The 71762-nt window shown below is 46.5% G+C and overlaps 2 protein-coding genes across 2 annotated transcripts; one reads left to right on the top strand and one right to left on the bottom strand.

Annotated features, from left to right (window-relative positions):
- The first annotated feature begins 7609 nt into the window (after positions 1 to 7609).
- On the top strand, positions 7610 to 8920 carry LOC135883367 (nyctalopin-like). The gene has a single exon (XM_065410433.1). The coding sequence runs from the start codon at positions 7610 to 7612 to the stop codon at positions 8918 to 8920; it is 1311 nt and encodes a 436-aa protein (XP_065266505.1).
- Positions 8921 to 24644: 15724 nt separating this feature from the next.
- On the bottom strand, positions 24645 to 62765 carry PLS3 (plastin 3). Its single transcript, XM_065410342.1, has 17 exons — positions 62680 to 62765; positions 57479 to 57565; positions 44176 to 44339; positions 39598 to 39727; positions 38817 to 38949; positions 37319 to 37400; positions 36443 to 36608; positions 33941 to 34083; positions 31897 to 31923; positions 31689 to 31784; positions 30918 to 31113; positions 30272 to 30350; positions 29643 to 29757; positions 29156 to 29289; positions 27317 to 27440; positions 26804 to 26928; positions 24645 to 25876 (listed from the first exon to the last, which is right to left on the bottom strand). The coding sequence occupies exons 2-17, from the start codon at positions 57543 to 57545 to the stop codon at positions 25744 to 25746; spliced, it is 1914 nt and encodes a 637-aa protein (XP_065266414.1). The 5' UTR covers positions 57546 to 57565; positions 62680 to 62765; the 3' UTR covers positions 24645 to 25743.
- Between the last annotated feature and the right edge of the window lie 8997 nt (positions 62766 to 71762).

Raw genomic sequence — 71762 nt, 5'->3', positions numbered from 1 at the left:
AATGTAGGTCAGTAACCCACAGCAGAGTCCCACTCTGGATGGACTTAGAACAGGATGCCGAAGTCGGAGAGCAAGGTCTGCCTCGGCCACATGCCAGGAGCCCCAGGGACTTGCCAAGAGCACGCGCACTTTTGAAACAAAACGTGCCTTTATGTTTCACTGGTTTGCGACCACTTTGCACACTCACCTTGAGAGTGACCTGCCCGCGGCTGCTTTCTCACAACACTTCATACAAACAGAATGAGACACTCCAGGAAAGGTTTGGGGATTTTTAACATGCAGCCATCAGTGAAACGTGGGCGCTCATCTATCCCCTCCACTGTCCAAAGGCACTTCCTGTGGAAAGGCATGGCCTCCAGAGTCTCTTTGGAGGGATGGGGCCGGCTGCGGTAAGCCTGTGTTCTGGATGACTACCCAAGTCCTGCTTGGGCCCATCATCTCTGGTCCTGGCTTTGCATGGGGAGGTCTCCATGCTCTCCCCTCTCTGGAATGGCACTGCTGGTCCTGATGGTGGAAATACAGACCAAGGAGCCCAATGATGATACAAATCAAACAACACTAGTAAGACTTCACTGTTCCTGCAGTCAAATAGAAAAGGTACCAAAATTAGCCTAGCTCCATCTCTCCTCATTTAGAGGTAAGAAATAAGGTTTGCTGCATTTATAGCTCATTGGACCCACAAGGAGCAACAATCTCACCAAACACTAGGAGAAGTAGCTGATGCTAATAGTACGAGAGAGAGACCAGGAGAGAGTTTGGCACAGTGGAATGAAACCATCCGGGGCAGTCGCATTTAAACCAGCCACTCCCTCCACGGATGCTCTTTCACCTCTAATACTGTCAACAGCAAAACCCAACCAGGACAGGAAAATATTAGAAAAGTGACCAAACAGGTGGATCGTGGCTTGGGTAAAATACTAAGCAGGACATTAGACATCTCCAGCTCCATAAAGCCTCTGCAGTGGGTCTGCTAGGAAATAAATCCCAGGGAGCATCCAAATCGCTGTCTGAAGAACAGTCAAAACAGGAATTTAGCCTGTGCATGGGTCTGAGACATGGTACCAAATGAACTGGAACAGCTCAGACTTCCCATGCAAAGTGGAACGGCAAGATGTCTGAGCCAAAACACTTGGTGTATGTACTCTAGGAAACATTAATACCAGAAGCAGCAATGGGACAAAAGAAATAATCCCCATGAAACACAAGATCTATGGCCCTCATCTCGGGAAAATAACCAGGAGACTGGCTATAAGACACAGATATGTCATGGTGGAAACAAAATGAAAGACAGTACATCAGCAGTAGCAAAAGCCAGGAGTGTGAGCAAAAGGTGACCCTTCGACTGGAAATTCCTCATGGCAGGAACCTCGTCTTCGACCTGTCTGTAAAGCCCCACACACACTTATGGCACTATGTAAATAATAGAGTTACTGTCGAGTTGGGCAGCCTTGATGTCCTGGGGCTTTCACAAAAACAAAACCTCTCTAGGTACGGTATACTGTGTGAACATCAAGTGCTTGAGAAGCAGAGCGCGGGTTGCATGGAACTAGCTGGAAATGCAGCTAAATCAAGCAACATTTGGCATAACGGCAACATGCATTATTTTCACAGCTAGTGCGAAGCGTAGGCAACTTTGCACGTCATGAGGCCACATAGGGCCAACCTGCAATCATCAAAAAATGGTTCTGCATGATGCAGCATCTTGCAGTGGGTGTCTGTCTCCCAACAGTGCTGTCACCGCTGCATGCGTCTGGAAGTTATAAAAGGGCTATAAACAGACAAGGAAATCGAATCACTGAAGCCATAACAAGATATAAATATGATATTTATGATATCCAAAACCGCTGCGTGTTTAAGGAACATTTTGAATTGACAGTATATTCCTCAGCCCCAGATGGTTCTATTTTCCCACTAAGTTTTAGTCCCACTAGGAAATATCTGGCAATAAAAAAAAATTCTAAGAGCAGTATAAATGTTGATATCTGAACATTTCCGTTAAGAAATTAACTGCAAAACAGCCAGCATGAAAGGGAAGGGAGCGGAGTTGAAATCAGGACCCTGAGAGTGGCTATGTCAAGATGCCCAGAAGAGGAGTGGTTGAGGAATGGATAAGTCCTCCCGTGGGCAGAGCTGCTGGAGTCACGAAAACAAGCACAGAGCACTTGTAAAGAAGACGGGCAGCACATCAGCTGATCTACCTTGGTCACTAGGAGCTAGCTACAAAAAGTAAACAAGAACAGAAACGGAACATCCCTGGCTGGAAAAACAAAGCACCTTGCCAGCCCACTTGGAGAAGGGTAACCCCTGCCCGCCTGCTGAGGCCCACACAAGGTCTCAAAAGCACCAGATGGTTGTAGTTCTGCTGACCTAGGTCAAGGAGAAGCCAGAGGGACACTGCCTCGGGGAATGGTGCACAACACAACGTGCTGCGGTTGCACAGTGCGTGTCGGCACACAGGGGTGGGAAGAAGGAATGTGTTTGGATCAGTGCCATCAGAACGCACTAGCCAATACTCCAGACGTGGGCACGGATGCAAACAGCCAGTAAGGTCTAGCTAATGGCCCCAGAGTGCATGTTTCTGTGCTCTGTCTGGGGGTGGGGGGGCAGGTTCTATCCCCCAACCCTCAGGGAAGTCTCCTGCACAGAGCCAGACCCTTCAGGTTTGGGGCTGAAAAATCAGCATTTGGCCTCTAGGAGGGACATCTGCAAATTGCCACATGTCCTCCTAGTTAAACAAATGGTGTTGTTTCCAGCTGGGAGGTGGAGGCCATTACCCAATGCTGCAGTCCCAGCCAAGCTTCCAGAGAAGAGTTGTTCTTATGGGGCTTTTGTTCCTCTTCTTAAATTCTGAAAGGAAAAAAACCAAACACAAACCGCAGCAAACAAAGGGATCAGAGGAAGAGGGCGCCTTCTAATCTGCTGCTGCTACAACACCACAATGCACATTGGTAACGAGATTCATTTAGTGCTCACTTAAGTTCCAGCAGAGCTGCGTTGTATGTCTTGTGCTGCTTTCCAGACACAGCTGGCAAGGCCGAACGGAGCGAGACCATTGTGAGAGATGCAGGGAAGAGAGAGGAATGGAAGGAAACCAAAATCTGGGGAATATAGAAAGGAAAAGCTGAGACAAGAAGGGGTTGAAAACAGACAGAGAAATGAATGGCAAAGGGGAAAAAAGCATAAAGGAACCGAGACATTGAGGGAGAAGGTGCTTTTAAAAAGCCCTGATTAAAACTAGTGAATTCCAGTATAGGGAAGAAGGGAAAAAACCCTGGAATCATTAAAAATTAAAGAGCAGAGATTGTGTCACTGGTTATTTTGTTACCATGTCAGCTGTGATCAGTTGTCTAGTCAACTTGGCGTCTTAAGCTAAACAATGAGATCTCTCACTGCCAGCCATCAGTTGCCAGAGATATGATAATCAGTCCCCAGAGGCCTCTCAGATATTCACCACGACTCAGATTAATTCTCCACTCTGGGGCGGGTGGAGTCTGACAATGGGTCTACACTGTAGCAGGCCCCCCACTCTCCTGAATCCACCAAGCACATTGGTCAGCAAGGGGTCTGCGCTGTAATGCACGCCAGCTCTTTCTAACGGCAGCCCAGTGTTTCCCTACTAAATATTGTATTGGGGGGAGCAAAGGGGGACTGGAGACTTCCCTGGGGGGATGTGGGTACAGAGGTCCTCTGAGATTGGAGGCTGTGTCATGCCAACTGAGACCATCCCCTGCCCCAAGTACTATGGTCGGAGCTGGGCCAAAACCCCAGACCGGCGACGTGGGTCTGGATCCAGGTTTTGGATGTGCCTCAAAGTGCAGAGCGGCCGGGATTCCACGTTCTCGTTCAGTCCATTACAGAGACTGGGGGTTGGGTCGAGAGTTCAAGCAGGCCCCAAAGCTCAGGAATGCTCGGGTCGCAGGCTGGCTCATGAACAGCTTTATAAGACTGCAATGAGCAAACCCCATTACCTCGAAGGAGGAAACCACTACAGAAGAAGCCAGAATACTAGGCCCATACCCATGCCTTTCGCCGGGACCTTTGCTTAGCCTCTTTGGGTAGGCCTAGCACTTTTGCCATGGCCCCTAACCGGACCAATTCCGGTTCACCAGGACCCCACCATAATGCACATTGCTGGTCTCAGGACTTGAAGGGAAGAGGGGTCCGTGAGGCAATCCGTTGGGATATCCCCCCAAAGTGAACTCACTCCTTTTACATGAGCATTCGGGGAGAGAGGAGGGGAGTGTGTTAATTTGAATCCTCCAAATCCTAACAGCAGTGGTTCCCAAATTTGTTCCGCCACTTGTGTAGGGAAAGCCCCTGGTGGGCTGGGCCAGTTTGTTTACCTGCCGCGTCCGCAGGTCCGGCCGATCGCGGCTCCCACTGGCCGCGGTTCGCTGCTCCAGGCCAATGGGGGCTGCAAGAAGCGGGGCGGGCCAAGGGACGTACTGGCCACCGCTTCCAGCAGCTCCCATTGGCCTGAAGCAGCGAACCGCGGCCAGTGGGAGCTGCGATCGGCCGAACCTGCGGACGCAGCAGGTAAACAAACCAGCCCGGCTCGCCAGGGGCTTTCCTCGCACAAGCGGCGGAACAAGTTTGGGAACCACTGCCTAACAGCCTTCTCTGCAGAAGTGGAGTCCAGTTGCTTGTTCCTTTTTTTTTTTTTTTTTTTTTTTTAAAGTTACGTCTTCACAGGGAAAAGAGCCAGAAACACATTCGGGGTTTTAAATGACAGTTGAGGTTCATCTTTCCATTCTAGCTCCAGGATCAAAACCAAAGGGCGTTAGGACGTGACCCCTGAAACCTTCTCCTGTATTAGAAATGAGTAACACTGGGGTAAAGGCAATGTGTGGCTTGTAAGATTTCTGTGCTTCCCCCCACATTGATGATTTGCCATTTACCTTCCAATTAGAGTGAGAACATTTCAAACAAAAATGCAGATTCTGGTCAACTGAAATATTTAGTGAATTTGTGCCAAACTTTGCAAATTGTTTTGGTAAAAAAACATGGAAAAAAAAATCCAAAAGGTCTAAGTGATTTGTTTTAACAATTTTTAAATTAAACATTTCAAACTTTTCAATTAGAAATGACTCTTCATTTCAAATTTTACTTCAATTTTATTTTAAAAATTTGTAAAAAAAAGTTAAAGAAAAAACCCTCAGAAACAAAAATGTCCTGTTTAAGGTCAAAAGAAATGTGGTGTTAACCTAAAATGATTCTCCCCTCCCCCCATTTTTCAGTTCAGTCACTGAACCAAACAATTGGTCATTCTCAGAGCTTTAATTCCAATAGCACCCCCCAGGCGCCATCTGAACACATAGGGAGAAATAGTCCCTTTGCCCTGTACAGCGTAAACTTACATCCTAAGGCCCTGGTCTTGCAGTGAGCTCATGGAAATGAACACTTACGCCCATGCAGAGCCCAGCTGAAGTCACTGGAGAATCCGCTCCCACGTTGCTCATTGTAAACTGTGGACAGATTATGCGAGGCTGGGCTGGGCATTGGAGAACTGGTGCCAGAGTAAAGTCCCAAGAAGCATGCATCTGGTTTTGCTCAAATGAAAAGTCAATCATTCAGGCCTTATCTCAAGCAGTCACTGTGTCAGGATCATTTCATGTTCGAGTGCATTCCAGGTTGCCAAAAGCATCCATCACTCTGACACAAGGTGGCCTGTCAGCTGAATCAGGGTCAAACCGAGGCTGAGGAAAACGGCGGAGAGAAGTAAAATGTGATTGTCAGCACAGTGCGGTACACAGGCAGTGGTGCCCGTGAACTAGACGTATACAAGAGCAGGAACCCAGCGTCTGAACGCCTCTGGGGTAGATCGGCTGTGGTTTTGTTTCCCATTGGTTTGGTATCAGCATGAGCGCCATGCACTTCCTTCCCCAGGGCTGGAGCAGCAGGAGATCCTTTGAAGGGGAAAGGAGGGAAGAAAAAGTCTAGTTGAATTAGACCATTTAATTCAACTGTCTCGTTATGCAGGACACCCGCGTATGGGCCACAAGTGCTGCAGATCAGTTGTATCCAATAAGAGGTTGCATTTAAAGCTGGCCACTCCGCACGAATGCTGCCTTGGCTCATTCCTGGGGGGCCTCGCCTGCTCCCCAGTCACTATGGCTGCCCCCCACCTCAGCAAACAGTTGGCACAGATGCTATTTTAAAGCAGTTCCTGCTAGCATGGCCATGGCCCCCCACCCCGGAATGCCCTATTGCCCAGTGGTCAGGGCATCCACCCGGTCTGCCGCATTCAGATGCTGGGTCTCCCACATCCCCAGGGAGTGCCCTCACACTGGGCAATTGGCCATTCTGGGGTGGGGTCTCTCTCTCTCTGACCCAAGGAATGTTTAATTCTTTAGACCAAGTGGAGCAGCTCCAGCAGGAGAGGCTGTCCAAGTGAGAGCCCGGCTCGGAGGAAGGTTTGGCTGTCACGGATATGTTGCGGCACAACGTTTTGGTTTCACCTAATCTGCATTTGCCGATGACAATTTTCCCTACTCCTCTACTGTCAACAGGGCACAGCAGTGCCAGGCCAGTTCTGGTCGCCTGCCCCCCGTCCTTTCCCTGCACCTCTTCACTGCACCCCGTTGCAATGCCAGCCAGGACAGGAGATCAGGGTTGCAGTCAGAGCATTGTGGTCAGTCCTCCCAGCTCAGTCACACCTTCAGGGACAGGGCCGCCCAGAGGATTCAGGGGGCCTGGGGCAAAGCAATTTCGGGGGCCCCTTCCATAAAAAAAAAGTTGCAATACTATAGAATACTATATTCTCGGGGGAGCCCTGCGGGGCCCGGGGAAAATTGCCCCACTTGCCCCCCCTCTGGGCGGCCTTGTTCAGGGAACGCTTGGTGACCTGCCCCCAACCATTCTCCCATTCGCATACCACAGGCCAGGAGCTGCAGCAACAGCGTCTACTTCCCCGGACAACCCCTTCCCAGCGGTGCACTTGCTGCTGTACGACACAGTCATGCAGCCGCATGGCCAGAGGTGTATTCAGGGCACGGCTGCAGCAGCACCTGGGACAAGTGCTGTGCATGGATGTGGCACACCAGTTTTACAAGGAGCTGCCTGTGGGGGGGCGGTCTGCATCCAACACTGATCCTACACAGCAGCACTATTTGTATCCACATTTCTCCAGGCCGGGCGTGCCCTCAGCTTTTGCCTGTTGACAACTGGTACTTCAGTGAAATTGCCAAGGCAGGTCTGAGAGCACAGAACATCCTGCTCCGAGAGAGGTCTAGGCACTGGGAAGTGGCAGGTTTTGCAGAGCAGATTCTATAGCAAAGCTCATTATTCCCTATTACCATTAGAGAGAGGGGCAGGAAAAACCAGCCCTGTATCTGAAAGCAGCACATGGCTGAGGAACTTTCCTATTTCCCAGCAGTATTCTTTACAAAACAGAAACGCCAAAGCAGCTTTTGTCTGCCTAAGAACTTGATCCCCACTGGGCTGCAGCCGTCTTAAGCTGCCTAAGTTAATTTCACCAGTGTTCAGAACACAGCCTAATTAATCTTGCAGTGTTTGCTAGTCACTTCTCCAGAAGGTATGTGCTCCTTTCTCCCACCCTTTCTTTAGGAACTACAGAACAGTTGATGTGGGGTTGGGGCTCTGATGGGTCATGTTCTTTCTTATTATTTCTCTGTTTACCTGTGCAGCGAGGATTGGCCTGGGGGTGACCGTGGCTCCATGCCCTAGCGTGTGCAAGTGCTCTCCTGAGGACACCATACGCTGTAACAAAGCCGGACTGAGAACTCTTCCTGCAGAACTAGCAGCATCTGCCGTTTCTTTAAACCTATCTAACAATTTGTTAAGGATTCTTACTGCCAACACGTTCCGAAATCTGACTTTCCTCCGCAGCCTCTGGCTGGATCGCAATAACCTCACCTTCCTGTACCCGGGAACCTTTAGTGCCCTCAGCAATTTACGGGAGCTGGATCTCGGCTGGAATTCACGCCTGACACATCTGCATGCTAATACTTTCAGGGGACTCGCCAACCTCATCAGCCTGGATTTATCGAGCTGCAATATCTTCGAAATCCACCCATTGGTGTTTTCGTATTTGCTCTCTTTACAGGTACTTGACCTAACATCCAACAACCTGCGTTACATCCCACAAGCCTTCAGAAGCCTGTCCAGCCTCACGAGACTGTCTTTGGAAAGAAACCACATCGAAGCCATAGGCCGAGATTCTCTGAAGGATCTGAAAGCCCTGTACGAGCTGAACCTCCGGAAGAATCGGATCTGGACGATTCAGAACGATGCCTTCACAATGCTAAACAGGCTGGGGGTGTTAGATTTAGGACACAACCATATATCTGATTTGCCTAATCAGCTTTTCAATGGTCTGATCCAGCTCAAGACCATGCATCTTGAGGCCAACAGAATCACCAGAATCAACTGCTCTTTCAACAGCCTGCTTAGCCTGAGAAACCTGTACCTGAACAACAACCACATCTCATCCATCTCCCACGCTGCCTTCTCCGATTTAAAGAAGCTGCAATTCCTTCACTTGAACAAAAACAATTTAAGTTCCCTTCCCAAGCACTTGTTCGCAGAGCTGCCCAAGCTGAAATATGTGTTTCTATCCCACAACCCCTGGAACTGCGACTGCAAAATGCTTTGGTTCCCTACCTGGATAGCAACATACAAAGGGGTGGTTGAGGGGATGCAGTGTGCCTTTCCAGTGCTTCACAACCAAACCCTGCTTGATGTCTTCACTCACAGCGAATTAATCAACTGCTCAATACCACCTGGGCTGGCAAGTGCAGACAAGTGCGAAGAGACCGATGCCAACACTGCTGCCATGCCACATGCTATTTCTGACAAATTACTTTGGATCACACTTGCGTGGTGTGCTTGGCATTTGGCAGAGACACCGGACAAATCATTTTCTGGACTTGGATCAGATGTATCAGCATTTTTTCTGTAATCTGTTTATAAAAAGTGAACAATGGATTTAGTTGCAGGAATGTGCTGAGGTTTTGTAAATGAATAAACTATTGACAAACAGCATTTCCATCTTGCTATTGGCATTGCAAAACTAATTAACACAATTACTATGGGAACAGGATTCTAATGGGATTGCAGCATTCCTGAGGGGTGAAAAAGTCAGGTTATCAAACTCTATGCCGGGGCTCAGGCTGTTAATCTGTATTAACGCTACTGTGCATGAGTGGAGGGAAAGACTGCTCCAAGCAGCACTATCCTTCACATGAGACAAAACCAAAGTCCCCTTCGCTTGTTTCTTGTTGGCATCTAGTTGAAAGCTGAAGATGCTACTTTTTGGTCGGTATTCCCTATTTACAAAAAGCTTCTCATGTCCTTGTCTGTGTGAGCTGCTGTTAAATGTAGAGTCTCTTCACCACCAGCCTGTGATGTGTCACTTTGCACAATGCTTTGAGATGCCCTGAGCATGAGCATTCCTATATATATCTCAAGCTCTAGTCTCTTTAGTTTAGAATTAATCAGGTTAACACAGGCTTTCCTAGGGATACAGAATGTCGTCCTATGCGTCTGGACAGCACTTCCCACATTTATTTGCATTTCTTTAGTGTGCCCAATGTCCCATCACATCTCAAACATCTATAAAACCACTTCAATAATTTAGGGTCTACTTAAATGTGCAGTGTTTTCCCTCAGCTGGTACCCGGGAATGTGATACTGTATGAAACACTTCTGCAATAAGAATTTAAAAGACAGTGAGTAACAGAGCACCAGCGAGTGCGTGCCTGTCACAGAACAGTGGCATAAAACAACAGTATTTTAGCTCTCAATTATTCCTTACAGTATCTTAAGCCTCATGTAGCACAAGCCTCTGTTTAGGTGCTTGAAGATGTGTCTGTGGCGCACGCATTCGAAACCAGATTTGCCTTGTCACTTTTTATCAGTAAATATCCAGGACAGTGTAATTTCATCTCCCACATTCCCAAACACCATCTCCAGCTTCAGGGAGTTTCCACAAGTCCATGATGGTACTGCAAGACCCCTCCCCCTCTATTTGAGCCGCGCATTCTTTCCTCCCTGTCCAAGAAATTAGCCTCATTTATCTTCCCAGGAAGAATGTTCAGTGTATGTGGGTGTTTAAAACAACAAAGCCCAAAGCCCAGTGCTGGCCAGGGGACCCACTATTTGAGAGCTCTGATGTCCTCAAAGTACCATATTTCATACTGGCAGAATTGCACAGACGTGAAATAAACCTTTTAAACTGTAAAAACCAAAGCAACCTAGAAGTAATTGCGTATTTAGTGATTTGGTATTGGTGGGTTTGTTTTCAATTTTTATTTGTGCCTGTTCTTCTCTCAGCTCTGTGCCGGCTGGCCCGGGTTGATTTACTGCCTTTCTACTCCGAAACACCCCCTGCAAACCTGCTTCAAACATTCCATTAATATCTCTTGAAAATTGGCAACCGACCACCATCGGACAGGAGGCTGCTTTCTGCGGAGACTCAAGTGAAGCAACAGGCCCGGCACAGGAATTCTGTAAATAGAATCAGTCAGAAATGGATTCCGGCTGGACAGCAGAGCCTGGCTGCAGCTGGGAGACCGTATCTGAAAGCATCCAGTGTGCCCTTTTGTGAGCTCCTCCACTTTCTACACGCTACTAACCAGACATACCTCACTAGGGCTCTCCACAGACCGAAGGCTAACTGCCCTAGGGGATCCCTAAAGCCCCAGCTTCTCACCGGCACACGGCACAGTGCAGCTCCATGAGGGAAGGCAGAAGTGGCCTTTCTGGGATGACCACTATCTTTGTCCAATATTTAGGACTGAATCAATGTCCTCCAGAGCTAAGATCATAGGCCAGGCTGTGGAGACTCCAAGGGTAGGTCTACACTGGTCTCCTCCGCGTCGGCAATGGGAACTGGGAATTTGAATTTTCCATGCAGGCCGGCAGACAGGATGTTCAGAATGGTCCCTTCTGGCCTTAGAAACTTACAGCTCTCCTCCCTCCCTCTAGCACCTTTTCCCAAGGCTCCGGTTCCTCCCAGCCCCCCAGGCTTCTCCCCCCTCCACAGCTCTCCTCTTTCTTCCAGAGTCACCTCCCTTCACTGCCACCAGCTCTTGCCTTGCAAGCCTAGTTAAGTGACAGTTAAAGTCGTCTATTCATGCAGCTAGAGAACCCCAGGAGTTCGGCTCTAAACTTTGAGAACTGGCCCAAACACCCCTGCACTTTGGGGGACAAGGGATCTAGTGCTGGCTCGCCTCTGCTTAGAGCGCGGCAAAAGCTCCTTGACGCTGGCCTGTTGCTGAATCCAGTCTACCTGGCAGCAGGACACACCCGAGATTCCTAGCTAGGGGAGTTACCCTCCCAGTCTCGGTCAGTCCCACTGTCCGCAGCACGGGGTGTCTCTGCAAAGGGTCCTGCATGTGTCTGCCACAAGGCTGACAATGAGTGGAACCTGAAGTGAACTTAAGGGCTAATGCTCAAAGCTGCAACCAGGGGCAGTCCATAGGGGGATCGTGGGCCAAAGCCGGACTGCCAGACGCTTTTGAACGGGCCCCCAAACTTTTTTTATTTACTTATCATTATTGTTAATTTTTTTAAATTATTTTCTCTGAAGCCTGGACCTTGACCAAGAAATTTGGACCTTGACAAAATAAAGAATTGACTACCCCAGCTGCAACCAACAGAAATCAAGTTCTCTCCTTTTCCTGTGGCGTTGCTCTGGCTGGTACAATCCTTAGCCCTGGAGTTTGTAGCTGAAGATTTTGGCTCGCTCTATGCTCTGGCTAAGGTTCAATCACACCCCAGGATAGTCTGTCCCTTCACACGACACTCTAGGGCCCAGGCACCAAAGGTGATTTCCATTTACGTCTCTGGAAGTTAGGTGTTGAAAAGCATTTGAGGGTCTGGGCCAAAGCACTTGGCAGGTGTCCCGTGGTGGCACTGCTTCCTCTGCCCCTGTGGTGCTGCAGACTTGGGGGCTTCCTTCACTATTTTCAGGTTTTTGACACTGACCGCTTCAGATCTAATTATTCTGCTCATAAACCAGAGCTCTTCCCACCCACCGTTCCCACCACAACAGGTCTGGGAAGCCCACTCAGCCCCTGCAGATTGGGAGGACTTCCTTGAATATAAAGTGCCATAAGTCAGACAATATGGCATCACCCGACAGGAAACGGAGGGATGGAAATAACAGCAAAACACAGAACCTCCCTCCCCATCTCTCTGCTGTTTATGTAAGTGTTGGTACCACTACTCCTGGACTCCCAGCAGCCAGGCCCCAGACGCTGCATGGTCCAGACACACTTGCTAAACACACGTTAACAAAACAAGGCTTTAGTGTTCCCACCTGCCTGAGAGAAGGCCATGCAGGGAACAACCCTTATTTAAGCAACAATTAGAGCAGAGAGACAAGACCCAGAGACCCCAGAAGGCAGCTCGGCAAACAGGCTGACGGATTCCTGCCGGCTGGCCTTGCCCCGCTCAGCACAGCCACCTTCCCCATCTCATACCCCACACATTTTCTCCTGACTCAGCGATAAGAGAGAAGCTGCTAACTCAGCTTGCAAAGTGGAGGAGCAGAGAAAAAGTTTGCTGAGTGCACTCAGGGGATACAAATGCAGAGACTTCAGCCCTGGTATTTGCCCTTACACAGTCGAAAGGAGCTTATCTCTTGAGTTCTTGGCTTTCCTTTGTGTTGCCGCCAGGTACCCTCTTGAGCAGTGCATTATGGGAGTGAGATGCTAATACTGGTCCAACAAACCTGACAAAAGGTCATCAAAATTGTGAAAGCATTGTGTTCTGTTTTCCAAATGAACCAACCTTTTATTTCTGAATATTTTCCAGAGAATATTTTTAAACCAAATCATTTTCCCCAGCCTGATTTTTTTTTTTTAATTACATTTTTATTGTGAAAAATGTCACGACTAAGCTGACCAATCGAAACTGACAATGCAAAAACACAACTGGAAAGAAACAGAAAAGCCCTACTTTGATGGGCAATACAACCCCCCCCCCCCAAAAAAAATTAAAAAGAAAAACACGCTGACTAACCTTTGCACTTACAGTTTCTGTGGAAAGCATTTAGATTTTTATTTCAAACCATTTTATTTCCTAACCTTTTTTGTGAAACACGGTCTCATTTTTTAAAAACGGTCATTTTTGGTGAAATATTGTCCCACTCCAACACTCCCCAGATCTAGCAGAATTTCTTTTTTCCTTCTAAATCAATGGCTGCTCCATGGCCTGCGTAGCTGATCATTTCTCACTTACTGTTCCCTTAGCCTGCAAAGCCAGTGACCGCGCTGGAGTTCTGACTGCCACTAGAAAGAGCAGGGCGCGCACGCACACACACACACACACACACACACGCAGTTTAAGGCCAGAAGGGACTGTTATGATCTCATCTGACCTCCTGCATAAGCCAGGCCACAGGACTTCACCCGGGAATTTCTGCATCGAGCCCACAACTTCTGCCTGAGCGAGAGCAGCTCTGGTAGAAACCGTCCTCCCCAGGCGTTTGAGACCTCACCCAACAAGCTGCTGAAGGGGGTTACCATGTAGGCTGATCCGTAGGGTTGTGGCCGTGGCTTGGATAAACAAGATGCTACTTTTGAACAGCAGCCTCATACTACTGCTGTACAAAGCCAGTCGCAAGGTCAGGCCACAGTTGCAGAGGGAGGAGGGGTAGCTCAGTGGTTTGAGCATTGGCCTGCTAAACCCAGGGTTGAGAGTTCAATCCTTGAGAGGGCCACTTAGGCATCTGGGGCAAAATTGGTCCTGCTAGTGAAGGCAGGGGGCTGGACTCGATGACCTTTCAGGGTGCCTTCCAGCTCTATGAGATAGGTATCTCCATAACACACGGAGCCTTCTCCAGAAAAAATTAAGGCCCAGCTCCCCCTGGTGTCCTAATGGGGCTATAACATGCGGGTCATCCCAGTGATGATTATTGTTATATTTGTTATTTGCTCATCTTAGCAGGGAAGATTCCTGCAAATAAAGGACACAGGCCGTTTGGGGCATTGACTTCTATCAAGTTTAGTGTAGACAGGTGGTCAGCCACATCTCCCCTGGGTCTCCTGAAAGGGCAGCGTAGTTCAGCCTGATGGTTCAGAGAGTCGGACAGGCTGGGAGAGCAAAGGAGGGAGAACTACATGTGCTTATCGGGCCATGGCATCCTCTCCACTCCCGACGGAGCACGGTACCTGTGCTGCAGGGACAGAGCCAGGCTAAGGAAAATCAGCTCCATGCTGGGCTCTGCAGTCTGACGAAAGCTCTGCTCCTGGACAACAAACAGCGCATCGGTGATACTCCCGCTGCACTCCTCTGGTGGGGGTGTGTAGGGTTCATGTAGCCACCCACCACAGAGAAAAGCAAACTGCGTCCACACTGTGGCGTGTAGCTACATGAGTCAGCAAAAGGCTCCTTTCCTCCTGCAAGGAAAGGCGCAGGCCAGGCGAGGCAGCAGGACAGTATTTTAGCCATGTAAATGGAGCGTGCGTACTCAGGTACGTACCCACCCCGTTCAGGCATCTTTGCTATACTTGTCTAAGCCATGCTTCACCGTCTACACTATTTATACACCTGGTATACGTACCCTCTGGGCCGCAGAAAGAAGCATGCAGTGTAGATGTACTCATAGATTTTAAGCTCCCTGGAACAGAGGCTTTTTTGTTGTGTTTGTACAGCACCTTGCACACTGGAGTCCTGGTCTGTGATTGGGGTCCCAAAGTGTTACAGACATGCAACAGTAATGTTCACTAGCAACGGCCAGCAACCAGAGCCCAGACCTAAAATCCCCCACCCCGCAGAGATCAGAATCTAGATCCAAATTTTGCCACTCCAGCCCCCGTACTCACCCGCTCCGGTCCATCTCTGCTATTCACTGAGGTACCAAGCAACATATCAGGGCTCTGCAGAAGCCCTTCCCTAATGCAAAGAGAACGCAGGCCAAGGGAAAGCAAGAACACCGTGCATTTCCCATCCAGCAAGGGGCAGCCTACAAGAACACCTTGCTCAAACTGTCAGCACGTAACGTACCCATTGCACAGCCTCATCCAGCTACGCATGGGCACCCAAGCACACACTGTCCCTGGGGCCAGGGACAACCCGTTAGTTCTGTGTTCTTACAGCACCTACAGGAACAGGTCTTAGCCCATGATTAGGGCCGCTAGGTGCTACGCATTACAGATAAACACCAATCTCTGTAGGAAGATCAATATTAGACATGATTTCAAAACACTTTGCCCTTTGCTGCCTACTGCCACCCCCCCGTATGCCATCACCTTCCGCGTGCCTTCTCTGCAAACAGGGTCATCCGCATGAGACTAGCATGAGATCCACCCAATCACACAGGCAGCTACTGGCCCATCAAGTAGCAACCAGCTGTACCCCTGTTACAGTGCACCCAGTCTGTACTGGCAGAAGTCACAAGGCTACTGCCTGGAGCAGCACGTGGGGAAAGGAGAAGAAAGAACATTTCAGTCTAATTTCAATTTTAAATTGTTTCACTGACGGTAGCAAACTCAGCTGATTTCAGTACTATGGATCCGTGTGCTGGCAGCACTGGCCTTGCTTTCCATAACCTGAGGTAGGTTTGTTAAACCCAGCCAGAATATAGAGCCACTCTCGGTTGCTTTTCTTTTTGGACCTTGCATCCGACTTCTATAGGTCAAGGATCTGGTTAGATCCATCACAAAGCCGGAACTCCTTCACCGCCCCAAGTCTGCACAGAAAAGCGCACCCAGAATTACCTTTTCCAATTGACATCTCATTTGGGGTGTTCAGACTCAATAGGACACACAATGTAGCCGGCTAGGAGCGAATGCTTTATGAGCATCAGAAGATCCCCCGTTGCCAGAGAGATCCAGGGTTGGAGGTCTGCAGCCACCAATCATTGCATGTGGCACCAATCATTCTCCTGCACATGGTCCTGCCTATTTACGAGAAACAGCAGCTGATAACAACAAGTCTGATCTTCCATGGATGTGATGGGAGCCCTCACATCCCCACCCCATCCTGCCCTCTCTCTCGCTCTCACACACTCTACTTCACGCAGCTTAGAGAGAATGGCCATTAACACCTCTTGACTCACATGGCATCGCTTCTTTAAACTGTTGATCCATCAGGGAGGGCAGGAGATGGAGTCTGGCCTGGGTGGGAGAAGGGATGAAAACACACAGGGGTGCAGTGACTGAACCAGCTGCCTTCCAAACTCAAACCACTGCAAGGCAGGATTTACACATTCAGTTTAAAATTGTATTTTGACTTCAAGGGAATAGTTTTAAGTTGTTGAAATTCATCTCCCCCCTCAGCAAGATCCAAAGACATGCCTGGGAAGGCCAGATGTTGCCCTTTGTTTGTAAGTTCAGCACAACCTGCCAATGTGAGGACTGGATAGTAAAGATTCACTATTTGGAATATGTTAGGAGCTACAGACGGGGGTTTGTACACGTTCCTGAGAGGCGGCTCGGTCCAGAGCAGGGGACACGGGGCACAGGACTGGGACTCTGGTGATCTGGGTTCCAATTAAAGGACGCACTAATTCCAAACGGCACCAGACCCGGCCAGAACAGATACAAAACCTGCAGACACATCTCTGCTGCTACAATGATCAACACCCCGCACAACACGCCTTTCAAGATCCATGGGTCCTACACAAGCCTATCCCAACATGTGCTGTACCTCATCCAGTGCACTAAATGCTCCAATAACTCCTGTGTGGGTGAAACCCGACAATCACTACGCTCTCGAATGAGCTCACACAGGAAAATGATAAAAGGCAAAAACACCCTGTCACCTGTGGGTGAACACTTTCCCCAAAGCGATCACTCTACATCGGACCTCTCAGTCCTCATCCTCCAGGGAAATCTGCACAACACCTTCAAAAGACAAGCCTGGGAGCTTAAATTAATAACTCTGCTAGATACTAAAAATCATGGGCTGAACAGAGACACTGGATTTATGGCTTATTACAACAATCTGTAACCCACTTACCCCCTCCCACCTCACAGCTTTCTCCCCCCCTTCTGTGACCGGAGAGGTATTAATGGGCCACTTCACCTTGAAATGTGTGTTAGCTACTTATGCTGAACAGTCTGTTCCACCTCGTGTTTAGCTGTGGCACTCGGAGTCCATTTCCAGACCTGAAGAAGAGCTTGCGTGCAGCTCGAAAGCTTGTCCCTCTCACCAACCGAAGTTGGTCAATAAGCGAGATTCCCTCCCCCACCTTGTCTCTCTGATATCTTGGCACCAACATGGCTCATTATGAAAAAAAGAAACATTTTCATTGCAATTCAGATGGAATGAAAATGAAAAATATGTTTCCAATGTCCATTTTTTGTATTTTACTCCTGGCACTTTTCCTTCCCATTCACAGGGGGGAAGAAAAAAGAAAGAAAAGAAAAAAAAAGAAGGGGATTTTGAAAAATGGGTTCAAATCAATCTGGGGAAAATTCAAGTTAAATCCGCAACGAATTCAGACAAGAATTTTTCATTATGTTAAAAAAATTGCAGAAATGAGCCCCTATATTTTCCAACCAGCTCTTGTTTTGACCCTTCCTCTTTGGAGAAGTGAAGCAACTGCATGCTCTCATATAACACACTTGAAAATCCATTTGAAATGTATTTTTTCATTGTCAAATGACATTCAAAGTGTACTTTACCTAGAAGAGGTGGTGTGTGGACAGCGAAGCAGGATTTGAAAGACAGGAGCAGCCCAACAATGGCGTTTAGAGGCTAGCAGTTTAATTTCACTTTCAATGCTCACAGCTAAATAAAACCTCTATAGCACTTAAAAAAAAAAACAAAAAACCTCATTTCCCATTTGCTTTTAAACATTTTTGTTTTCCAGCTCTGCTGTGAGTATCAAAGCTCTCAAGGTTATTTAAAAGGTCAACTCTCTACGTATTCATTGCGCTGGTCCTTTTCATCCTCCTAGGACATTTCTGCTATTATTGGGCCATAATACACATTTGACTTTAAAGACGGATGTACATTGGTTACATATGGGTCTGCTGCATCATAGCACGCCAGCTCACCGTACACAGGTAATGAAAAGCAGGGTGAGGTTTTTCTGGGCAGAAGAATTGTGGGAAGAGGAGGAAGATGCAGTTTGCTTGAGCCCATTTCAGATTCCTGCAACTCACCCCAGACCCTCTCTCCATATAGTACATTGCTGATCAGCAGTTGCCTTCATTTCCCTTGCTTTTCAATCCACAAGAAAGTCCAATTTGAATGATCTGGCATTAAGGGTTCTCTACAACCTTAAGTTGCTTATTGCTCCTAGGTCTTTTAACTTCCAGATACACATAGCGATTCCTTCAGCTCGTTTTATGCAGTACTGGATGACAGGCAACTAAATGGTCAACACAAAAGGGGTGAGTAAAGGGTTTTTATATTGCAGTCATTTAAAGTCAGAGGTTTCTTTTCTGGAGGCATTTGTTTGGGGCTCATATTTATTGGAGTACACATGGCTGCCCCTTGGTGGCACCAAAACCAAAGAGAATTGATGGGTTATTCAAGCAAATTCCCGTTTAAGAATGAGAAATCACCTGAGTTCTAACTCAAAAGGCCAGAGCACACGTGCTGAGGTATCCCGGAGGTAAAGTAATTGCATCACATGCCTTTCCTGAGCTGAACACGGACCGGCTGGGATCCCATCAAAGGGCTCCGGAGCAGTTTTATTCCCTGCACTATACGGCCCCCATCGCTACAGAGCTGGGGGGAGCAGAGCCTGCCCATGGAGATAAATGGAGCGTTTCACCAGAGGAGGGGGCCAGGACATAATGGACAAGCTAGAATAAAATCTGCATTGGGAGAATTGCCCGGCTAACAAGAGCACAAGAGATGTCTATAAGGACAGTACAGGTGTGATTCTAGTGTACACAGAAAGCAGACCTGAGGCATGGAAAAGTGCCCATCTTAGTCTCTTCCCTGAGTAGACTAGAGCCTTATAAGTGTGAGACACCCCACACCTCACAAGAGGGAGAAGACAAGGGGCCATCTGACAACAACAACAAGCCATAGCGCAGTGTGTTGGAGGTCAGAGACGAAGGGGTTAAGTAAAAGGAGGATTTTGATGTTTTTAAGTTGCTCATCTCTTCCTGAGCCACTGTGAGCAACCATTTGAGGAACTGCACTGCCTTTCTCCAGCTCTCTTAGCGAGCTCTAATGCGTGGCTGAATTAAGAAAAGCAGAAGATGAGTTAGTAAATATTTTATTTCCACCCCACTTACCATCACCCTAGGGACATGTCAGCACATTTATCTCCAGCCACTTCAGGCTGGAGATCTGTTGTCCAGCACACAGTGTCTCACGCCCCCTGGGAGCGACTACTTTGCAAAGTGTGCAGCAACGTGCCAACAGTAATGACCCTTCACCCTGGGCAAGTGCCAAGGGTGATGTGACAAGCCGTTTGCTCCTATTACTTGCCCAGTGGGCAAGCAGATGCCGGTATATTCCCCCCTCCCCCTTTTGCAGCTACCATTTATAACTGTAACCAACTGGCTAACTCCAATACCTAGGAAGTAGAGATTAGAGGGGACGTAGGATTCTGCCCAAACGTTCCACAGATTTTACACAACAGCTGACAACAAAAATACACTGGCAGCTTCCAATGTGCAGTTCAAGATTAAAGAGGCTTTTACCCCAAGGATGGGCTGTAGAGTGTTGGTAGAACGGACCGAATGCTAGGAATAGCCATCTGGCAACCCAGATTCTTTCTAGAGACCTAAGAGCACTTAATGGCATCAACTGCGGCTTTGTGCCTTGGCAGCAAAGTAAAAGTGATGTTGCAAAAAATGAAGACAACGAGAGCTGTGGCGCAGTGGAATGAAACGAATATTTAGGGCTCAGCTTTGCTGCTTCCACTGCTCCATCCGGCACGGGGGTACCCGAGTGCCTAATACTAGTGCGAAGAGTCGATGGTGGGAAGTGGAACTTCCCAGCTAACATGCAGCACAAAGGCAAAGGTGGTGGCTGGGAAGAGACAGGCAACAACCCTGCAGTGACTCAGAGACTTGGGCCATCACCTCCAAGAGCAGCCGATTCAGAATCTCATATGGGAGTTAAGACTTCACAGGACTCCCAGGCCCTCTGCCCCCAGGCTAAGGTTTCGTTATTCTCCATGGGTGAACCCAGCCCCTGTGGAGAAAGGCAGGGCATAGAGACATCACAAGAGCTATCCACCACTTCAGTGCTATTCGCAAGTCTGAAGAGTGCACAGGCCTCATGCTGCCCCTCAGCACCGCAGTGAATTTCAGTCTTACTGGTTAATGACGGTAAAGAAATGTGGCCCAGAGCTGTGTAGACAGGCGTTCCGACCGGACGATCACAATGGTCCCCTCTGGCGTTAACACCCATGAATCTAAAGATTAAGCCAGCGGGTTAACTCACCACCTCTGTGCTGGAGCACACTGGCCAGCCACGAGATTCTAGTGCCCTCGTCTTCAGGTTTATTCCTTCAGCACTAAAACGGTTTAACGTACGTTCAATACGCCAGTCGTGTCCTTTCCCACTGGCCCTGGGTCGTCTGCAGAAGCCTATCTGCATTGTGTTCCCACATTAAGCAGCGGCCTCCCTTTCCCAAGCCCAGGATATCTCGCCCTCAACATAGGGTAGAAGAGTTGGCAGAGTTCATGACTGATGTCTTCAGTTTGATTGGAAATTGCACCTTGACTCCTACCATATCACGTCTGTAGCTGCCCGCATGCACGCTAGCTGGGGCAGGGGCAGCCCGTCAGACCCCATTCTAACAGCAGCAGCAACCCAATATATAGACCATCCCCCTATTCATTGCTCTTACCACCTGATGCCTCCATCCCTACCAATGGTGACTTTGTGGCTGAGGTAGGTTCTACTGACGGACAATCCAGTTTAAGGACCTCTCCCCTCTTCCAGTTTTTCTTCCTGTGCCAGTCTCTAAAGCGTGTTTCCATTCCCTACGCAGGGAACGTTGATCCTCACTGAGCTGACTTGCGATCAGATTAGCTCTGCGTTTATTCTTACTGGACAGCTGCCATTGCCGGGTGAGAGAACCTGCCTGCCTGCTGCTGGGCTTCCCAGTTCCCTTCCACTGCCACCCCCCTTCTCAGCAGTCTGACCCAGCTGTCCATCACTACAACTTAATGAAAGGAATGGCACATCTCCCAGCCACTGCACTATGCTAATCCAAAATCACACCGGATACTGTTGCCTTCCCTCTCCCCGTTTGTTTATTGTTTCTGGCCATAAACTTATAGCATAAGATCTTTGGCTCTGGGATGGTCTTTGTTTCACCCACTTGGACAGTGCCTACCCGAAGGGGGCCCTGACTGGGTCTATAAACAATGCCATAATACAAACAAATAGCGAATTAGTCCAGTAAGGTGCTTTTCTAACCAGAAGTTCACTTATGGAGGATAACTCACATGCTTCAGCTAGCAACCAAACCAACCCCCACACCACCACATTCTAAGGCACGTTAGGAGCCAGGAGTTTCTCTCACTCGCCTCAGCTTGCCACTGGTCTTCGAGAACATTTGCTGTAAACGTTCTGATTGATCGAACAGAAATGCATTTGAGAATGGCTTCTCTCCGGAGGCACAAATCGTAGCATTTATGGAAAGCTGTGTAACTGGAGCTGCTCATGGATTGTATTCACTTCCCGGCCGTCTGAAAGAGGAACATGTTTTCAATCAGTCAAACAGAACAAAGAGAGACTGTGCCTAACTTCCGTTTAAGCTGGGATAGTCCAAGGCCTTTCGTGGTGAAATGGATTTTAGAGGTTCAGGGTAAGATTTTTCAACACTGGGGATGAAACCTGGGCTCTACCTTTGTAGCGTCCAGGAATTCTTTTCCATTTTGCTGCAGAGAATGACAAATCCCGGACGTGCTCTCCTCTGTTGGAAGTGCCTGGCCACATGCTGCTCCCAGGAGCACAGCATTGCGGCACTCTGTCTCCCAGCTAATGGCCATAAGGAGAGACAAGCCCCCACTTACTGCGGCCCTTTTACATGCTCAGAGTTTGGGGCTCGCTCTCCTATTAACACATACATTCGAGACTGTCTGAGGCCCTCCTCTTGGCCAGGCACAGTTCTCACAGCTCAGAAACAGGCTACTCTGTGGCCTGGACCTCGGCAGACAGAACTCACAGGCCAAGCCTTCGAGTACTACGGTCTCTTCACCCCCAACTCCCTGTTCTCTGGGCTTTGGTCTGGCCTCCTCCTCAGTGATCACACTGGATTCCTCATTGGGCAACAGACGTGGGACTTGTTGGCCTTTGCTGCAGGTCTTGTTATCGACTTCATCTTCTCAACATACAAAAAAAATGCCACGACACATTGCCCCTGCTGGCAGTCTGCAGTCACAGCATAGACGCTGTGATTGAGGATGCAGGGGAAATAAACCAGGAGCCAGGATAGACAGACATCGGAGAGGAAATGCTCACACTATTCGTGCCCATGTACCTCACAAAATGGTGACATTTATCAATAGGTGCACCACACTTTAACCCTACGCACTTTGCTTCAAAAGCTACACACATCTGACTGGACATTGGCTGCTTCGCATGGCCCTTTGAAAGCAGACGTGCTTCTTAGTTTGAACTGGTTTCCCTTTAAATACGGCGCTGCTGTCCCCATTACACAGATCATAAATCTGGCAAGGAATGCAGGCTGATGTTAACTGTAGTCACTCATCTGCAGCTCAAGTCCAGAAGTGAATTCAGTACTCCTAGTGAAGCTGAGTGCTCAAATCATCTTTTGTGTGTGTGGATACTGCTAAGAACAGCAGGAATTGAGAGAGAAAACCAGTAATTAAGAAATAAAAAGACAAGACAGATACGTGTTTCAAAGTAAAAAATTGGAGAGGTCAGACAGCATTTATACCCACAAATACCTAGGAAATGCTTTTGCTGAAGTATAAAAGCCACCTCTTCACAATACACTAGCTAGAAGACATTAGCAGCATTATTACAAATAATTCCAGAGAGGAGTTGCGAAGGCTTCCTCATGACTAGGTCCAGGCATAATAAATCTGACTGCACAGAACTCTTCCTAGATGAATCTCCACGCTGGCTCTAAAGACTACAGTTACTTGCAGCAGCAAGTCTTTAGAGAAACGAAATCATCTAGACAGTAAAAATGTCATCTTTCGCCAAGAATTGGAAATATTTGGACAGCCTTATCAGGCAGTTGACACAATAATACTCATAATATAAAGCAAGTATTGCAAAAACAAACAAACAGCAGACTGCACACAGAGAACAGCCCTGACAGGACATCTCCCTCCCCTGAGACCATCAGGATGGCAACTTCATAGACAAACCAGAACCAGATGCTCTGATAATGGAAGTTAAACATGTAATCACAGATTAAGTGCATCATATCAATACTGCTCCCTATCATGATCTCCAAATCATCATCGCCTGGACTTCCCATACGGAAATATTTACTCAATCACAGTACGCTCCATAGCAAAGCAAGGTCCTCACACGTTGCCAAAATTCTGCAAACACTAGCTTACAGCCTTAATTATGGATGAAAACTTACAAAAGCTAAAAGACAGAGGTCTAGGTATCTTTGTGCACTTAAACCATGTGGCATGCTGGCCAGGCCTGGAGCAAAGATCTTCGCGCAAACAGCTTTGACAACTATTGACAATTAAAACAAAAGTTAGTCGAACATGCCCTCTGAACAGTTTTATATTGCATTGTGGAAGTTGGGCTATGGTTAATCTGTCACTGAATTCAGTCTTAAGGCACAGACTTCAACCACCTCGTTAATGATGCTTATGAAAAGCTTGCATGAAGTGCAGAGTATCATCAAAAGTGTTTGCAAACCGAATTAACAAATTTGCATCCACGCCGGCCATGTGGATCAACATGCCAACGCTTGACTTATGACAGTATCCAGCCTCTGCTCAAAAGCCAATGTCCTGCCTCTTTTAAGGTCCCACAACATCTGGCTGCACAACTGACTTCTCCATGATGTTGCAGAACGCGTGGCATGCACCGTGCTGGCGATGTTACAGCTCCACCAACCCCTGTGGGAAGTTAGATCACAGGGCTGGCCAAGCAGCTACCAAACAGGAGAGGCCAGAACCAAAGCCCCGTTTCACCAAACAGGAGAGGCCAGATCCAAGGCCCGTTCCCTTTCTCCTCATTATTTGGCCTTATTACACCCTTTGGGATGAGGTACTACTAGTCCCCAAACAGCATTTACCCAGCCTCTGTGACCTAGGAGCTAGTTCCCTAATTCAAGAGGGTTCAGTGGTAGCTGGGACATCTCCAGAAGGGCACATGTTGGGTAGGCACACTGGAGTGGGAGACAGCCACATAAGATTTCAAATGGTTAGCATCCTTCCATAAAGGATACTCAGGATCAAGGTGGGGAAGGACACTAAAGTTGGATGGGATAGCATTCCCTTCGCAGGTCGTTTTAAACAAACACAGTTATAACTAACAAAGTTTTCACAAAGTAGCTAGTTTGAGATCAAGCAATTACTGTCAACCCTCCTTGCCCCCAACATTACTGAGCAAAAGGGGAAAAAATAGTTCTTACGCAGCTCCCAGAAAGCAAACCAAAGGATCAGCACAAAATCCCACAAATCCAAACCACGGAAGTAAGTTGAAAAATTGAATGGTCAATAAGGAGAGACTGACAAGTGTGAATCAGATTAAATATGCAAAAAAAGATGCTTGTATTTAAATGTTTTTATTTCAAATAATGCTTTGCCACCATATTACGAATAGCTCAGAATAGCAATATGATCTCAAAATACAGCAAACAGCTTGCCAAAGCAAGAGTACATTGACTCCTATGGATACAGCTCCTTCCTTCTTTGGTGACACCACTTCCTGCATATTTGTAAAAAATAGTTGTGTGTCTCGGCACTTTGCAGTTCAGATTACTTAACCCTGCTGTTTGTAACATTTGCCTCTTCCCTTCACAACCGCCCTACAATGTTTTATTCCCAACAGAATTTTAAATAAAAAAGTAATAGAAGTTGACATGCAGGATTTGTAAAAATTATTTTCTAGGTGCACACAAAATTGAACCAAGATGCGTACAAAAATGCATTCATTTTGATTCTCAGATTTAATGATGCCATCAGCATGTTATCTGATGCCATCAGATGTCCACTACTGCCAGAGAGGCTGAGTTTTATGGTGGTATTCTCAAATATATTCTATCTTGAAAGACCTTTAAATAAAGGTAGCAAGAAAAAAAACGCTATGCTTTATTTGTAAAGTAATCAAAATATTTGTTATGTGTATAAAAAAGCACCATGTAGCGAGAATACTGCAGGAAGACTGATCTTCAGAAATACAATGTTCTCATTTAACCTTATAAATTGCGCTACAGATCCCAGCTTCTTCTGTAACTTTATGGTTACAGAGGCAAGGAATAAAAGCTCAAACCCAGAACACACAAGATTTGACCACAAGACGCAAGTTAAACTGTCTTTTAGAAAGAAAGTGAGATTTGTTTCTATTAAGATTCATGCCAACCACCTTAGCAACCCTCAGAAGAAAAACACGGAATATCTGAGAAATAGGTCCAATGCAGCATTTTTTAAGATGCTGGTCTGATATGAATGCATTTCCGTGAGCACTTTAAATCAAACTTCCATTCTGGGAAAAGAGCAAATCTGTTGGTTAAAAACTCCTCTCCCTGAGAATGTTGATAATGTTCTAGTCTTGCAAAGCAAAACTGAGAGTCCTTGAAACTTCAACAGTTCTTAGGCCAACAGCATTTCATCCCGGACGCAGCTGATCGGCTAGTCATGCACGGGGGTGGCAGGTTGGGATTTTTGCACGTGTCTCAGCATCTTACACTTTCTTCATTCCTCTGCCCATCAAACAGGCAAACACGGTCATAACCATCTTTGGTTTCACCTCCACAAGGTCCTCTGGAAGAGCATATACTCTGGCTCCAATTCTCCTGGCCATGGACACAGCATACCTATTCAGCAGTCAAGAGAAATGAGTACATGTAAACATTTCAAATTCCCCCTTTACCTGAACTTGCTAGCCAAACAGCCAGCCTCTGCAGTGCGATTTCAGTGATCACTAACACACAGTTTAACAACAAGGTATTAACTCCGATTTCAAGGTGTGATTGTTTAGATCTGGCAAGTAGATTTGTTTTATACATGCATTTTTAATGTAGAGCAACTGGTTTTAAAATAACCTTATTACAGAGAATCAGCAGTTTTTAATATACACGTTACTTGATATTTTGAACCTAAGTCCATTCTACAAACAGTTAATGAGAAAGTGTAATACATATACCTTGAGTTATTCGTTGCATATTTAATATTCCGTAGAGATAAGTAAATATTAACCCTTATTGGTGAATAGTTAAGTTTCTGAACTATCTCCTTCTGTTCATGCTCCTTGTGTTTGCTTTCTATCAATATTCAAGCAAGCAGAGTACTGAAAGTTATCTGAAAGTTTGCTGTTACAGTTATTACAGAATCTTAATGGAAAGCAAGTTTCAACTTTCCAGTTCAGTACTCCCACTGGAAAATTATTTTGAAGAAGACTCGTGCTGATCTCACCAGGAAACAGACTCACCGTAGTGACCCATGTGTCTAAGAGTTCAAATATCAAATATTGAGATACAGGCCAAGTATTTATTAAATCAATCTGATTCAAACTGGAGAGGATCAGATTTGTTCACAGGGCTATCTGCTAATGGAAAGAGGATCACACTGCTAGGAACTGTTCAAGCAGTTCTCTATTCCTTCCAAAAGCTGGCATCACAAGAAGCCTGCCCTTCTGATATGCTAAGTGGGACGGTGTCGCTGGATAGTCCCAGTATGGCAAAAGATTGAGAACACGGGTTTTGGAGCACACCCATCTGCAGCCTGAAGGTCAAGACACTTACATAGCATTATTCTGTTTGTCATCTTCTGATAAGTCCCCTGTCTTTACAAGATCATAGTTGATACAGCCAGGCTGTATGGCATCAATTAAATCCACCACTGCCAAGCTAGTGCTGATAGTCTTGTCCTAGAAAAATACATAGTGACATACGGTGAGGATTCAACAAGTCTGGCTTCTGATTCCACAACAGTGGAATGAATTGATTGTGGAATGGGTAACAAAACTAAGGGGTTTTTAACAGTCACAAAATTGCTATCATCTACTAATAATTAGTCCCCACGGGATCCTTTCCAAACCAGTTACAATGCCACATTACCATTATTACTCTGTTTAGCTGCGACGAAGTGCTTAGACTGTGCTAAACAAACAATAACTGGTTTACAGGCAGCAAATCTCCACCCATGTCCCTCAACGGCCTGCAATGGAGTTACCCAAGTCTGCGGCCAACACTGCAGCACAACGCATTGCAAAGGAGATGCCAGTCCCCCTCCCATTGGAAAAAGGAGCCCTGTACCTTAAAGCTCTGAATGGAGGTTGACTTGCCAGCTTCTCTCAGTGTCCTGTTCACCCAGTTTACTATGATGTCATCATTTGCTTTCTGACCATCACCAAGGTCCTCGAGAACATTCAGGGTGTATCTGAGAATGAGTGGGAGACAGTTCCTTACAGCGCAGGGTAGATATGGTTCAGGAACAAAGCCATGGTCTGAATGCAGTACAGGATTCAGCATAGGGGTGGGTGGCTACTGAGCCCAAAAAAAAAAAAAACCAACCTACAATAGCAGGCTCACCTTGGGAGTCCTGACTTCAGCCTCTGCTCTGTGTTACCTTTGGTGCACAAGGGAAGAGAAAGATTCTGTCTAACTTCCTCTCAATGTGCCCCACCAGTTAGGACACCCTGAACAATACTGAACTGATGCCGGGTATTTAGTCACTTTCTAAGCTGGGTGGTCCCCATCGCTTCAGATGAAGTTAGTGACTGCACTGCGATTGACATGCGTTATTTCAGAGGGGTAACACACCTAAAGCTTTGCATTATTAAAAAGGCAGATACAATTCTTTAGAGCTAATCACAGAAATGTAGGGCAAGCTCTGGTTCTCAATCTGTGGCCCGGGTAACGCATATGTGGCCCACAATGATAAATAGGGTGAGAACCACTGGTTTAACCCATTCTTAAAAACCTCCAATGAAGGGGATTCCACAACCTCCCTTGGAAGCCTATTGCTAGTGCTTAACTCCCCTTAGAGTTCGAAACTTTTTCCTCATAGCTAACCTAAATCTCCCTTGCTGCAGATTAAGCCCATTACTTCTTGTTATCCATGTCCACTGAAGGTAGGACAATTGATCATATCTCTTTGCCCTTAACATAGTTGAAGACTTAGAAGGTTCCTTCTCACTCTTATTGTCTTCAAGACTAAAGATGCCCCTTTAAAAAAAAAAAATAAATAAATAAAAAAACCCCACCTTTCCTCATAGGTCAGTTTACCTAAACATTTTAGCATTTTGGTTGCTCTCCTTTAGATACTCTCCAATTTTTCCAAATCTTTCCTACAGCGTGTGCCCAGAACTGGACACAGAACTCCAGCTGAGGCCTTACCAGTGTCGAGTAGAGCAGGATAATTGCCTCCTGTGTCTTATACACAACACTCCTAACGCACCCCAGAATGACGTTTGCCTTTTCACAACTGCATCACATTGTCGACTCATTCAATTTGTGATCCACCAGAACTCCCAGATCCTTTCCAGAATTACTCTCTAGCCAGTAATTCCCCAATTTGTAGTTTTGCATTTGCCTTTATTGAATTTCATCTTGTTGAATTCAGACCAATTCTCTAATTTGTCAAGGTCCTTTTAATTCTAATCCTGTCCCTGAAAGTGCTTGCAACCCCTCCCAGCTTGGTGTCCTCTGCAAATTTTATAAGCATCCACTCCAATATCCAAGTCATTAAGGAAAATATTGGCTAGAATATTGAATGTTATTAAGTGGCCTCATTTTATCTGTACAGTACATATTTTCAGTTTTGTATCTTACTAGAATCATTTAGAGCTGGGTTTAAAAAGCAATTTTCGAGGAATTTATTTGGGGGGGGGGGGAGAGGGAGGAGGCTTTTTACTCCTACAATTTCAGAACAAAAAATTTCAGTTTAAAAAAAAAAACTGAAATTTGTTGCAGTTTTTCCCCTTTTAGAATTTTTGGAAAAAAAAAGTTCTGACCTCTAGAAGTATTTTGTCAGATCTCCATCTGTGGTCTCGCCCACAGAGGGAGAGGGAGAGAGTCATGAGCATGGGATATACTATGTTACACTCAAATGCTGCATTCACAAAGTTTAGATATTTTAACCGAGCTTTGTACCTCCTCATCAGCTGCCAGACTAAAGCTAGCGTCAGTGTTTGGTTTCCATCATTCAGGTCCTGTCCACCAATGCCCACCAGAGAGAATTTGGCCGGACGCTTTCCCAAATCCACTGCATAGTTACAGTTTTCAAGCTACACACACAGGGAAAAATATATATATATGTACAAGAACGGAAAAAATTAGAAGTGTACAGGTCTGTCGCATCTTACGCGCATTTAACATGCACAATTTCAGCTTTACGTGGTTGGCAAAAACAAAACAAAAAAAGAAAAACAACAATTTTAATACTGTACCTATAGTGCGGGCGATTCCGCCCACCATTACACTCAATGTAATTTTGACTATACGCGATTTTCGCTTTATGCGCTGACTGCGGAACATAACCCCAGCGTAAGATGCGACAGACCTGTACCAATAACAAGGCTTCCAAATCTTACATTTCCAACCCAGGCTTATTGTTCTTACAGTAACTTAAAGTTCTCACCTTCTTCATGTTTGCACCAAGCTTGGGGTACGGTGGCTTGTTAACCTTATTCCAGTCAACAGGAACTTTGATCTTTTCGTATAGTTGTAATATTACTAGTGCATCTTGCAGGTCACTAGGATGGATTAGCATTGGTTAGTCCTGGTGTTCTGAGAGTGAAGCATACCTTGACTTTCCTTAGGTTTACATTTAACGTTATAACTAATTATGTTACAACAGTGCAAAAAAAGAAGCAAACAACCACCCCAGAGTAAAATTTCAAACTTCTCCCACCTTCTGACATGGGGAGATAAACCCTGGTTATCATATGGCAAATCTAGATTCCAGTGCATCTCCATAGCGACTAGCAGCTGATATAGTCACTAGGCTTGCAGTTTTACCAAGGAGCACCTGTTTTAGGTAGTTTTAATTTAAAAAAAAAAAAAAAAAAAAAAGAAGAAGTAAAAGACACCTATCCAAGGCTCTAGGTGCCCTAACATATCATTAAACACAATCAAAGATCTGAACAGGTTCAAATACCTATTTTACTTCATTTAAATGTAAGGTTTCTTTTTTGGTTGATTAAGAACTGAAGTTGCATTAGGTTAAGAGCCAACTGCTCTAGTGGAAGAAAGATGCAGAAGACCTACCCATACAGATGGTTTACGTGTGGATTCACACCGAGCGAGTTCATCCAGTTACGGAAGGTCCTTTCTTCACGTGTCTCTCCTACGTTAAAGGAGACAGACGTTATAGTGCCGGTCCAGGAGCCTCTCACCAATATGGAGAGAAATCTGCCTTCGGGACATTGAGCATCCCACTGGCCCTGACAGGAAGTTCTGCACCGGGCAGCTTATTTTTAAGGTTGAAAAACAGTTGCCTCCATAACGATTCATAAAGGACCCACTTGTAGGGCAGCTACCCGGACATCTTTTCTCAATGCTGAAAGTTCGAACTAGGGTTTGGGAAGTTAAGGAGTTTAGGGTCAATACAATGGACTACGACGTATGCACCACCTGTAAGAGGTGCAATATCCCAGGTGAGAATACGCAGCAGTGAGTTTAGCATTAATAATAAATGGCTGAGAACCTGGCAGCCCAGTACTTTCAGTGATGCCTCTGAAAGCAACGTCTCACAGCATCGCTGAAAATGAAATACTACAGTGCTGAAGCTTTCGATACTGCCACTCTTAAAAGCCTCATGGCTCATCAGAATGCTAAAAGCCTTTTGTGGTACAAAACATTTCCATTAGGTATTTTTCCTTCAAACATCATGATAGGAGAGACGTTTTATTACCTTCCAGTAGCGTCCAATCGATGTCCTGATTTTCCGGCTTGGTAAGCGCCGGATACTTGTTGAACAAATTTGCAACGAAGGCTAAATTCAGTTTGGGATTACCACTGACAACATCGGCAGGGGTAACAAACTGTCTGCAGCCCAGTCTGTCTGCCTGCTGAAGCATGTATTCTGCTCTCTTCAAGTCATCCTTCTCCTGGGGGGGGTGACAGAAGCATGAATAACCAGCAGACTCTGAGGAGGTCACTCAACTTCTTCCTGACCACTGCCTTTGCTGTTCTGAATACACAAGTCTGCCTGCTTTCAGGCGGCATTTACTAACCAGGCGGCATTTACTAACCAGACTGAATAAAAACAAAGCAATGAACAAATATTGTAGTAATACGCCATAGCATTATGGATGCACTGGTCATCATCTACCTGCTTTGTTCGAAAGCTCCACTCTCAAGCTTTATAGTAGCCAGCTAGAATCAGAATTAGAACTTGTGATTCGGCATGCTCACTAATATATCACCAGGCATAAAGGCGACTGAATCCTCAGACATTTGGCTTACTCCAATTGTTGCACTGGCTGTTGTTGCACTGGCTGTTAATGCCCAGGTCTAAACATATCCTCATTTAACTATATGCCAGAAATGTGTCGGTCTCTGTTTGCCCACTGATCACCAGGTGATCAAGAGGCCATAAGCAGACTGCAAAGTCTATACCCAGCTTTCAGTTTTACAGTATAAGGACAAGGGAAAAAAACAGACAGACTTACTGAGTACTTACATTGAAACCAGACATGTTAATATCAATCTGCGTCTCTCCTTCCTTCTGTCCCTTTGGTGCAATTTGGTGGAGGAGATGGAAATAGGCTCTCGAATCCTGAAATGGATTAAGTGGCATATTCAACTCTCCCACATGGTGCTGAACACACACGAGCGTTACGTCACAGACTCGTCTGAATCAAGTCACTGAATACGATTAGTGTCTGTACCTTGACTGAATTACTGAAGTCAATGAGCTTGACAGACAAGAAAGCAAAGAGGGAAAGAGCACCACAGCAGAAATCCCGGAGGCATGAGAGGAAAGAAGAACAAAGTTAGAAACGTTAAGCCAGTGTTAGAACCATAAGCCAGCACTTAAACAGTCAAAATAACTGGTCAGTATTGAATATTTTACACCACCACAATCTGCAAAAAAATGCAAGTTGGAGGTCCTAGTCTTAAACAAGAGATCCAGTAGGCAGCCCATATACATTGACCTCTAGAGTAGCTTCACACTCCTGATGCCAATTACTATATAATTTCTCAGGCGTACAGGCACATCCTCCCCACCTCAAATCAGAAAGGGATCCTTCTGTAGGGCTACAACATTGCTAAAGGAAACCAGTAAAGAGAAGACAGTGTTGTGGATATTTTGAAGACATGGAGCCTGCAGGTTTTTCTTGTTGCATCACATTTACACAATGCAGGGTTTTGGGTTTTCTCTTAAGGCAGATCCCAAGACAAGATATGAGTTTTGTGTATTCACATGAAGGTTTTAGCCATTCCGGAGATGATTTGGGAGTACAAACCTTTTGTCTAGTGAGAAGCAGGGGGGGATACAGGCCTGAGCTTGTTTTTTTGAGAGAGAGGAAAAAACAAGAACTAAAACACTTTCCCTTACTGGGACCATGAAGTGTCCCACGAGATCCTACGAGCTGGGAGCCTGCACTGAGCAGAGCCGTCTGGGCAGAGCTCTTGGTGGAGTTTTTCTAATTTTGAAAATGGGGGGGGAGGGGGGGGGGAATTGAAAGTTTCTGCAACATTCTCTGCACCCCCAGCCAGCCAGCCTTAGGCGTCGATTTACTCCCTGCACCAAAGGAAGCTCCCTTTAGGCAGAAGAAAGTTTAAAATAGTGTAAAAGTCACATAAATCTCTTGCTTCTAACCCCCCAAACCGTAGGCATGTCACTGGATTCCAGGCATGTTTGGAGCCCTTGCTGTAGAAAGGGCACAAGAAGTCACGCCCAGGAGGGCTGCTAGCTGGGAGGAAGCAGGGCCGGCTCCAGGCACCAGCGGAGGAAGCACGTGCCTGGGGTGGCACATGCTAAGGGGCGGCATTCCACCCATTCTTGGGGCGGCACAGTCCAGGTGGCTTTTTTTTTTTGCTTGGGTCGGCAAAAATGGTAGAGCCGGCCCTGGAAGGAAGCCACAAGATCAGCCATTGGCATCAGGGTTGAGGCCCTCTAGGAGACACATCTTCTCCCACCTACCACCCATTTCACCAGGTCCCCTGTGACGACTACAGGACTAGATTTCTCTGCAGTGCCACCTCAGGTAAAGTATCAGTATTTGCTAACAAGAGTTAGCATTTCCATACAATTAACAAGCTCTCCACTGCAGAACTGGGCAAAACATTTCGTGAAATATTTCCCCATGTTTTTGGATGAGTTCTAGTCCAGTGCTTCCTACGGACCCTTGAAAACAGCTTCTGAAAGAGAACGGTCTCGAGAATGTGCCTTTTAACCACATGAAAGCGTCCTAGCTACGTACTGCTTCCCCGTTGGTGCAGTAAAAACCCTTAAGGGCTTTTGAACTGGTATCTGCAGCTTTTGAAGATGAAGGCATCCATAAACAACAAAGACACACCAGACTCGGTTTTATGGCTGGATAATCAGTACCAAGCAGAGAGGATTCAAGGGCAGAACCCCCGAGTACGCTAGTCGTCATTTCTCTACTGTACGAGGACAGCGTCAGCTCTTATATTGAAGTAAAGCAGCCCTGGATCCTGCAAACACTAACAGGTGCTCCACTTTACCAACCTGAGAGTCCCATTGAAATCAAACCCAGGGCAGTGAAGTTAAAAGCAAGTGTGTGTTTGCAGGATCAGGGCCTAACTGGTTAACGATTTATGTAAGAATTCAGGAGAGAAGTACGTACTGCACAAATCGATCTCTCTCTCTCTCACACACACACACGCGCGCGCACACGCACTTCACCCCAGCAACCTGGCTCAGATGCATCTGGCTGCTCCTCACAGAAGCAGAGCTCCAATTACCTTGATGTCGGAGCTGAAGTTATTGATTTTCTGCCACCCTGCATTTTCCAAATGGAAGTTTGCCCATCTTAGAAGCAGCTCTTCTGGGGACAGTTTCATAAGATCCTCCAAAGTCTCACCATCACGAAGTAAGGCAGCCAAAGCTAGACGAAAACAGACATGCATAAATACAGGACAGTATTGGTTTAAAAAGAGGCCTTCTTCTAAGTTACAGTTAGAGCTGGCTGAAAAAAATTTCACCCAAGAAATTTGGACAAAAAATTACTGACCATATCAAAGTTTTTCCTCTAATAATTTCTGATTCTGCCAACATACCTTGGTTTTTCCAATAAAAATAATTTTAAAAAAAATCATAATATTCCATATAACATGTTTCTAGAAGGATTCCCCCCTCCCTCCCTCCCAAAAATACTTACATTTGTTGATCAGCTCCAGTTACAACCCTGCAGGTTGAGGCAATTTAACTGGTTAATTTGGGACATGCCCTTCCATTTTAAATATGTGTGTAAGCGATTTCACATATGTTTTTCTGATAAATGACTACAACTACAAATACACCACTGCTGTAAGTCCATTGCTGATGGGTGTTAGGGAGCAGATTTGGAAATTCTATACCCAAATGTTACTTACATTGGTAGCAATGGGGGAAGGGAAAATGTACTAAAAAGGAAACCAAAGTCACACACAAGTCTTTGTGTGGCACAGTTAGTCCACAAGGATCCCAGAGCTTGTTGACTGGTGGGATCACTTAGCAGCTACCCTGCAGCATCACTCCATGGTCACTGACAAGGGAAAGGAAAGCTAAGCTACCCTACCGAAAGGTGCCAGGGGAATTTAGGTGGTTGAAGATGGGAAATGGCCAACGTGCAGTTATTTGTGATCCAAACATCTTCTGAAGTCTCTCCCTAAGAGTCAGCATTTCGAGCTCTACCAAGAGAATGCCACTCGCCGAATCACTAACACCACTGCCTGCAGGCAGGGGGCTCCCATCCAAGTTCTGGCGTGGTCCAATTCTGCCTCATTTAGAAGAGCTGATGATGTCAAAAGTCCAGGTGCCATAACCACTAGGCGGCCAGAAATTTTGCTTGATTTAACATCCAAGCCAGTTTCAAGATTATGGTTTAAAGATTACACCTTTTATTTTAGTCAGCTGGCTACATATTCAGTAAGCAAGATCTATCTTGTAACAAACTTCGCCAACAACCGGAGAGGTGCATCAAGACATAACGAAAGAGAGAGCTGATGTACTTGTTCTTTGATGCCTGGTGTTTTAGAGCAGGGAGAACACTAGCATCGATACTCAGGTGATGCACCGTGGACACTAATAGACCTGGTTGAATATTTTTCATTTAATCTTGTCAAAGAAATGTTTTGTGAAAATTTCTATTTGGTTTAAAAAAAAAAAAAAGAGAGAGAGCGCAAGAAACAGTTTTGGGAGGTTTCTGTCAAAAAGCCAGAAAATTTTAGTTACAAAAAATCTGAGAAAAGAAGGTATGCTTTTTGACCAGCTCTAAGCATCACACAATGATGCCCTGTGATTTGAGAACATCTACTTGCAGATAGAAATACATCCAATTAATGGTCTATGGACATTTAGCGGTTCCCCCATTCCCAGTCAGAAGTTATCATTGCTCACAGAACACGTGCTCATTCACACCTTTCAAAGCTTGCGCTGATTTAACTCAAGGTGGGCCCATGACAAGAAAACCTTGTCGCTATTGCTACCATTGAAATGCACCCACACTACCAGCGCGTGCCATCCAGCCTATTCAAGCCAACTCCATAAAGTGCTGGGAGGGTTCAGGACATCTCAGTCTGAGAACCCAAAGCAGTTTCTTCACAATCAAAACCAGGGGTAGACAACCTATGGCACGCATGCCAAAGGTGGCACGTGAGCTGATTTTCAGTGGCACTCACATTGCCCAGGTCCTGGCCACCTGCCCGGGCGCCTCTGCATTTTAATTTAATTTTAAATGAAGCTTCTTAAACATTTTAAAAACCTTATTTACTTTACATACAACAATAGTTTAGTTATATATTATTGACTTATAGAGAGAGACCTTCTAAAACGTCAGAATGTATTACTGGCACGCGAAACCTTAGATTAGAGTGAATAAATGAAGACTCGGCACACCACTTCTGAAAGGTTGCTGACCCCTGATCAAAATGATCAGTAAGAGAAGTCCCTTTGCAGAGAAGGGGAAGAAAAATGAAGAGTAGATTGGCTGGATGAGAAGAATGTGGCATGAAGGACCCACAGCTGAAAGGCAATGTCCCTCAGGCTGAGCAATGCCGCTGAAATGAGTAATTTCAAGTCTCATTCATATATTCCCCCTCCCCACAGGAGGGTAATGTGAGACAGTTTAGGCAGGGTGACCAGGGGCTGTGTCTTATATAAGCAACCTATTACTCCCCACCTCCATCCCAATTCACACTTACTATCTGGTCACACTAAGGTTAGGCCTGACTAAGGATAAACAATCATTGACAGTTTGTTGCTACCTTCATTTCTGCTGAGTTCGATGTCGGCGAACAAGCCAATCTTAATAATCTGCCAGAGAAGCCCCAGCACCAGATGTGGTTTCCCTTCCCTCAAGTCCTCGGCTCCAATATTGACAACATGACACCCAATGGCGGAGGCGGAATTCAATGCCAAGTTCAAGTTTTCCTGTAAACAAGACAGCTCAATGAGAGGTCGCGCTGCCTTTTGTTCAGTGCGCACAGCCTGGGGACTTCCCTGCTTTTAGTAGAAGAAACCTTGCAGTTTTATAGTAACTACAGCTGCATTAGACTCCAAGGGAGTTTTTTAAAGGCACTCTCATCGAAGGACTGAATTAATAAGAATTGAATTAGACCCAAGGGTTTAATTTCAGTGTCTGGTTTTTAGTTTCAGCCTCTGAGTCAAATCTAGTGGCATCAACAAGATTAAGATTGGAAAATCAAAGTGTTCATTAAAATGTTATGTGTGCGCACACAGGTACATAGTTTGTGTATTCAACATGTATCCATTTACTATGTTGTGTATTCTAATACAAACATACATGCACACCTATCGGCCGCCCTTCTGATAATAGCAGCATAAACCTAGAGGTACGTAGATAGCTACAGTATTTCAGTTTGAATAAAGCCTGTGAAGGGGACCCTTAGCAGCTTTTAGCATTACATCATTCCTCTTGCCCTTACGAATATTTACAGAACATTACCCATTTAATGCACAGTACAGAGAGTCCTTTAAATTATTAAATACAATTAAAACTGATCTCTGCTCTGGACCAGAGTCATGAATTAATTCCATGGGTCGCTGTATTCAGCTCCCCTCAAAAGCCCTGCATGATTTCAATCTTTGTAAGAGGTAATGAACGTCTTTTTATACCATACCTGAACTATAAATGGTGTGAGTTTTTTCTTGTTGATTGCTCTTTCGTCAATTGTATCCGGAACAGAAAGATTGATCATTTTACTGACAAAAGACGAAAAATATTCAAACACCATTAAGCATTTAATCCTAACACAAGTTGTTGCAAATAAGCAGAATAATAATAATGAGATTTGATCAGATACTTTGTCCTCAGTTGTTTAAAATAAAAGGTTTAGATTTGTGACATCAAGAATGTGTTTGTAATTTATAGTTAAGCCTGATGAAACTTTAAACATAGTAACAGCCATCACGGAACTAGCTCAGTTGCTTGAGTAAAAACACACGAATTATTCACAATACCAAACGAGTGAAGACCCATTGTTCTGCTGTACAGTCTAGAGTGAAGATTTGTTTTCTTCCAATTTAACCACGTTATGTGGTTCAGCATACTTAGAAGGGAGACACCTTGCTAATATTAAACATGAATTCCAAAATAAAAACCCAGACAGTGCACACATTCGGAAGAGATGGCATGTGAAGTGAATTCACAAAAGGCTCAGAATGGGTTTTTCCACTAGTCAGTCTGTAGAGCAATGCTTCAGGCATTGCCTGGCACGATGAATCGAAGCAGACTTTTTGCTTTACATTATAAATTGTTCCCCACTTAGTCCTACTTCTATATCACAGAGGGGCAGGTGTCAAAAGAAGGCAGGTAAAGACATCATCAAAGTGAAAAAAGGCAATGCCTAACCTACAATAGATCTTCAGCCTTTTGCTACAGTGCCACTGGAATACCATTCCACTTTGCTTTTAAATCTAAAAGCCGTTTCTACAGAGTAAAAATGTAGGCTGTTTGATGGCCCTGGAGAGTAGACTCCAAATTTTGCAGTGACCATCAGAGCAAGTTTCCCTACTAATGGGCCCCACCTTAGTCCTAGACCTAGAGCCTAATCCAGCTACCATTAGAGTCAATGGGAAGTAGATCAGGTATTCAGAGCTCCTATTGCTAGACACATTCATCCTTAGCCTCTGTTGAGGCTTCCAACAAGGGACATGACAGTGATTCGAGATACAGGTAAGTAAGGAAACTGGACTGACGTCAGAACATGCCCCCCCAGGTCACTGTCACACATTTCTGTGCATCTATGAACGTAGCTGGGTTTTTGTAGGACAGACTTTTCCAAAGTCACTTTGTGTAACAAGATGAGTGTGCCAAGCTAAATATTGCTAATACAATATCCAAGCCTCTGAGGGGGAGCAGGGAGAGGTAAACTACATTTCAAACCCAAAGAGAAGTGAGAGTCGACAGACAATAGATAACTCCAGTTTCCCCCACATCATCAAAAGCTAGCATCAAAGCAAAAGCACTCTCTTGCCGTGAAAGCCTGCAGTGACTACATACCCCTTTGTACATGGGCAAAGTATTCTATCCAAACATACCGGGGCAGAAAAACAGCCTGGACTGAAGAGCCAAGTCCCAATGACAGGACTCCTGTAGGAAAGAGACTTACGACTTACCATAGTACAATCCCATCTCCAACAGCTTTGAACAGGTCATCTGTGTTTGGATTCATTGGAATAACATGCCTGCAGTCGGGATCATTTTCCAAGGCTTTGTTTATCCAGTTTACAAAGGCATATTTTTCTTCCTCTAAAACGAGTGCAATCGTAAAGGAAATGCAGGCTTTTTACAGCAGAGCATACAATTGAACAGTGCACTGTCATTATTGCACTACATTTTCATTTGATTGGTCGACGGGACCTAATTTGTGCCAGAGCTTGCCAGGGCTGAGCCTCTAGGCTCCTCTAGGCTTGGCCGTTCAGAGCCCCGGCACCTCTGGGCTTGGCCGTTCAGAGCCCCGGCACCTCTGGGCTTGCTGCATCAGTTATGAATGTAAAAAAACAACTTGAGCCCTGGCACCTCTATCATTACAAATGAAGCACTGATTGGTCATAAAAGTCAAATTCAGAGCTTTTTATCCTCTGTAGTAGTAGAGGAGTTTTCGAAGTACAAGTCACTCACTGAGCTGGCTATAGTCAAATGCACTACACCTATATCAGCAAACTGAAAACGCTAGCAGGACAAATCTAAAACAGGAATGTGGACATACTCAACCACTCAACTTAAACAGAGCTAATGTAGCATCACTTGATATTTAGCCTTGCTCTTCTTTCAATTTGACTATTCAGGGGGGAAAAAAACAAACATATGAGCTTGTTTTCTGCCAGTTCATTAAATTTGCTAGTTCTAGGGTTTGGTTTGTTTACTCAAGAAAGCATTCGAATGTCAGAGTAATACCTGAATAAGAATGTTGTGTTCCTTCACTGGAGAGCTCGGACGTTCCACCAATAGCACAAATTCCCTCTTTTCTGTTGATGGCTTTTCTGAAAGTCTTAGCAATATCACTGCTTTTCAGCTCTTGGAAAATCTACAGTTCAAAAAGTTTTGTTTAGACAAACATTCATTTTTATAAACTGGAAAACATGTGTTTAAACAAACTTTGTAGTATAATCAGTAAACATAAGAATGGTCTAGCAAAATAATGCTGGATTTAAATTTACTATGGGGGAAAACAATGTGGTTCCATTAGATTGAATCAAATCAAGTAGTACAAACACCTACTCAAATGGAAGCCTTAAGAAGCCAGTAACTTACATACATTTATTATTTTAGTTCGGTTTCAAGAGGCCACCAGAAGAGCTCAAAACTCTGCAGTATGAAAGCAAGTATACATGCATTCTCCATGTGAGCAAAACAATTCAGAAAAGTGTTGCACAATTTTAACCAGTTTGTGTAAGCAGGACAGCTCATGTGGATGTGTCTTTAGTTCATACAGATGTGACTTTGTCCACATCCCACAGAAGACAAAAATCTGAGTTCTTTAAAGCACATCTGAGCAAGTGTAAAATAATACAGCTCTAAGATGGACTGCAGCAGTGACTTTCCTACCATATTAGGCTATTGCTAGGTAACAAACTTTTCAACAGACCAAATCAGTACACGCTCTTGATGTTTGAGGTTAAGAGAGAATCTTCAGCATGGAAAAGCTCATGCTGGGATTTCTCTGCAGATATTAATGTACTGTCTATTGAGCTAATTATTAGGAAAGAAAATCTAATTCACATCAAGAAATCACCATCATCTCAGAGGTTACCTCTGCCTAGAACTATCGTAACTATCCACACCTCCAAGAGCTCACCATTTTGCTCTCCTTGTGCTAGTCCCTGCTGAGCCCCAGTCCTATCTGCTCCTCCACGTGGGCTTACAACAATCTCTGCCTCACACCTTGTATCTTCCATGAAATATTTGCCTAAGTGAGACTCAGCCATCCTCTTGGGGTTTTGACAATCATCCAGTTTTTCTGCACTCTTACTGAAAGCTTCCCAGCTGGCACATCCTCCTGGAAAAGCACCCAAGCGCTTTCAACTCCAGCTTCTGCTCCGCAGAGGAACGCTCTCCATGCAGGACGACTTTGCCCCTTTCCCTGGTGCATTAAAGATGCATGGTGTCTTCTCGTATTTCCTTTTCCTCTTTACACAGTTCCCGGGTACACACATTTCCCCCTCTGCCTCAGCAGTAATACTGCACCTCTGCTTCTCTTGTGTAAAAGGCACCGTTTTGGCACTGATGAGCTGAAGATAAGCCCCCATTTCTTGTAACAATCAGACCTTGTTCCCAGCACAGCACAATTCCACACACCAAACTGGAGCAGTTGCGTTAGTCACACATCGTAGCTAGTCTGCCATATCCTGGCTAACTCAAAGCTACTACTTCAAGGGGGCCTTATGATGGGCAACAGAGATGAACCAAGAGGGCAGCAGGCCAGTCTCCTGTCAGGATTTCAAACCCATCCAGTATTTTGGCTTAAATCTAATGTCTACTCCCATGTGCAGCTCTCGGCAGCCTTGCTAAGCATTTCAGAATTCCAAAGGCAGCATTTGTGGGCACACTGAATGCAAGTCCAGGAGAACTGGGGTAATGTCAGAATCTCAGAAGAACGCTGGCTATGGAGCATCTTTCTAAAAGCCCTCAGGCCTGGGACTCTTGGTGAGGTTGGGGAGAGGAGAAAAGGAAGAAAGTGCATGTCAGAACATCTCTACCCAACCTTTCTCAATCGACTTCGACCCTCCTGAGGGGACTGACTTCTGTCTTCAGCAAGGGGCACCTACACCCGTCACTGAAATGCTGTCAATATTGTGTAGGTGTCAGACAGACTCCCATGGTGATCAGGGGCAAGGCTCAGGTAGGGCTCTCAGTTACCATCTCAGATTTCAGTGTCTGGTGCTCAAGCTCCTCCCAGTGCTCACTATTTTTTGATATGGAGATATCCTATCTCCTAGAACTGGAAGGGACCTTGAAAGGTCATCGAGTCCAGCCCCCTGCCTTCACAGCAGGACCAAGAACCGTCCCTGACAGATTTTTGCCCCAGATCCCTGAACTCACAACCCTGGATTTGGCAGGCCAATGCTCAAACCACTGAGCTATCCCTCCCTCCCTCTAGAACTTCTCTGTTCCTTACCGTTCTCAGCAATCCCCCTTCTTCTGGTACAGCTTGTAATGTGATCCTTTGGCATGGGCAGGACTAAGCATTTCTCTAGTGGCCCAACATATTTTTCAATGTTTTCTTTATCTGCAGCTCTGGTTGCAGAACACGACTGTAAGCCTGTCTTAACCGGGAAGCAGAGGAAAGCCCCCAGTAGCAGAGTGACTGTAGCTAGCTTTGTCCCCATTCCCTACTCCTTAACGCCCTCCGCGCCAGAGACATGGCCAGTCAGCACAGCATTAGACACCAAACTGAATCAGCCCCTGCTGCCACCAGGATGGGGTAGCACAAAGGTGGCATTCAGCAACATCGCCCCTCCCCCCATCGCTCCTGCACCGGGGACAGCTTGGCTGGACCAGAGGATCCAGGCTCCACGGGGGATGGAGTGAGTTTGTGCCACAGATCTTTTGATGACGAATTTGGAAACGTGCAGCCTCGCACAGTGAACTATTTGTTGGACTATTCAAATGGACCCTTTTAAATCCTCTTTTATAAGCACTGCACTTCAGATGGCAGGTTTACTACGACCGCTCCGCAAACCGTTTTGAAAAGTAACAAGCTGCTCACTAGATGAATTACTTTCATTTTAATAAGTTACCTAGGTGTTTTTATTTTATTTTCCATGACCAATCAAGGGGCTGTTCCAGTACCCTATTGTTGAAGTCATTCAAATGAACAAAGCTAGCCAACCCTTCATTTTAAGACTACTTTTTGGCAATGAAATCTTGGTCAACCTCAGATAAGTCTTTCTCCTCCTTCATATTTTTTCTCCAAGTAATTATACTGAAACTGTAACATGCCCTCTTTCTACACTTTATAAATAAACTTTATAAGCAGAATTGTGCTAGATCTGATGGTCTCCCCACAGAGGTTAGTTGCTGGTAGGAGATCTTCATATTATTAACATACAAAATTATTAAACACTTCACTTATGTGGATGAGAATCTTTTAAACTGTATTCTAGTGCAAGTTAGAATTATGAACCAGTGCAAACTGGCATTTGAAACATGCACCCAACATGCAAGTGCTCACAAACTGCAAATGAACTCCCACTTACTATTCTGCTCCGAACTCAAGAGTTCAGAGGGTCTGAAAATAACTGAGGAACAAAAAGGTGAAGCTAAGTTAAAAGAAATCAAGAGAAGTTGCACATAGAAACAGCTGCCCTTCTCACCCCACACATTCTGTGCCATTGCTGTCACAACATCACCGTCAGAGCGTAAAGAGGGTACAGTCTTTCAGAGAAAGCCTTTGCCAGAAATACCACACTTTTTCTGATCCCTTTTTAGAGTCAAAGGCCAGATTCTAGATTTGTCTTCCAGATCATCCTCCTCAGAAGGGAAAAGCAGGCCAATGGTGAAAGTTAAATCAATCAGACCAGAACCTAGAACTAATCTCTAAGTGTACCTTATAAACCTGCCTCCCACCCTCATTTGTAACAAACAGAAGATTCTCAAGTGATTTGTAGTCACATGCACTCGAGAGGTAAGAAACTTTCCTTTCCTTCTGCTCCACTAGTCTGGGGAACCAAGCATAAACTAGCCACGATCCAGGAACTGGGACAGGACTTAAGGCTTATCGACACTGAAAATTATCCCACTGGCGTAGGTAATTCACTTCCCCGAGGGGCAGTGGCTAGGTTGATGGAAGAATTCCTCTGTCAACTTACTGCAGTCTACACGGGGACTTAGGTCGGCTTAACTCTGACATGTAGAGGTGTGGATTTTCCGCACCCCTGACCAACGTAGTTATGCTGACCTAGTTTTCTAGTGGAGACCAGGTCTTAGCAAGATGTGAAGTGGCATGAGCGCATAGATCCTATCACATCAATTCTGGTTTGGGTTGGGGACCTAAAAAGTGTTTGGAAAGATCAAGTCAATTTCAAGTCAGTATCTTCTGAGGTTTGATAAGTGAAAGAACCTTTCCCTCTACTCAGAAAACACCAAGTCACCCTAAAAAGGAACAACCCTTCAGCCTCTCTAAGGCAGACAGTTTTCATATTGGGAAAGTTGAGAGACATTTTCTGCTCCATTCCTTCAAAAGTAAGCCTGCTTTTTCCCCTGAGGAAGGCCAGTACTTTGGTAGGAAAGGCTGGGCCTTTTCAGACAGTGTTTCTAGAAGCACTAAAGCATTAACTCCAAACTGTCTTAAAAAAAGAAAAATATCAAGCCCTAATACAAAGTAGACAGTCTGTGATCCGGGTGAATGGAATGAGAAATTACACCCTTATTATTAGACTTCATCTAAAGCAGTTCAGACTGTGTACTTGTCACAAAACCCTACAGCAAAAACACGGTTAGCCCAATTGCAGGGAAATGCAGAAATATACTTACAAACACAAATTCTTCAAAGCTAATCTTCCCATCCTTGTTCTTGTCACTGTCAATCATAAGATTCTGAATGATCTCTCTCACTTTGTATCCTGGGAGAGGCAGATTAGCTTCCTTGAAGAGTTCATGCAGCTCATAATCACAAATGAATCCATTGCTGTTGAGATCTTTACATAATAGGGGGGAGAAAAAAGGAGAGAATTGTAGAAACAAGTTAATCCTCCTGGAAGTACATCCCTGCTGTCACCAAAATAAATTAACCCCAAATGCCCCAACATGCTTTACTGAAACGTAAAATGGGTCTGCCCATTTGTTTTGTCATTTCTGTAAGGCACAGAGATGCGATGATACTGAACATGAGATAAATATCCTAAGTAGACTACTCATTTTAGATCCAAATCTACCTGCATCAGACAAACCTGCTGTTCATAACTGTAAACTGGATTCACCAAGAATGTGAATTAAACAGAGGGAGCTAAAGAAAAGTTGCCCACGCTGACAGGAGCAAGCTGGCACAACATCATCGTTTTTTGTGAGACGCCCGATTCCGTGCGTGACCAGGGTCAAACCCGGGCCTTGGAGGTACTGCATTCAATGCATGGACTTTAAATTTAGCAGGCAAGCACAGGCAGTGAGGCGCTGATCCTGCACAGACTAGCGGGCTTGACTTTACATGCTGCACGTAAGCCAGCTGACTTCAGACTTGATTTGAAGGGGATTGCTCACCATGCACAAGGTTTTGTATTGCATAAGTCTTTGTAGTACCAGCACCCACGTCTTGTATAAGACTCATTTTAATATATTGTCTGAGTAAGAATACACATCCTAAACACCCCCCTCTAGTTTAAATTATTGGTGTAAGATCCCATGCTTTCTGAATCTAAAGATGTTTAAAAAAAAAATCAAATACAGAACCGATTAATCACTTTGGTAACATTTACTGTGAGCTGCCAAAGAGTGCTATGCCATGACTTTTGGTTTGATAATCAGCTATCAAGTTATAGCGCCACTGGATACTTAGTAATAGGCTTAAGTAAGCACCTACTTGGGTAAGAAGGAGGAGACTGGGACAAGGGACAAGATTTTCAGTTTATCTATTGCTTTTCATACAAGTGGATCCCCAGTATTTTACAGTCACACAATGCCATGTAGCAAATGTTTTCCCTGCCACTGAAATACAGGCATATGTGGCGTTGCAGGTTAGAACTAACACCAACACACTACATAACAGTTCAGGGACAAGAAACAATTATCCTGCATCCCACAGAAATCTTAAGAGTAGCTTGGATCAGCAGAACGTAATTGTGCAATTTAGAATTTACCAAAGGTGCTGGGTCTAGTGCCCCCTACAGGTCTCATCTGGAAGACAGCTCCTCCACCACCAGCCCTGAGGGGGTGTTGGTTCACTGGCAGAGTAAAGAGTGCCACCTCCTGACTCACCCACCATTCTTCCTCGTTGTGCACTGGTTCTCTTTGGAACCAGTTTGGAAGAACACAGCGTCAAGGCCTCGGCTAAACCGCTGAGGCCAACAGCAGCCCCGCGTCGTTAACAGACTGTGCCCTACATCAACGCAAGGTGCGGGGGAGAGAGGTTAATCCAGTTCCTAGGGGATGGGGCCACTTCACCAGTGACACCCTGGAGAGCACTTAGACCACGCCCGTATAGAAGCTGAGCTGCTGCCCATGTGGAATTAGGAGTTGGAAGGAAGGACTTCCCTCTCCAGTGCTGTCCACCGGCCTGCTCAGTAGCAAAAGAATCACTTAGCAGCCACAAGCAGTCTCTGAAATAACAAAGGGCCTTAGTCCCAGAGAAAATGGCTGAGACCGGCTAGTCTCCTAGATACAGCAGCTGCTCTTGTTTGAAAGTGAAGCAACTGCCTCTCTCTCTCTTTCCCTCCTCCCCTCCCCCAGGACAGGCATTAGGGCCTTCGTCTTTCATTCTTTTCCCTCCACAGCTCTGCAGTTACAACCACCAGTCACATCAGCTGTGTACTGCCAAGCCTGCCTCCCCCAGAGAGCTGGGCTGCTGCAGAAAACAGAGACCACAGCGCCTCGCAGCTCCGGCAGCCACAGGTATTTTCAGCTGGATTCAGCCAAATGCATCTGTGGGAGTCACACATGTAAATTCTTATGCCTTAAGATTAACAAGCGCACCTTTAGTCTTCACTCCTCGTACCCTCTCCGGGAAGAGATCGGTGCTTCGGCCAAACGTGCGTTCTATTCCCAACACAGCCGCCTTCCTACGAGAGCTCAGAATTTAAACAGCCTGCCCCAGAAGCAATGTCTGTCACTAGAGCACGTTCAGATGCTAGGTTGTTGCAGACTCTACTGGATTGTGGCAACAAACAGAACCACTCAGAACTAATCCTGCATTAATCTAAGACCCAGCCAAAAAAATAATAATCAAGGTCAGTCTTTACTGATCTAACACAACCACCTTTAAACAAAGAAAAAACAGCACATTAAAATCATTGAAAAGTCTGATTCATTATCTAAATTTTAGTTAATTCAACAACAGCGCTGTAAGCCTGATTAGATCTTGCCTAGCAAGTGTTCTAGTAAAGAAACCCCTCATTTGACCCCACCCCAACCGGCTCCGTTTCCCAGCTCCATGTGGTATTTTAAAGTAAGTTCACAAGAAAATGAAATGCAAATGGTTTAATGGCAGGTGTCCAAGGTACCATAGTACAACCCTATAGTCACTCCTAAATTCTTCCTTAAAATGTAATACAATCAAAAGTATTCCAAAGTGAATTACTAAAAGATTAAAATCCTATACACAACTGCAGCACTTCCAGTAATGCTGACAAAATACAACGTGATTTGACCAAGGAGTAATTTTAGTGAAAAACACTGCTGTCTGGCCTTCAATTTTAGAACTTTATTCCAAAAATATAAGCTTACAAAGCAAGCTTTATTAAGCACAGCAGTGAGATGTCATCAGCAAGCTATTTCCCCTGGAGATAAATCACAGCGTCTTTCATTAAAATGTCTCATTGCACAAACTAGCTCCTTAATGCAGATCCTTTCACTGCCTAGAAGCCAATGAAAATGCCCAATGCATGAAGGAGGCAATTCACTCCTGTGCAGAGGGCCAGCTCTGGCCTTAAGAGGTCCTTCAATTTCACCCCAAATACCTCTGCAAATCAGTGCTAAGTCTTGGGTTCATAATGACCCACCAGAACCTTCTGCACTTGTGCCAAATAAGTCAGATCAGCCCAGAGACACTTGTGCAGAGTTTTGCTGAATCTTAAGCTAACATTTGTCCAAGTCATGACTGCCAACCATTGTCTACAAAGGAAATAACCAAGTATGCCAAAAGCTGCCTACTGGCAGCTTGAAATACATACTTTAGCCAAGACAGGAGGGCAGTTGTGATTTTTATTTCTATTCCTCATTTATTTTCATTTCTGACCCCTCAAACTTGTATAGAAAAAAATATTTGCAACCCAGGTTTGCCTACAGCACATCTGTGTTTATCCAGAGGTGTCCCGGGACAGGTGACGAATGGGATTTCACATGATGGGAAGCTGGCTGGAAGATAGTGAGGAAGTTTTACTTCCAAAGTCCCCAACCCTAGAGCTCAGGAAAGAGGCCAGCCAACCTTCAGGGCTGGCCAGCTGCTTTGGATCCCCACCTGCATCACAGAGGAGAAAGCCTTTAATGCCAGCTGGCATTATTTGGAGTTCAGGCCTATGTCAGAGGTCCAGCAAATTCTCCTCTCCCCTAAAGGTACAGACCACTCCAGGAATGTCACCAGCTGCGGGTTCACAACGTTTCCCCCTGTATTTCTTGCAGAACAGAAGAGAAACCACCATTTCCACAATTAGAGGGGATACCGTAAGCAAGGACTGGCCACAAGAGGGACTAGCTATTTTAGTTTGGTTTGCTCATTTGAAATTCCATCCAGTCTATACAAAGTGCTTTCCACATGCTTTCAGATGAAATTAGAGTTACCTTTAAAAACAGACGGGAACAGTTTTACCAGAAAGGAAAGCTCTGCCCTCATAAGTGCTTTATTACGGAAGACATTTTCACTAAATGACAGCTCGCTCTCCAGTGAAAGGCACAGAGGTGGAGGGGGAGAGAGAGAGAGAGATGGAAGCTTCTTTTATTTCAGAATGATGGGACAGCCTTATAAGAAAAACAAAAGGCCGACTTGATGCAGACAGATAATATAGAACTTCAGTTGTCATGCCTGGTTCACCATCTCTTGGCAAACGATTTATTCTAAAGCTCACCAACTCTATCCCAAAGGCAAAGATCACAGACATACAATGCTACTTTAAGCTAGTCCCTTAACAGAGACATTTCAGCTGATTATATCACAATTTAAGCTAATCACTAAAACAAATTTCTCATGCTTCTGATAATCATTTACTCTGGGATTTCTTGCAGATCAAAAATTACTCCAAAATAATCAAATATTTGTTTATTGGAAAAAAAATATTTATATCACCAACCATATCCTGAATGGCTGGTCACTTCAAAGGAACCCAATGGCACATGCTCTTAATCAGGTTCTCAGAACACTTATGGAAAAAATGGATGATGAATTGACCAAGAATTCCTCCTTAGCCTGCAAGCAGACAGACCACTGCTAGACACTTAGACACTACAATCACATACCCACGGCTGGCCTGTCTCAGCTGACTCCGGCTCAGGGAGCTCAGGCTGTGGGGCAGTAAAACTGCAGCGTAGCTGTTTGGGTTCAGGCTGGAATCCAAGCTCTGAGACGCCACGAGGGGGAAGGGCCCCAGAGCCCGGGCCCAAATGTCTACATCGCAGTTAAACAGCCCCAACAGCCTGAGCTCCACGACCGTGAGTCAGCGGATACAGATGTGGGTGTTTAATTGCTGTATAGACTCGCTCGGGCTCCCTCGACACTACCGCACACCACCGGCGGCAGCGTGTAGTGCACACGTAGCTCCATGCTGCGTCCGCACAGCCGTGCGTAGTTACACCTGCCGGGGAAAGGCTGTGGCAGAAGGCAGGCTGTGGGGAAAGGCTGCTGTAGCCTTTCACTGCAGAGGGGAAAGGCTCTAACAGAGGGAGTCAGTGGGGAAAAGGCTCTGCTTTTCCCTGCTGCGTCCCCCCACCAGAGCCTTTCCCTGCAGTGGGGGGGAGGGAGGGGGAAGGGGGGAAGGACTGAGGAGCCTAAGTCCCTCGGTCATTTGCGAAAATAGGATTTGGGCCCTTTTCAAAGTTTTACCCCTTGTCTCACATCCTCAGCCCTTTTACACACTGACTAGTAACACACAACCACGGAGCGTAACACGTATACCACCACAACCCCGATAACACTGCGGGCGTGTCCAGGCAGCAGCTTGGTCCGCACGAGGGGAGTGTAAACTCTAGGCGGCATCAGCATGTTGTGCACTAACTGGCATGTGTGGACCCTACTGCTGCGCACTAACAAGTCCCATGTCAAACAGTGCCCATTAACGCACACCAGGCAACTTGTAGTGCACACCAGCAGGGTCCATGCGGGCCGGTTAGTGCACATCACATTTGGGGTGGACTAGAATTTGCACCCCACTCATGTGGGCTAACGCACCGTGTAAACAAGCCCCACAGTCCCTTTTAAGCTTACGTTAACGTTATTTAGATCTTTTCCCAGCTCTGTTGAGTTTGGTTGCAGTTACAATGATACGCCAGGATCGCCTGCTTGCAAGAGTTACTACTCTGATCAAAAACCTGGGGGGGGAAAAAAACACACAAAAACCCTTATATTTTAACACTCTGCATTATGGTGTGGCCATTGCACCTTGTTTTATAAGGAGATCAGTGTCCCAGCTGCTTTACAATTGGGATTTACAACTTAAATAGTTCTTCTGCTTGCCTCCGCTGCAAGCCACCAGGCCGCACAGCACAGGGTTTACAATACACAGAGACTTGCATTTTCAGCCTTAACTCCTTGGCAACAGAGCAGTGGATTGAGGTTTTTAAAGTCTGATGGATACGCTGCCCCAGAATGTAAACCGTTTTAATGCAGTCAGAGCGGAACCCAGGAATGCCCGGATAGCATCAGTCTGAATAACTGAGAAGCACCCAAGCACTTAGAAAAACTGTTGAGAGTAATCCTGCAGACTGGACCTTAAACACCTTAAAGATCGGTTATAGAAAGTTACTACATCTTTACTGGGCAGGGCAAAGCCACAGACCATCTTTGTGATAGAAAGCAACAAGTCTACGATTTACCTTGTCATGGAAGGGGCCTATTACCTTATTGGCATGGTCACCATTGCTCAGAGCGAATTGTAAGCTCCTGTGTAGTAGGTGAAGTTTCACATTTAGTTACAACGCGATTCAAGCAATCCAACGGTATACAGAATGCCGGTTCTGGAGAAAAGTGAGAGTGGCGATATGGGCAGAAGAGAGTTTGAGAAGGGGAACTGATAAGCAGAATGGAGATGCATATTAGTATGGGCTATACCAGGGGTGGGCAAACTTTGTTGCCCGCGGGACCGTCCTGCCCGGCCCCCGAGCTCCTGGCCCGGGAGGCTCGCCCCCGGCCCCTCCCCTGCTGTCCCCCCTCCCCCACAGCGCTCTGGGCTCCTGCCGAGCAGAGCAGCAGCGAGACATGCTGCGCTGCTCGGCGTGGTAAGTGGGGCGGGGAGTTGTATAAGGGGCGGGGGCCCTGGGGGGCAGTCAGGGGACAGGGGGTGGTTGAATGGGGCGGAGGTTCGGGGGGGGGGTCAGGGGACGGGGGGGTTGGATAGGCGTGGGGTCCCAGGGGGCCTGTCAGGGGGTGGGGGTGTGGGTGGGGTCGGGGCAATCAGGGGACTGGGAACAAGGGGACTGGATAGGGGGTGGGGTCCCAGGGGGCGGTTAGGGGTGGGAAGTCCCGGGAGGGGGCCGTTAGGGGGCAAGAAGGGGCGGCTGGATGGGTTGGGGGTTCTGAGGGGGGCAGTCAGGGGGCGGGAAGTGGGAGGGGGCGGAGGCCAGGCTGTTTGGGGAGGCACAGCCTTCCCTACCTGGCCCTCCACCCAGTTTTGCAACCCCAATGTGACCCTCGGGCCAAAAAGTTTGTCCACCCCTGGGCTATACAGTCTAGCAACCTTAATATGAGAGAGAGAGAGCGAGAGAGAGAGAGAGAGAGAGAGCGCGCGCGCGCACACAGATACACAGCCTTAATTTATATGGTCTGGAGACATAACCTTCTCCCTTCAAATTTCACCAGGTCCTTGTGGTGACCCAATGAAAGTAACTCCCATAAAAAGATAAAGAGCTCTAGCCCCTGAACCAAGGGACATTTACTCTTCCAGAGGCTTACTCCGCACAGTGTCAGAACTAGTGTATCAGAGATTTTCAAGATTACAACAGCACATAGGATTCAAGACTTGTTTACAAGGGTCCTTATTGTGTGCTGGCAAGTTCTAGTAGGCCACCGTACACCATCTCCACAAATGCACTGCATGCTATCTGCCGCATTTCTGGAAGCCTCTACTATTTGGCCAGACTTAAGATAGGAGGTTGTCTTGACATCAGCTCATTATTAGTGGAGTAAAGTAGTTTAAAAAAAAAAAAAAAAAATGTTATTCACTGGCTGAAGGTCCCAAGCGAGAAAGCCTGTTCCAGAACCAACACTTGGGCACCAGAAGAGCCAGGACTCCAAGGAAGCAAATGTGAAATCGTTCTAACAGGCAAACTACAGACTGTGATCATTACACTTTGATGGAAAGGAAACTACAGCTCATCCAAAGTTTCCTATTTCTCCTGAAGGATGTATCCACGCCAGCATGCTGGACCCACTAAAAGGTCACTGCAATGATATATGGCATCAGGCTCTGCCCATATGCAGGTGGCGCAACAAAACCACAAGCAAAAAAATCAAAGCCACTTCAGCTCTAGCTCAGCTTCCTCCAGACAAAAACTTAAAATAGCTTAAATAACAGGATGCAAGAGGGGAAAGTAACCCACACATTTCCTTTTAAGGACATGTGCTCTTGGCGTGACAAACTCCTTCAGGATCACAAATCCTCTTTTTATTTGCTTTGAGTTAACTTTCTGGAGCATTTTTTATTGCCTTGCCAACACTTTTTGCTTGCTCTGAAGTAAATGACAAATGTTAAATCCTTGGTGTTTCCAAGCCGGAGGGCCATATATAGAAGTACACGAAATCAGGAGAAAATAAGTTGAACAGATTTTGTTCTATACCCATCTCCTTGGGGGGGAAATGCTACAGACCGATAAAGAACCCGACATTACGATGAGACTGCCCTTATTTGAGATTTGGAGCAAGCCCCAAGCGCTATGCATCACTCAAAATCTGGACGCAGCCAGTCAGGGCACCACCTTTCAGCAGCCCAAGTCGAGTTATTTCCATAAGCTATTGCATTACAGGCACACCAATCAGGGGCCATTTTAAAGGTTGCACTTTCAGCCACTGGTCCCTTTCAAAGCTGCCATTCACTTCCATCCTCCCACCCCACCCCCAACGACAGCCCCTGTTTTTGTAGGGCGGCTTGTCCACGTGGCAGCGACCTCCATTTTGTTTTCACATTCCAAACAAACCCCAGCTCTCCTCTGCCTGCTGTGCAGCTTCTGGAAGGCATCTCCTCTCCCCTCCGTTGTGCGGCAGAGTCTGAGGTGGAGCACACCCTCCACGCTGGCTTTGCAGACGGCATGCATGCATCCCTCAGATGCTGAAGAGAAAGGAGATGGCAGGAACAGTTCTGCACAGTGAAGTTGGCCTGGGCGCGAGTCCTTTTAATTCTGGATGAAGCCAGTTAACCAGAGCAACCAGATTACTACCACCTGCCCAGTTCTTAGAGAACCTTTCACAGGTGATCTCCTTCCCGGATTTCTTTATGGCAAGGAGAGATCTCGGACACACTCCAGCAGAACTGAAGCTAAGGGATTGGCTACACTTAAAACGCGACAGCAGCACAGCTGCGCCGGTGTAGCGCCTCAGTGTAGACACTATCTATGCTGACAGGAGAGATTCGCCCGCTGGCGTAGGTCATCGATGGAAGAATTCTTCCCTCAGCCTACTGCTATCTACACCGGGACTTCAGTCAGCTTCACTAGGCTGCTACGCGTTTGGATTTTGCACACCCCGGAGCGATGTAATGATGCTGACCTAATTTTCGAGAGTAGACCAGGCTTAAGACAAACAAACAGTGACGGAGAACAGGGTGACCACCAATGCTCCTTCTGCCTTGGAAAGGAGCACTGACAGCTGCTGGTTTGGAAAGTTAAGATAGCCACACATGAAAACATGCACAGCGTTCGCAGCCTAGCACATAAGAAGCTACTGCGAGTTACCAATGCAGCGAGAGAGAGAGGTTGGAAAAGCGTAGAGTGCCAGATGTTATGTTTGTTCAATACTGCACCCAGGAGCTCTTAAGAACAAGAGGCTACCAAAAACCCACCTCAGCCCAGGTGAGCCCATCCCCGGCTAGTCTCACCAGCACTATAAATGGAAGTCCACTGAAATGGAACAGCGATTTGCTAGATGCTGTAATCAAAGTGGTTCTGACAGAGTGTAGTTTCACTTCATTGGTAGGATGCTAATAAAGTCAAGTATCAAAACCCCAGTGTGACTTACTTATCAATCATTCCATGGAATTCCTGCCCGGCCTGCGCGCGCACGTACACACACACGTACACACACACACACACTTTCTAAAAACCCCAGGAGCTCAATTGTCCAAGGATCGTAGCTGGACTCTCCATAGTGAGAAGAGGATTTCTTTGGAAACAGAGTTACATACTTTCACACTTGTTAAAGAAACTGAAGAAAGATTCCCAGAAAACAAGTCATAAATCCCGAGGCAAAAAAACCCCCATGACAGTCAAAACATTTCAGATAGCTTCAGGCTTTTCCATTGTTAAACAAGACTGCCCAGTTGTTATGCAGACAAGATGGTTAGAAGAGAGATAAGAAGGAATCAAAGGAATCTACTGAGGGACAACAAGGAGTCTGGTGGCACCTTAAAGACTAACGGATTTATTTGGGCATAAGCTTTTGTGGGTAAAAAAACACTTTTTCAGATGCATGGAGTGAGGTTTTTTTACCCACGAAAGCTTATGCCCAAATAAATCTGTTAGTCTCTAAGGTGCCACCGGACTCCTCGATGTTTTTGTAGATACAGACTAACACGGCTCCCCCGATACTGAAGGACAAGCTCTTGAGTAGCGATGATGTTTCAAAAGGTTTATATGTCACTTTTTAACTAAAGAGAGACGATCTCCAGAATTATCAGTGACCTGGAATCTCCCAGAGTAAAATCATTTTTGGACTTGGATCCCTCAATCTTTGGCTGCCTCTGTAAACTAGGAACGGAACTGAATTCCGATCACCTCTTACACACTGGTCACACAAGAGAGTTCAGGGTTTACTGTGTGGGGAGTCAATGTAGCAATCCTCCCTTCTAGTGGGGACTCTTATTAGATAGGAGCTGACCTGAGATCACACAATGCACGGGCCTTTGGCCGCCCCCCTCCTGGTGCAATCACATGGCAGAGATTTACACCCAGAGTGGTAAGGACATGTGCCCCGGGAAATCAGCTCAGCAACAATTAGTCTTTTTGCCCTACCTACCTGGAGCATATCTGGGAGTAGGGCTAAAAGAACCAGATGGGGAAATGCACAAATGCATAGGCCAAAATAGCCATTTTAATTTCTGCAGACTAGAACTGAAAAGTTTCGGAAGGCATCAAAGAGCAGCGAGCTCACGACAAAAGCCATTATGTACGTAATGCTCCTTGTTGCCTGGCTCCTGTCTTTAGGGTATGTCTAAATTTTGAGTTTGTTCAAGCCTCTACCTCCTGGAAGGTCAAAGTAAAACTGACTCACAGCACACAGTACGTGACGAATTAAAACAGAAGAGATCTCTGCATCACGTACCTGACTTTGGTTTTGTTCTCTTCAATTTCCCTGCCCCCACAGCTTGTTTTTATAGAAATAATCAGTGAATGGGGTGGGGTAAAAAAAATCAATATTTTTTTAAAAGCCAAACAAATATTTTTTATTTACAATTAAAATACATTTTACTTTTTAAAACATTTCAAATGAAATTTGGAACTATGACAACCTATGTTAAGGCCTAAACTAAACTATAATTATTAAAATCATTTCAATGAAATAAAAATATTGAGCAGAACATGTGGCTGCCAAAGTCAAAGCCCTGGACTGGTGGAAGTCACTGACTAAGCACTCCAACCAAAGATGGCTGAAGAGATTAGCCAGCTTTTGACAGCTGCAGTCTCTTCTGCAGGTTCAGAGAGAAAGTATTTTCTTCACTTCAGTTTATTGAACTAGCTCAATTCAGTGACTACTTCATTTAAAGCAGAGGAATCAACTGGGTGTTGAAAAAAGCAAGAAAACTTGTTTTATTCAGAGATTGGACGAGGAAAAATGAGGTGTGAGCAGATGAGACAGACAAATCCCAAAAACACAAAGGACACAACCAGAAACCATCAGTTCAATTAATTTAATTCATTGTTTAAGTAAATCAGTTTTAAATTCAAATGCGTTTTTTGAAAACCTTACTTGTTTCTTACAGATCCTGCACATTTAAGGTAGTTTTGTTTTAATAAAATTTTATTTTTGTGCATTTTTAATTGAATTCCAATTTCCGTCCAAGTGTCGTCTGAACAGATCATGCATAAAAAAAAATTGATTTTGTAAAAGAAATGCATCGTTCACCATTTTCTAACACAAAAATGTAAAAGTTAACCATCTGAATAATATGTTAAGTTCTATAGTTAGCTAGCTAACTGTGTATAGATACAGTTATCCTTCCGGTTAGCAAAAGCGTTCCAAATTCAGTGTAAAAATTCTATGTAGTTGCAAACCAACGTGTTGATTCTCAGGTGGTAACCATTAAACCCTCTCTCTAGGAAAATAGCTAAGAAGTAGAAATGCGAAAAAAGTTTTAAATCAGTTATTTAAATCATTTTGCTTTAAATGAATGTTCCATCAGTCAATAAAACGCCTTAGACCATAGTCTCACCATGTTCATACAGCAGAGAGATTTCATACTGACTGATCTTAAACATGAGCGAAACAGAGAAAGCTTATAGGAACACGATTGGAAGTGAAACACTAGGCCGGTCTTCATAGAAGGAGAAGAATTGGATCCCTGCCTACTTTGAAATAAGTCTGAGGTATGTGTAAAACTGGGACTTCCTCATGGACTGAATGCTGCTTACTTCCCAAGGAAACTCCATTAAAAAGGTAAATTTAATAGATGGACTCAGACCTGCTCACCTTCGCAATTCATTGACACTTAGCACTAGATCTCCATAGACTAATATGGCCCCTAAGAAAGGTGCATTAGCAGGCCTAAATCCATCAACCAGAGGGCAGCAGTGTACATACACCAGAGTCACAATATGACAGTACCTTTCTAACCAATGAATGTCTTCCCATCGCCACAAGTTTGATGTCCCCCTCAGCTGATTCATGCTCTAAGAGCTGTGACCAGACCCTCGGAGCTGCGGCTTTCCTGCCGGCTCTAATCCCAAAGGTCATGGGAACCTGCTTTCTAAAATGTCACGTCTCACTCAATGCCTCACTTATCCCCGTAGGACAGGTCGTGCCCAACTTCTAGCAAGGGGGGAGCAAGAGTGAGCCAGGGAGAAGGAGCAAAGACGCCGGACTGGAAGCATGTTCACAGCAACACTTCCCATCAGGAGACGCAGCTTTGCAGGGCCACTTCTCCTGGAACAGGCAGGTCATGCTGGACCCTGCTCGGATGGCAAAGCCTCCTGGCAGGTGTTGAAGGATCCCAGATGGAACTGCCCCCGGTGGCTACAAGGGAGACCTCTTGCCAGTTTTGTTATGCCCCCATGTTTTAGCCAGTCCGGAAGGTTCAGTGCTGTGCTCGAGGGTTTTTCTCTGAAGTTGGTTACAGCACGCGGCAGGCTTACACATGCTAAGACATCACCCAGGCCACGTGCCTAAAATAATGTTTGTTTGTTCTGAGAATTCCACCTCCACCGGGGTCAGGAGAGAACGACGAACCTGGCCAAAAAGGGATCAGAGGCAGTCTTGCACCTGCTGGCTAAGACAGGACTGCCCAAGGAACAGGCATTGCATGTATTCCACCGGCTTGCCCACGACACAATGGGGGGTGCTGTTAAATGGTTCACACGAGAAGGCACAAGTACAAGGCACTAAAATGGCACCAATAGCCCACCTACCACTTCCCTGGTGTTGCTACTGACAGAGAGACAACGAACCCATCAGTCTGTGTTGGTGGCTCTGTGTTGTGAGTGTGCAGACACGAGCGAGGTGGTAGGATCTCACCTCTATGAGCTGCTTCTTACACCAAAAGCAGGAAAAGCTACTTACCAACTTTGGCAAAAGCCTCTCTCAGTTCTTCCAGCTCATCTTTGGAGATCTGCGTGGTGCTGGCCATCTCACGAGCTTAGTAAGTACCTGCAGGGAAAGAGGAGAGTTCATGAAACAAAAAAGTTTTGTCACGTGCAGTTATGCTACAAAAGACTCTGCACACAGATAAAGGCAAGGGCGATTCTTCCAAACACTTATCAACCCAGTAGGTCTTGTAGTTGAATTTCTCTAGACGGCAAAATAAACAGCTGTTGAGCACAGATGGAAAGGGATGCCCAGCCCTGCCAGCCTTTTGTTAATATTTATCCATCTGTGTGTTCGTTTTTACGAGCGGCAGCCCACACTGCAACTGCTCTTCGTGTTCCATTGAAGCGTCTGTCACAGGTGTGTGCCGTAGTCAGAGCTGCTTGAAAAACGAAAAGCTAGTTGTGTGAAAAATCTCAAATCACCCGAAACAAGAACAACCAACGTTCCTCCCCTGTCCCCAATGCAATTTCAAAATATTATTTTCTTCCACGTTTATCTAAACAATTACATTGCTATCAAAATTTTTCATTTACCAAAACCTGGTTTTTGGCAAAACAAAAGGATTCAAAAATATTTGGAAAGAAGTTTCCAGAAAAGGCCCCAAATTTCTTTCACAAAAACCCAAACTGGCACAAACAAAAACTGCTTCCAAAACCAGGCCATTTCTAATTTGTAAAACCGGTTTGAAAAGCACCAGTTGTCTTTAGCCTTCAGCATCCTGAGGAGGAACGGATGAGCCAGGGGCTGATTTCCACTGACACAGGCCTCCTGGCGGCAGGGTTCTGCAAGGCATGGGACAGGGGTGAGCACACTGAGGGGCTCTATACCATGCTTAACATAAGAGCGTATGGACACTGAGTGTTATTTTGTCCAGACTAACAACAGTTCCTCTGCCCTGGGTGCACTTCAGACGCACAGAGTTGAGCAGTGCCTCTCCGTGGGCTGCAGCTGACTCCCGCACAGAGGCATTTTTGGAGGAACACACAAGGATGGGGCAAGCAATGGGAGTCCTAGACACAGCACGCATAGGCTGTGCCTACATTGCAATTAAATACCTGCGGCCGGCTTGGGCTATGGGGCAATGAAAGAGCCCCATGAGCCTGAGTCAGCTGACCCAGGCCACCCACGGGTGCTTACTTGCACTGTAGACATACCCATAGGGCCCCCTTTGCTCCGCCCCATCCCCTCCTTGGAGTGGAAGCGGCAGGGCCCACGCACCACCACTCTTTGTGGCAAGCCAAATTCTCTTTCCCCGCAGGCCACTATAGCTAGCCTTCAGCAGGGCTGGCGTCTGACCTGGAGACGGGAGAACTCTGCCTTCACGCTGGTGTGGGGGGGCTGCTGCCACCAACAGCGGAGTCACGAGGGGGTGAGAGCAGGGAGGGCACCCAACACACCAGCGTCCACTCTGCTGAGCGGTGCTGACAGGAGGTGTCAGCACCCACACCTCGCTGAGGTACTGGGGTAGGGTCATGTGTCAGACCTGCTGGCAGGCTGTGCGGCTCCGTTACGCTGGTTAAATATTTACAAGGTTTAGAGACAGGACAGATTTTATTTGACGAGAGCCAAGGTTCTGTGGTTTGTCACTGCCTCAGGGCAATGCCTAGGCACAACTTGGCAGTACCTCTGCCTGCCTTAATCCTGCCCCAGTCGGACACACTAGACTGTAACACAGGCCCCATGTTCACGAGGACTTGGGGACGTGACAAGGCAGCTTTGAATGGGATCAACTGGAGAGATCCAATCAGAACAGTTTCTTCCCCACTTAGTGGAACAGCCCCATGAGCCGGGGGCTGGGGGAGGGGAAGGGAGCTCAATCTATATTTTGTGGGCTGGCATGAGGAATATCATGCTCCGCTTTAGCGCCATTTGACCCGACAAGCCTGCGCACGCACTCTGATCTGCAAGCCGCATTTGTTGCCCAGAGTTGTTCCAAACCGTAGCTCATTGGGATTCTAAAGTTTGGAATGTGTGTTTGCCTGGGGTTGTAGATATGAAGTTTTACCTTGTTAAACTATTTATTGCCTCCAAACCACAGAGTGTAACAAAGCAAGAAAGGTTGGGCAGAGGCAGACTGATGGGAAAGCAAAGCAGATGGGAGCTAGTCACCACTGCCGTATTGCAACATACTTTGCAGGGGGGCGACTTGTTAATTTACTGGCTTTCAGCAGATGGAAGTTGAAGATGGAATTTTATTTACACTCATTTATAAAAAAACCCGAACAATATTGCAGTCACAGACCGGCTGACAGTCCCTTAGCTATGGCAGGACTAGAAGCCTTATCCTGCTGCCACTTAGTGAGGTCAGTAATTGGACTATAGGAAATAGGGGAAAAGTACAGCACAGGGACGGGTCAAATTCTATGGCAAGATGTCATCCAAACTTCAGCAAGCTTTAATATCAAAGCCAAACAGGCAGCAAAGACTGAGGGCTTGTCAATATCTAGTTCAATGCATGTAAACTGTGTGAAACGCATTCATCCACGGCTCTCTGGCTGTCTAGTCTGTACACGTCAGACTGCAATTTCATTTGGTTATTGAACTTTTACTTGAGCTTTCCCACAGATCGGGAGTTGTTTCTCAGGGTAAACCCAAGGTGTTTGCCTGCTGGTGTTTACCTGTGCTGTGGCTAATAGATTTTTGCCTCCAGTTGATTTGAAGCATAAATTTAATAGATTCCTGGATGTGCTGATTACACACGTAGCTGAAATTCTATAAACATCACAACAAGGTCATTCAGCTGGCGAGCACAGCCAGGAAAGCCGTATGTTTGACTTGCCACACTGTACTCATTAAAGAACAGGGGCTTCAGCAGAAAGTGAATCTTGAACTTGAGGGAGCAAACACAGAGTACTCTCAGAAGTGAGAATGCCAGAAACTCTAATATGGTGCAGATTTATTGCCTGAAAAAGCTTCAGGTTTTATTCTGCATATACAGAAGTTTTCTTGTAAATTACTGCAGGTTTAGGAGACTGCCAACATTGAATTACCAACCTTCACTTTTCCTTCTCATTCCCCGAATCCTTTTATTTGTACAGCTCTACTACTGTAAGGTTCTGCTAAGGTTTTCCTTAAAAAGCCCTTTGAGAGGTTTGTAATGTAACCACGTTAGGATTCCAAAATAATGTCAACAACTTAAATCTGAATGAAAATGTTCTAGCTACTATTGTTACAGTGATGTTAGAGGTGGCATGTAAGTGACAGCTGCTCAGCTGAGTCAATTTACTTTGTGCGTATGCAATACTGGATATACGCAGTGTCACTGACGCTTTAGGAGAAACAGTCATTTCTGTGGGTCTTATGACAACAGGGGAGGAAGAAAACTACATGAAAATTGAGAAACAAACAGGCTGTTCTTTATACAGGTGCTGACAAGCGGGAATGTGTAAGGAGTCCAAGGGAGTGTTTAGATACTGCGGGGGGGAGGGGGGGGGAAATGGGAGGGAAAATTGAACCAAAGAATTAAGCTGCAAATACTTGGTCTTGTGACAATAGTGTTGCATAAAACCTCTGCTGAAGTCTTGATTGTTTGTACAGCTTTAATGCTCAGGATGGCACCTATAAAAAACTAACTACATCTGAAGCAATTAGTGGTCCATCAACAAAGACAGCTTTTGAAAGTTAAGCATTAAGTGCTACACCCACCTCTGAGCTTCCTTGTCAAGTTAAAATCTCTATCTTGATTGCAAGCTGACAATGTCCCTGCAAATTCCATTCAGGTTGCACCAAGCTTGTTTTAGAAGTTTTTAGAAGTCATTTGACTGGAAGTGTATTTGAAGCTATTTTTACCTGCTCTACCAAACCATAGCCCCACGAACTCTGCAGGAACCCGCCCTTTAGATAGGTGTGGCTTTGCAAGACTCTCATCTGAGTATAATTCAGCCCACGTTTAGTGAGCTAGAAGTCACTGGTATATTTGCTTTGAAGGCAGAGGGATGGGGAAGACTGCTGTGCCCTCTTTGCATTAGGTCAGCAGAATGCCTGAAGCTCTCCGGGCTGGGTCATCAGCACTTGCCTTGCACTCTCAGCTACACTATCTAAACAGAATACAAGTTGCCCGTGACACTAGAGTTCGTCCTACTGGTGCTGTGGAATGATAGAATACAGTGGGCTCCCTTCCAAGCAGTCACCAGCTGGACAGAGTCCCCTGGACCTCACACCCTCACCCGCGGTTCTGGTGCATTTTGCCTCAGAGGATACTAGAGAAGAGGTGTCCCGCAGGCACCAGACAAACCCCAACACAAAGAAGGGGTACGCTATTTTTCCGGACACTTCAGACTTAACCAGATAAAGGCCAGACACAGAAAAAGCAAACCACCGGTTGGCGAGTTTTACAGCGTGCTTGGGACTGACCACTGCCCTTGAAACGCCAGCTCCTTGGACCTCCAAGTGAGGGAGCATGGAGAGCACACTGGATGAGGACACAGTTTGGGCTTGGCCATGCATCTGCTTGAACGATCAAACGTTCAGTGTTTGAAGCTGTGTCTGCACTGCCCAAAGGGCGCGTTTGACAGTGGGGTAAACTAATGCTTGACGGCGCCTCAGGGTCTGCGCGAGGATTTTAGAGAGAGAACTGGCATTTTTACCACGAGATAGCCAGGAGAGGTCATCTGCGGGCAAAGGTACAGTGCTGACCTCACAGTACGAGGTGAGAGAGCCCCATTAAGGCTGTGCAGCAGGATAGGTAATGCACATTCGTGATCCTGCTTTATACCCAAACCCCAGCCGAGGCAGCGAAGACACAGATGGAAGGCTCTGCTAACCGGAGTCAGAGCAGAGCTGGCCGTCTAAGCCGATCTCGCGGAGTGCTTGAGCACAGCCGACAGCACTTGGCATGAGCACGAGGCAGCACGGAAGCCTTTATGAGAGACCGTCCCACAAATCAGAGTTAACGTCTCGCTTTTGTGTGGCGCTTTCCATCCGTACAGCGCCAGACAAGGCCCCATCCCCACTTTAATGGCAGGGAAACTGAGGCACAGTGACGACTGGCCTACTGGCACAAAGCCAGTCAAAGACATAGGGATAGAACGCAGCAGAGGTGGGGCTAAAACCAAGCTCCTTCAGAGTCCCAGTACAGTGCCCTGTCTGCTGGGGCAGCCCCCCCCTCCTCCCTCCTCCCCCCTCCCCCCACTTTAGCTTTCTCTTTCCCTGGGTGCCAAGCTGGTCTTACCTACCGAGTGATATTTCTGTTGGGATCAATGTCCCAGCCAGGGCTGTGTAGGAGCAGATTGTGGCCAGTTGACTTGTGCGGTAGAGCGGTTTCAGGCTCTGCAAATAGAAAACATAGGATTCAGTTAGTGACGCCTCATCTACGTCATTAGCCCAATCGTCCCCAAGTGGAGCAAGCAAACAGAACTACTCCGGCCTAAGCAGCACTCCCCAGCTGGAGACGGAAGGCCTGGAGAGCGTATGCCTTTCTACTGCACACATGTGCAGAGGCAAGGGAATACAAGCAGGGAGTTGGCAGACCAGCATCTCCTACCGCTGCCCCGTTATGACTTTGCCGAGAAGAGTGGCTTTTAGTCTGAGTTTCTGTCCCATACCAAGTCACGCCCCAGATGTGCACTGGGTCAAAATTCTGCGTCAAACAGACACTGTACAACTTCTAAACGCACCAGACACTGAGCCAGGGAGTTATGGCATTAGCCACACAGGGTCAAAGGCACCCCGGGCTTTGTATTAACAGCTGTTAACACCTGGCCTGGTCGTGAAGAGCTATTTAACACTCCTTGCTGCTCCAGTGAACACCCCCTCAGAGCCCTGCTCTTCCCCGGAGCTAGCTGGAGTCTGGAAAATCGGCCCTCAGCCAGACTCAGGTTGACCCTCTGAAGCCAGGTCGGTCTGACTGGTTTGATTAGACAGGCTACGCTTGCTCAGAAGCCCCCTCCTCACACCCCCTTCCCCTCACACGCTGCCTGAGCTTGCTGGCTTGCCTGCTACACCTCCCAGCTGTTCGAGGGAGAGCGGTCCGGCCCTCTCCCCACTGGCACCTGCAGGGGATCAGAAAGTTAAGCCTGCTCTTCCTTCCAGCCACGCCCCAGTCAGAATCTTCCCTGGAGTGGGGGGACAGGCTGTGGGGCCACCCCTCCATGCAGCACCCCCACGGCCAGGACCCAGGGGCCCTTTACCTCAAGCTCTGGGGTAGGAGTCTTTTAAAGGACAGGGGCTACTGCATACAGACATTCCTTGGGAGGGCAGGAGCGGCACCAAGGCAGGTCTGCCTGACCTTGTGGGGGTGGGGACAGCAGATCTACCCGGCCGCTGCCCCCACTTTCCCTGAAGGGTCAGACTCTGGTTTATGGAGGCAGGGAGCGCGAGGGGGAGAATGGGGCCCTAGTTCTCTCTGGGGTGGGGGGGTGGGAAGAGAGAGATCTGTGTGCAGGGCTGGTTTGCGGGTGGAGGGAGGTGCAACAGCCACCTCAGTTCCAATGCAAAAGACAGCAGCAGGCACAGCAAGTGTGGGAGAGCTGGGGTGGCTGGGCCAGGCTGGGCTGGAGCTCGGCAATGGGGCCCATGTCCTCCTGGAGGATGGTGATTCATCAAAAGCCACAGAGGAGAGCTCAGTTCCGATTTGCACAGCTCTACTAGAGACCACTAGCATGATTCACGAGTGATTAGCCAGCGCCTTTCACTGAGCACACGGGATACAAAACAACACACACCAAAGTGTGACGGCTGCGACTTAAGCTAGAAAGTAGGAATCCTCCATCAAGCTGGAGGAACCTATGTCAAACAGTTCCCCAATAGTACAAGCCACTCCTAGGGAAGGCTGGAAGTGGCAGGCGGCATTATGCCACTAGCCTCATGAAAATGTGCACGCCCCGTTTAAAAAGAAACGGCTCGGCTTTGGGCATGCCTGGATCCGCGGCACAGCAGGATTTAGAAAAGCCTGCTAACCATTTTGGGCTAAGGCAAGGTGTGAATATCAGAAGTTTAAAAGTTCTGCAATGTTAAAATTTCTGCAAACACTGTAACATTAGACATTCTAGTACAAGGTAACAGGAAGCCAGCATTTACCCGTTTACTCCAGTAAGCAAATATGGAGACAGATTTTAAAGCATAAACAAGCAGTAAGGAAGGAACATGCACCTTCCCCCACTGCACAATGAGATTCATCTAGGAGCAAAGACTCCCTGAGAAGAGAGCTGCGTATTGCGAATGAGACGTGATTTTGAGTTGTCTGTAGGCGTCCTCAAAACAACCAAAATTAGAAGGCAAATAAAACCACCATATTGTAAGCTCAGGGCACTTCAACCCTGAATGTGCGATTGCATGGACAGCATGCCAGCTGGAGCCACACCCTTCTTTCCCCATTAGTCAGCTGCATGGTAATGGACTAGGGCCCTTTCCAGTTTTGTAACCCAGGGATGCCCTGCTTTGCTATACAGCGCACTCTGCGGTGGCAGCATCTCCCCCTCTACCCTTCCACTCAGGCTTGACTTCAGGAAAAGCTGCCTAGGAGTTCCTGCTGATCATCCATTGCAGAAAGCCTTCCCCTCAGCTCCCAGCCTTAGCCATCATAGAATCATAGAATATCAGGGTTGGAAGGGACCTCAGGAGGTCATCTAGTCCAACCCCCTGCTCAAAGCAGGACCAATTCCCAACTAAATCATCCCAACCAGGGCTTTGTCAAGCCGGGCCTTAAAAACCTCCAAGGAAGGAGATTCCACCACCTCCCTAGGTAACCCATTCCAGTGCTTCACCACCTTCCTAGTGAAATAGTGTTTCCTAATATCCAACCTAGACCTCCCCCACTGCAACTTGAGACCATTGCTCCTTGTTCTGTCATCTGCCACCACTGAGAACAGCCGAGCTCCATCCTCTTTGGAACCCCCCTTCAGGTAGTTGAAAGCAGCTATCAAATCCCCCCTCATTCTTCACTTCTGGAGACTAAACAATCCCAGTTCCCTCAGCCTCTCCTCATAAGTCATGTGCTCCAGACCCCTAATCATTTTTGTTGCCCTCCGCTGGACTCTTTCCAATTTTTCCACATCCTTCTTGTAGTGTGGGGCCCAAAACTGGACACAGTACTCCAGATGAGGCCTCACCAACGTCGAATAAAGGGGAACGATCACGTTCCTCGATCTGCTGGCAATGCCCCTACTTATACAGCCCAAAATGCCGTTAACCTTCTTGGCAACAAGGCCACACTGTTGACTCATATCCAGCTTCTCGTCCACTGTGACCCCTAGGTCCTTTTCTGCAGAACTGCTGCCTAGCCATTCGGTCCCTAGTCTGTAGCTGTGCATAGGATTCTTCCGTCCTAAGTGCAGGACTCTGCACTTGTCCTTGTTGAACCTCATCAGGTTTTTTTTGGCCCAATCCTCTAATTTGTCTAGGTCCCTCTGTATCCGATCCCTACCCTCTAGTGTATCTACCACGCCTCCCAGTTTAGTGTCATCTGCAAACTTGCTGAGAGTGCAGTCCACACCATCCTCCAGATCATTAATAAAGATATTAAACAAAACCGGCCCCAGGACCGACCCTTGGGGCTCTCCGCTTGAAACTGGCTGCCAACTAGACATGGAGCCATTGATCACTACCCGTTGAGCCCAACGATCTAGCCAGCTTTCTATCCACCTTACAGTCCATTCATCCATCCCATACTTCTTTAACTTGCCGGCAAGAATACTGTGGGAGACCGTATCAAAAGCTTTGCTAAAGTCAAGGAATAACACATCCACTGCTTTCCCCTCATCCACAGAGCCAGTTATCTCCTCATAGAAGGCAATTAGGTTAGTCAGGCATGACTTGCCCTTGGTGAATCCATGCTGACTGTTCCTGATCACTTTCCTCTCCTCTAAGTGTTTCATAATTGATTCCTTGAGGACCTGCTCCATGATTTTTCCAGGGACTGAGGTGAGGCTGACTGGCCTGTAGTTCCCCGGATCCTCCTTCTTCCCTTTTTTAAAGATGGGCACTATATTAGCCTTTTTCCAGTCATCTGGGACCTCCCCTGATCGCCATGAGTTTTCAAAAATAATGGCTAATGGCTCTGCAATCTCATCCGCCAACTCCTTTAGCACCCTCGGATGCAGCGCATCCGGCCCCATGGACTTGTGCACGTCCAGTTTTTCTAAATAGTCCCGAACCACTTCTTTCTCCACAGAGGGCTGGTCACCTTCTCCCCATACTGTGCTGCCCAGTGCAGCAGTCTGGGAGCTGACCTTGTTCGTGAAGACAGAGGCAAAAAAAGCATTGAGTACATTAGCTTTTTCCACATCCTCGGTCACTAGGTTGCCTCCCTCATTCAGTAAGGGGCCCACACTTTCCTGCTCTGGGTTACACCTCCTCCCACACTTCCAACTCCTCGGAGGAGCACTGGTCCCTTCCAGAAGCTTCCCTCCTTGTGGCGAGGATGATGGGGCATTGCTCTGCCTTTTTCCCCCATCTCCTCGGAAACCCTAAAGAGAGGGCTGCTCATGCCTGGATGGTCACATGGCCTTTTCAACCATCTGGGGCAAAAGGCCTTTCCACAGAGCAGTTTGAGAAGGCTTCTCTCCCTTCCCCAGCAATGAAATGTCACATCTGTGAGGCTTTCACGCCTCCTGCCGCGGGTTTCAGCTTACCCCTCGTATGGCCATGCTAGGCCAGAAAGGCCAGCGTTGATGCTGCCATCCACACACACAGGGAAAGGAGCCGAGTATTTGATGCAAGTTGAAAGCTTGGATTCTCTATTCCTCTCTGCTATAAAGGAGCCAGGTGCGCTGGGCGTGAGGCACTCAATCACAGAGCGAGGTTGGGTGCTGTGCGCAAGAGGCCTAGTAGGAAATTGACGGATGACATCTCTGGGGAGGTGGCTGTTGCTTTGGGCCAGAGGTTAAATGCCATGTTTGCAGACATCTGAGAGGGCGGAGAGAGCTTGCTGCCTGGCTGCCAGCAATTACAGCACATACTTGCAAAGGATCCTCAGATTCCTTTGATTCAGGTCCAGCAGGGAGAATTCTCTGGGGTTTTATTGCCAACAAGCTCTGTCCTGCCATGAGAGTGCGGAGCTCTGCACAACACATGCAATTGATCAGACACTCGTTACCCCAGAAGCGGTCAGCGAGCCATTCCCAGCACATGGAAACCAAGGAAGGGACCTGTCCTCTCATCTTGGTATCAGATTTGGAAGTCTGAAGTCTACAGTGTGTTTCCTTGTTTACCAATCCTTTCCCTGCTTTGGGAGGGGACACATTTGTTTGTTACTGCAGGATTATTCACAGGTCCTAGGCTGTTGGCACGTAAAGAGAAACTGAACTATTAGCTTTGGGGAAAGGAAAACCAGTGGTCTGTTCTATTCATTCCCTCTCGGGCACTGGCACTGGCCACCGTCGGCAGACAGGATACTGGGCTAGATGGACCTTTGGTCTGACCCAGTCTGGCTGTTCTTACGTTCAGTGACATGGACTCTCCAGGGACAGGGACAGCTGCAGGCTGAACTCTTGCATTTGTCCATGTGTAAGTGGGAAAAGTTTCTGGTGACCTGGCTAGCATTTCCACCGTGACTGGTGCTTGTGTTGAAGCGTTAAGCAAGCACTCGTTCCCGTGCAGGTACAGCTTTGCTTACAGTCGCTGTAATTCCAGCGCCTCATTGTTTGGAAATGCTTTAAACATCCCTAGAGTATTTATTGTCAGAGAAACAAAATTCTGCATGCAGAAGCTAGTGCACATCAAGTTCGGGCCTATGAATTTCAGCTCTGTTCCCAAATAAAGTTTTGTAGCATTTAAGACTGGAAGGGACCATCTGATCTGAGCTCCTGTATATCATGAGCCATTAAATTTCACCCCATTACCCCAATGTTTAGTCCAATGAGTTCAGTTAGACTAAAGCAGATCAGCTGTCAGAAGAATAACCTGCTGTGTCACAGGCAGACAACAAGAGAGACCAAGCTTCCACCAACACCTGAGGCCCCTGCCATGGCAGAGAACTCATTAGGTAAGAGATGCCCAGATGATCCCATCAGGCAACCCGCACCCCATCCTGCAGAGGAAGGCAAAAAGCTCCCGGGCCCCTACCAATGCAACATGGGGGGGAAATTCCTTCCCAACCCCAAATCTGTTGGTCAGTATCGAATCTCAGAATCGTAGGACTGGAAGGGACCTTGAGAGGTCATCTAGTCCAGTCCCCTGCACTCATGGCAGGACTAAGTATTATTGACCATCCCTGACAGGTGTTTGTCTAACCTGCTCTTAAAAATCCCCAATGATGGAGATTCCACAACCTCCCTAGGCAATTTATTCCAGTGTTTAACCACCCTGACAGTTAGGAAGTTTTTCCTAATGTCCAACCTCAACCTCCCTGGTTGCAATTTAAGCCCATAGCTTCTTGTCCTAGCCTCAGATTAACAAGAACAATTTACCTCCCTCCTCCTTGTAACTGTTATGTCCCCTCTCAGTCTTCTCTTCTCCAGACTAAACCAAATCCAGTTTTTTCAATCTTCCCTCATAGGTCATGTTTTCTAGACCTTTAATCATTTGTGTTGCTCTTCTCTGGACTTTCTCCAATTTGTCCACATCTTTCCTGAAATGTGGCGCCCAGAACTGGACACAATATTCCAGTTGAGGCCTAATCAGCGCAGAGTAGAGTGGAAGAAGGACTTCTCGTGTCTTGCTTACAACACTCCTGCCAATACATCCCAGAATGATGTTTACTTTTTTTGCAACAGTGTTACACTGTTGACTCATATTTAGCTTGTGGTCCACTCTGACCCCCAGATCCCTTCCCGCAGTACTCCTTCCTAGGAAGTCATTTTCCATTTTGTATGTGTGCAACTGATTGTTCCTTCCTAAATGAAGTACTTTGCATTTGTCCTTATTGAATTTCATCCTATTTCCTTCAGACCATTTCTCCAGTTTGTCCAGATCATTTTGAATTTTAATCCTATCCTCCAAAGCACTTGCAAGCCCTCCCAGCTTGGTATTGTCCGCAAACTTTAGAAGTGTGTTCTCTATGCCATTATCCAAATCATTGATAAAGATATTTAACAGAACCAGACCCAGAACTGATCCCTGCAGGCTCCCACTTGGTATGTCCCTGAGCATGTGAGCAAGACACCTTTTGGGCATCTAGAAAGGATTTTCTGTACTGCCTCAGAGCGCTGACCTACCCCACCTCGTATCCCATCTCCATCTGTGGCCAACCTCTGATGCTTCAGAGAAAAGTGAGAAAATCCAAATGCATGTACCCAACTGTGCATCAGGGAGATATATTCCTTCCTGACTCCTGCAGGCAATTGGCCGAAGCTCTGAAGCATGAGATTTTATTATAGTTACCCTCATTTCTGATGTTTTCTACCAGCACTAATTAGAGCTGGAAGTGTTCACATTTCTTTCTTTTTTTTAAATAATTGATGGGACATCAATGTTTATTTCAGCATTATCTATTTAAATTTTCATAGTTGCAGGAAATTAGGGGGGGGGGTCGATCAGTTATTTAATGACAGATGTTAAGATTCAAAGAGTTAAAGCTTTAAAACCATTAAAACACAATCTGTGAACATCACATGTCAAAATACAGCAAGTATATATCCTTAAATCAAACTCGAAGTTCCCAAGCAGCATGGCTCTTACTTTGCTCCTCTGTAAAATCGCTATCAGTGGGAATGTTTTTTCGTGTGTGTGTGTGTGTGCGCGCGTGGCTGTGTGTTCAGTGAAATCAGTGTTTACTGCTCAAAATATTATCCTTCCAACACCTAGCTATTGCGAGAATCCTGCGGCCAATGCAGGCAGTCCTGTTTTCCCCAGGGCCCATTAAGGAAGGGAATAACAGAGCACTCATTACAGGTTCCAAGGCCAGAAGGGACCTCGGACAAGTTCTGCCGCTCAGCAGCACGGGACCATTTGAAGTTTCGTCTAAAGATGCTGAACCACCTCTACATTGAATTCCACGCTTATTCTTATTTTTTTAATCCACCACTCCCTGTTTCTGCAGTGGCTCAGATGATTAACTCAGATTTATTGTCAATTAGAACTTGGTTTATGGGACAATTTAGAAACTTTAAAAAATCCCATTGTTTGTCCCAAGTGTCTCCCTCCCCCTTCACCCACTCCCAATTTTCCTGCTTCCTGGAACTAGGAAGTGCTCTCACAATGGGAATAAAAGTACTCTGATTTGTTTACACTGAGCTTTTGTCTCCAGCCAGATATGCAGGGACTCCCAGAGCTCTCCACAGGTATCCTACCCTGCAATAAAACACCCCGCACCAGTCTCAGAGCCCGCTCAGTTGACTCTGCTCACAGGGCTTGGACTGCAGTGCTAAAGATAGCAGCGTGGACATTCAGGCTGGGGCTGGAGCCCAGGTCACGGGGTTTCAGATCCCGGGCTCCTGCCCAAGTGTCTAGCCCCAGAGCCACAGCCCAAGTCAGCCGACCCAGGCCTGCTGTGGTGTGCCACACCAGACCATGCCGCAGTTCTTTAACTGGAGTGTAGACGTGCCCCAAGAGGCAAACAGGTGAGAGTGGAGTGGGACACGATCAGGGAGCATGCAGAGGAGAATCAAATCCAATTAGGTCGCCTAGAGTATGTTGACAAATGTGACCGTTTCCATGAACCCTGCCAGGGTGCAGCTGGCAAACCACTGAAGACAAGCACGCCAAGAGAGGCAGAGACACTCTTTGTTGCTGCTCGGCTGATTTGGGTGTAGACGGGAAGAGATTTTGCTCCCGTCACTACAACACTAGCTTCCAATATCCGGGGGATCTGCAGAATTCATCAGGGGAATTGAAATACAGTTTGGAGTTGGTCGCTGCAAGCCCTGGCAGGGGATCACGGCAGGATTTGGAGACGTGTCTCTGTGGGACAGAGCACCGCAGGAGTTCCACCATGCGGACACTCCTCCCCCAGCAGCCGGGGATTATGGAAATCCCTCTCTTGCTGGGATGTTTCTACCGGAGCTTGCTTTGCCTCCAGTAGCTTCCAGGAGAGATTTTTGCAGTGTTGGAGTGGATGCACTGGGGCTCCTTCAAGAACAAGGATTTGTTTGGGGCTGTGTGAGATGGAGGGAGGGAGACCAAAGGGTGGAATCCCCAGCACCCCCCAAGACCTTTTGGGTGAGTTGCAAACAGGCTTTTTCAGATGTTCCTGGGAACTCCCCACACTCAAACTTATTCCCAGGAGATAAAAAACAAAAAGCTGATTTGGTAAGTCCAGAATCCTCACTTTGGGGAGCTGGTTGAGAAGGAGTGTTGGCTTCTCCATGCAGTCTTGGAGAACACCCAGGCTGGGGGCAGACTTGCCACCACTTATTCTAGGAACTGCTCAGACAGTTCCTAT

The sequence above is a fragment of the Emys orbicularis genome, chromosome 9, assembly GCF_028017835.1.
Source record: "Emys orbicularis isolate rEmyOrb1 chromosome 9, rEmyOrb1.hap1, whole genome shotgun sequence".
NCBI lineage: Eukaryota > Metazoa > Chordata > Testudines > Emydidae > Emys > Emys orbicularis.
This window is presented reverse-complemented; position numbering and strand designations above follow the sequence as displayed.

Bases quoted from the DNA above. Each gene is read 5' to 3' on its own strand.
- LOC135883367 (XM_065410433.1), top strand. From the start codon at position 7,610: ATGTTCTTTCTTATTATTTCTCTGTTTACCTGTGCAGCGAGGATTGGC.
- PLS3 (XM_065410342.1), bottom strand. From the start codon at position 57,545: ATGGCCAGCACCACGCAGATCTCCAAAGATGAGCTGGAAGAACTGAGA. The intron at 44,340-57,478 runs GTAAGTAGCTTT...TATTATGTAAAG, and splicing joins AGAGGCTTTTGCCAAAGTTG to ATCTCAACAGCAATGGATTC. The intron at 29,290-29,642 runs GTGAGAACTTTA...CTGTGTGTGTAG, and splicing joins TTGGTGCAAACATGAAGAAG to CTTGAAAACTGTAACTATGC.